Genomic DNA, 68,084 nt, shown 5'->3' with positions numbered 1-68,084 from the left:
CTTGGATCTGCGGGAAGGCCATAAAGGCCTAGGCCTTGGGTGGCAAAGTTTTTAGGAGTGGCGTGCTGCCCGCTTTTCACATTTATGGGGAGCTGCAGTGGGGAAGGGCAAGTCCCTTGGTGCAGCTCCTGTTATTTCAAGTAGAGCAGGCAGGGTGGGCCAGGCCCCCTATGGGTTCTCTCTTGCATGTATAGTGGGGAGGTGCTGGCAGGCTTATTATGTGATCAGGGGCCTACGACTTTGAAATCCATCCTTAAAGCACAGCAGTGACGGACTGGGCCGGGGTGACACTGGGAAAAAACCTGGTGGGTCCCACCAACCCAGACCCGCACCCCTCTCACCTTCCCTCCAGATAGCTGCGGCATTGGAGGTTACAAGGTACATGCAATGGAGGGAGTGGGGGGGGGCATTGTGTATTTTTTGGAGGACTTGACAGTGACCTTATGACTGGAGTATGGGGCCCGGTGGGTGGCTGACTACCATGTGAACTATTGGTGATTCAGCTAGATCCTAGGCCAGTGATCCCCAACCAGTTGGCTCACCAACCCCTTGGATGTTGCTCCCAGTGGCCTCAAAGAAGGTGCTTGTTTTTATTTGGCTTGGAGGCAAGTTTTGGTTGCATAAAAACCAGATGTATGGCCAAACAGAGCCTCCTATAGGCTGCCAGTCCACATAGGGGCTACCAAATAGCCAATTGCAGGACATATTTGTCACCCCAGGAACTTTTTTTCATGCTTGCGTTGCTTCCCCACTCTTTTTACATATGAATTTGGCTCACAGGTAAAAAAAAAGTTGGCCATCTCTGTATTAGGGCTATGGTGCCCAGTGTGATAATGAGTGTTTTGCTACCTGTGCAGTTTCCATCTTAGCAGCTAGGGGGCCAAATGCTCAGAATTGCCTTAGATATTTGTGCTATTGAGCACTGGAAATGGCGACAAATGAAACAAAAATTATTATATTTGGTCGCATATTTATTGCACCACTGTATATACAGTATATTTATATAAAATAGGCTTTAAGTACATGTGAATTTGAACAAGTACATGTATTTGTACTTTTTCATACAAATGGATATACGTCTATACAGATGAATTTTGACAATCTGGCGCTGGTGAGGGCTGACATAAATAAAAACAAACACAATATATTTGGAAATAGGTGTCAAAGCAGATTGCTCATTTAAATGGCAGATTCTTTGAAAATGAAAGTAAAGCAAATAAAACAGATTTAAAAAAAAACATGAGTAAGATGGTATTTTGTGTGCCTTTATGGCTGGCCCAAGGGGGGATCCTGTGGAACTCTTGGAAGTCAAGTATAAGCCTTAAACTGGCCATAAACATTTAGATTTTAGTCGTCTTCCGATGAATGTTTAGATATCAAGCATACGTTTAAAACTCACATTCAGACTGAAATTGTAGGATAAATTACTAAAAATAATACATCGGAGGATGTTCTGAACATGATATAATTGGCAGGCACCAATCATCCCAAAAAATGTTTTGTGGGTCACCCCAGGATATCGTCAGATACACAATATACATGCAAAGATTTTAGCGTTTTCTAACCTCTCCCATTGAGAGGGTACAAAAATCATCATGATCCAAAACTCATACTAAACTACATTTCATATGGTTATACAGGTATGGGATCCTTTATCCGGAAACCCATTATCCAGAAAGCTCCGAATTACGGAAAGCCGTCTCCCATAGACTCCATTTTAATCAAATAATACAGAATTTTAAAAATGATTCCCTTTTCTCTGTAATAATAAAACAGTACCTTGTACTTGATCCCAACTAAGATATAATTACCCCTTATTGGGGGCAGAACAGCCCTATTGGGTTTATTTAATGGTTAAATGATTCCCTTTTCTCTGTAATAATAAAACAGTACCTGTACTTGATCCCAACTAAGATATAATTACCCCTTATTGGGGGCAGAACAGCCCTATTGGGTTTATTTAATGGTTAAATGACTCCCTTTTCTCTGTAATAATAAAACAGTACCTGTACTTGATCCCAACTAAGATATAATTACCCCTTATTGGGGGCAGAACAGCCCTATTGGGTTTATTTAATGATTAAATTATTCCCTTTTCTCTGTAATAATAAAACAGTACCTGTACTTGATCCCAACTAAGATATAATTACCCCTTATTGGGGGCAGAACAGCCCTATTGGGTTTATTTAATGGTAAAATGATTCCCTTTTCTCTGTAATAATAAAACAGTACCTGTACTTGATCCCAACTAAGATATAATTACCCCTTATTGGGGGCAGAACAGCCCTATTGGGTTTATTTCATGGTTAAATGATTCCCTTTTCTCTGTAATAATAAAACAGTACCTGTAATTGATCCCAACTAAGATAAAATTACCCCTTATTGGGGCAGAACAGCCCTATTGGGTTTATTTCATGGTTAAATGATTCCCTTTTCTCTGTAATAATAAAACAGTACCTGTAATTGATCCCAACTAAGATAAAATTACCCCTTATTGGGGCAGAACAGCCCTATTGGGTTTATTTAATGGTAAAATGATTCCCTTTTCTCTGTAATAATAAAACAGTACCTGTACTTGATCCCAACTAAGATATAATTACCCCTTATTGGAGGCAAAACAATCCTATTGGGTTTAATTAATGTTTTATTGATTTTTTAGTAGACTTAAGGTATGGAGATCCAAATTATGGAAAGACCCCTTATCTGGAATACTCTTGGTCCAAAGCATTCTGGATAACAGGTCCTATACCTGTATTGGTGCGTGTATGGGCAGCTTTATACTGGGGTTTGCATTCAGCACCCACTGGAGCACCAACTTCGTGCACCTTTTCAGCTTTATTTCTCATTGCAATTAGAAGACACACCAGTATGGGTATGCCTAAAGAGCACATCACGTAAATGTAACATGAATGTAACTGAGCTGGATTGTCGAGATATGCAAGGCTATAAAGAGTCTTTCTCATGAAAACATGTAGATACCAGCAGATAATGTGGGGATGGACAAGAGGTAAATGAAGGAGGCATGTATGTTATGGTTCAAGTGGGGGAAGGGGGTAGAAGGGCAGGTCAACAGCTAGTCTACAACAACAGGCACCTGGACAACTGTTTACACAGACAGAGGAATGGCTGGGAAGGTCTCTGATCTAATTGGTTGACGTGGAAGGCAAGGGCCGCATAATAATGACTTTAAGGAAAGTTTTTTGCTGATGGTGAAATGCTGAAAAATATCACTCATCCCTAACTCTGGGTGATCTAACACTCAACATTACAAGACAGCAAACTTTAGCACCTTGAATTATTGGGTAGACTGGGGCAGGGGGTGTTCAGCTTAAACCATTTTCAAATGGGTATCATTTGAAATGATAATAAATTGCCCAGTGTGTTGAGGAAATGCAATATAGAAACTGAGGAAATGATGGCTTTACAAGCAAAGACTCATCCCAATAGTAATAATAGTAAACAGCAAAAGACGTGACTTCAAAGTGTGGTGGAATGGAGATATCAGTTACAAGGGAAGAAGCAAACATGCTTAACCTGTTCTTTTCCTCAATATTTACAACTAAGGAGTCAGAGTAACGGGTCCTACTCTGCAAAGGTGCTCAGGGCTCAGCTCAAACAACTTGTCAGTACTTAATTTAGTTTTAGACAGGTACATTTACTATTTTTCTCAGACTCCCTTTTATCTGAAATGCTTTTAACAATAAAGTAACTAGAAAGTTGGACAGTGGGGTTCCAGTAGATTTGGGTTTTGCCAAAGCGTTTCATACAGAGACACACAAACTAAGGTCTGTTGTTTGTACAGGGATAGGGAACTGACTACATGGTCATGTACAGAAGGTGGCGGCCAGTCAGGGTTCTGACTGGGGTCCCACAGGGTTTCATACTGGGTCCACTAATAAAATATATTCATTAATGAATTGGGGGTGGGCATTGTAAGCAATGTTTTTTCTTTAACAGTGAGAGCAGTGAAATTATGGAATTCTTTCCCTCTCTGTTGTACTGGCAGATACATTAGAAAGCTTCAAGAATGTAAAAAAAATAAATGGTTAATGAAATTAAATAAACATTTTTTTTTATTCATTTATGATTTTTAATGCAAACATTGATAAACCTGCCTCCTAGATTTGCTGGTACAGTAAGCCTCTAATGTACCATGAAAGCACCAATTCCCTTAGGGGCACATTTACAAAAATTTGTTTTTTTCTGGCCTTGGAAGTCGTATAAACTCGACATGGTATAAATTTGAATTAAACTCGATCGTTGCTGTTTATAAAATGTCACAATAATGTTTGAATTGTTTGTACAAAAATTTCTAATTTACATTCGAAAATCCCCAATATTTCGAGTTGAAAGTATTGTTAAAACTCGAAAAATTCGAGTTCAAATGGACGTTCGTTTCCATGAATCCTCTTTATTCTTCCCAAACATGAATTGTTCCAGCAGCCATTTTAGGAGTATTGGCACTCATTCTTGGAAAACAATAATGTGTTTAACTTTCACTTGAAACTGGGTGAAACTGAAAATAATGATGGGGATTAAATTCCCCTTGAAAATGTGTGAAATAGAAAACATTGAGGGGATTAACTTCCCTTTGAAGCTGGGTAAAACGGAAAACAATGCGGGGGTTAACTTCCCCTTGAAGCTGGGTGAAACGGGAAACAATGAGGGGATTCATTTCTCATTAAAAGTTCAAGGACAGGCTGTCACTGACTATTCCAGGGCCGGAACTAGGGGGAGGCAGAAGAGGCAGCTGCCTAGGGCGCAACGATTGGGGGGCACCAGACAGGTACCTCTCCTGCCTACCCCTAGTGCTACTTTGTCATTGCCTCTGCCGCTTGTCATTAGCGGCGGAGGCAATGACCGATCTAATGCACCGCCTCATGTGCTTTGGCACGCATGCACCATTCGGGGGGGGGCGGGGAGGTGGGCACAGTTGGCCGACCGGGTTGCCTAGGGCACCCTGTCGGCTTGGCCCGCCCCTGGACTATTCTATTCCTCTACCATTCTAAGCCTCCATGGTACTCGACAGATCAATCCTGCCGAACTTTAACTAAACATTAATAAATCATGAGTTATTTTCAAAAAACTTTGGGGAACTATAATGAAAAAATCAAGTTCTGGTGAAAACCCATTCATAAATCTCGAAATTATCTAGAAGTAAGAAAAAATCCAACTTTTTTTCTTTTACAGTTTCTGCCTGCACAAAGCTTACTGTAAAACAGAACAAAGAAAGGAGACAAACAGATAAGTCACAATGGCCCAACAAGGCCTTACGTACAGTATATTCTATGATTAGTCAGGAAACTTCATCACAGTTACGAGTATGAGGCATTTACTATAGAATGGAGCCAAGGTTATTTCCGTGTGTTCCATGCACTCGGGCAGAGGGAGCTTGTTTTATATGCTTTTATTATTGTAGTTTAAAGATAAACCCAGAGTTTCAGGTTGATCCAGATTCATAAGGAACTTACCTACCCCATATTCAATATGCCATTTCACAATAACAGCTAGTATAATTACAGAGATTCATATATTGATAATTACATACTATTATATATTTTGGATTCCTATCATAGGTTCGGCTATACACTCACTTCGTTAAAGTTCTTCTGATTCTTACAGTGACAATTATTATCTTTAATTACAGCGGTAACATTGCCAATGTGGAAGAGACCATACAAGCCCAACTAGATTTCAAGGAATATTAGACAGAGCATGGCCAATTAGTAGTCTTTGTGCTGATCCAGCCTTAACGACTTCATCAGTCTTGGATAGTCGTGGTGTTACCTTGGGTTTGGGTTGAGAAGATGCAATTCCTTAGCGGTCTCCATGCTTCCAACTCTCAAAATCATTAGGTTATTCAGCTGTGATACAGTGCGCCTTGGAATTATTCGATCTAAGTTTCACGATACAATATAAGTTCGGAATTGTAAATGCGCAGATCTCCCAGACTGTGGGTGGGTTTTAAAAAGACCAAAAGACCCCAAAGTGGGAATTGTCTGGTAAGTGGCCAAGGTCATTCCCAAGAACCCCCACTCATACACAAAGAAATGAGTATTTGTAATCAGTGGTCCATCAGAATCCTGTGCCTACAGTTCTTCAGAAACTTCAGAAACACTGTATTAAACCTAAAAGGAAGTGCATAAAGCAGAATATAGTGTAGAATATCATACGTCACCTTTTGTTAATACACAGGTACTAAACACTGAAACATGTTACTCACAAAAATGGTGCTCAGTGTAAAGCAATGTGACTCCACTCGCCACACAGTGGGGGGTTAGCTATCAACAATGGGTAAATTTGCCCATGGGCGTAACCCATTGCAGCCAATCAAATTGTTGTATTGTTGCAAGTCCCATACCTGTACCACATGAAATGCATAGAGCTACCACAGGTATAGGATCTGTTATCCGCTATCAAAGCTCTGATTTACAGGAAGGCTATTTCTTATAGACTGCATTTTAATTAAATAATTAAGCTTTTTAAACACGATTTCCCTTTTCTCTGTAGTAATAAAACAGTACCTTTTACTTGATCCCAACTAAGATAAAATTACCCCTTATTGGGGGCAGAACAGCCCTATTGGGTTTATTTAATGGTTAAATGATTCCCTTTTCTCTGTAATAATAAAACAGTACCTGTACTTGATCCCAGCTAAGATATAATTACCCCTTATTGGGGGCAGAACAGCCCTATTGGGTTTATTTAATGGTTAAATGATTCCCTTTTCTCTGTAATAATAAAACAGTACCTGTACTTGATCCCAACTAAGATATAATTACCCCTTATTGGGGGCAGAACAGCCCTATTGGGTTTATTTAATGGTTAAATGATTCCCTTTTCTCTGTAATAATAAAACAGTACCCGTACTTGATCCCAACTAAGATATAATTACCCCTTATTGGGGGCAGAACAGCCCTATTGGGTTTATTTAATGGTTAAATGATTCCCTTTTCTCTGTAATAATAAAACAGTACCTGTACTTGATCCCAACTAAGATATAATTACCCCTTATTGGGGGCAGAACAGCCCTATTGGGTTTATTTAATGGTTAAATGATTCCCTTTTCTCTGTAATAATAAAACAGTACCTGTACTTGATCCCAACTAAGATACAATTACCCCTTATTGGGGCACAACAGCCCTATTGGGTTTATTTAATGGTTAAATGATTCCTTTTTCTCTGTAATAATAAAACAGTACTTGTACTTGATCCCAACTAAGATATAATTACCCCTTATTGGGGGCAGAACAATCCTATTGAGTTTTTTTTATGTTTAAATGATTACTTAGCAGACTCAAGGTATGGAGATCCAAATTAAAGAAATACCCCTAGGTCCCGAGCAATCTGGATTACAGGTCCCATAACTGTATTTTATTTGAATGTATAAATGTATCATTCCCTCTTGGCACATTGAGCTGTACTGTGTCAAACTTCTCCTTAAATATTTAGCTATTCTCAGGCTGTTCCTTTGATATACAAGTGTGTGAGTCTCACTCTTCAGGAAAAAGCAACGAACATTAAATAATCAATATTTTACATTACCTAGAAAAATAAAATGACCGCATTTTAATAAGAACTGTAACTATTAGCGCTGCTCAGAATAATATTGGGTCAGTAATTAGGGGAAGAAGAAGACGGGAGAAAGGCTCTCAGCGGTGCAACTTAAAGGGATTCCTTATATGGGGGGGGATTTACTTTCCTTCTTCCAAAAATGAATTATTTAAAGCGAAGCTTGTGCATTAATTTTTAATATCCGGCTCCAATACCCTGTGTGCGCCTTTATCTTATCCTGTCTGAGAAGACAATACCGGTTGCTTTTCATGGAGAGAGAAACACAATAAAAACAGTTATTCCTAATGGCCCGACAGCTCCCAGCCCCTCATCAGGTCATCCGCACAAAGGGCCGACCCCACTGCTCTACTCTGTACAGTCTTTGATGTGGGATCTCACGCTAGAGACCCTGATTTTGGCAACTCATTTTGACCCTGATCAGTGTCAGACTGGGACCCCAGGGGGCCACAAGAAAAACTTACACCATGGGACCACTCTGCAAAATATTTTTCCTCCTTTCCTCACCGAGCCTCTTTATTCTCCTAGTCTCTTTTATTTACATGCTAGAATCTATTCATCCATCTATTTCTGCTCTTTGTTCCCATTCAGAAATAGGGAATGACCATGAAGCAGGCCAAATGGTCTGGAGCAGGAGGGCCCACTGACCCCTGGGCCCACCAAGAGTTTAGCTGGTCCGACCCTGGCCAAGCCACATAATCTCCTGGTCTCCCAGCATACTGAGGGTGCCTATAATGGCTGCCTTGCTTGCTGTAAAGGCTCTTTGAGTGCCATGGGATAAAAGCACTATATAAATGATTCCAGTGCCTCAGCTCTGCTGCTGGATTTGACCAGGAAGTATCCAGTGGTGGTCTGCCTACCATATAGGCACTCAAGGTCCCAGTGGCATTCCTTTTCTGGCCTTGTCCCCCTCCAATAAAAACAATTCAGTGCCTTTGCACAAAAATCATGGGTGAATCTGGTGCCCAGGTCACCCAAGACCCCCCTCACAGGCCCCCTGTATAGAGGAAGCAGATTCGGGCCCACCCGTGGCTTCAGGTTCAGCTTTCTCTATAGATATGCCTCCCAAATTAATTGGGTCTTTCTTTAATGTGTCCAAAATAAGGCAACTTGGATCTTGTCACTTGTGCTTCAAGTACAAATGGATAAAAGAATAAACACACTGTTGTTAGTAGTGCTGGTCACACAGTTCCTCTGCTTAAATCCCCAACCAGCCTTAACACCTTTGTTGAACAACAGGATCCAATAAATGACGGGATGCCCAGCACGGGAGTCGGATCACATCTGCTACAGCTGCCCAATCCATTAGCAAACACTAAACCAGCTCTTTCGGACACTTTAAGAGTCAGCTGAAAGAATGTGATACTTCTTAATGTACATTTAATCCTATATTTTTCTTTGGGATTCTTGTGTTTAGAGGAAACGTGCATTTTGGCAAGTCTGGGGCTAGCGATCTGGAAATTATAAATCCCCCAGCATTAACCTGGAATGTGGAACCCTTGGAACTGAGCTCTTGTTTGTTTAAATCTGAATGTATATGTGGAGCAGCTGGAGCAGCAACTCTCTCAGGGCCCTGACCCATATTCCACTTCCTTGTTTGCATAGTGGAAAACCGGTCCTATATCTTATTTCGTTCCGGGTACCTCCACCCATCAAAATTCCTTTCCTTTTCACCTTTCTAGAAATAAAATAAATATAAATGTAAAGAAAAACATGTGATCTCTACACCTGGCTTTTCTCTGCTAGTAGAAGAATTTTCTATTTTTTAACCAAAATACTATTGCTCAGTGAGGCTACAATTATATTGTCATTGTTACTTTCAATAACTTATCTTTCTGTTTAGTCCCTCCTCTATTCATATTCCTGTCTCTCTTTCAAACTACTGCCTGTTTGCTAGGATAAACTGGACCCCAATGAAGCTAAACTGATGCAGCCTCATCATGTCCAAGATACAGGAAGCATTCTAGAACTTCCATGGTGAACACTGGAAAATTCCCTACATATTTGTTCCATAGGAAGAGAACAGCAAAGGGTTTCGATTTTAACCTTCCAAAATGCACCCAGATTCCATACACTAATATCTGTTAGAATGCTTTCCTATAGCACGTATCCTCCTTAGCAAACAAAATATTCAATTGACTTAAGGGGGAACTCCACCCAAACACAACTTAAGCTTTCTACAAAATAAACATAATTTTAAGCAACTTTGCAATATACATCAATCAGAATGATACATACTTTTCATGATTTTTAATGTAATAATATGGTTACCTAATCATAGCCCCCTGAAAAGCTCTAAGGAAAGGAACATCACAGTGCAATGCATTGTGGGTTATGTAGTTCCTGCATGCTGTCTGTAAGCTGCAGAGAAGTTGTTACAATTTGTAACATCAGTGTTTTAGTCCCTCCTCCCCTGCCAGGATTTCTAATGATGCAGAAAGGGAAGAACTGTTTTGCAGCTGGATTTCAGCATATAAAATGGTATTTATTCATACTATTTGAAGGAACAGATTACAGTGATACTGTAAGTACATTGGGGGTTTCTGTAATGTGTGGGGCTCTTTAACAAATTTTGATTCCAAAGCCGGAGTTTCTCTTGAAATGATTTGTGTGCCTTGTGTAACCCTTGTGCTTCCCATTTTGCAAATTCTAAAGTCATCACCCAAGAACAAGGAAAAAAACAACTAGGGGCCCCCTGATTGTGGGGCTCAGGTAGCCATATATACAGTATATAATATACATAAGCTGTTATAACAAACAGATCGCATTCCCACCCCTGTGCAAGAATAGGAAGAGACTGCTGCGTACAATGTTTGTGTGATGTTTGGTACACACAAGGCTGTTTCCTTCCTTTTTATAAACACAGGCGCTGTTACTTGTTAGAATGCTTCCCTTGTTTTATTTTTTTTTTATAATTTTTTAATTATTTGCCTCCTTCTTCCGACTCTTTCCTACATTCAAATGGGAGTCCTTTCTCCATTAGGCTACCGATTTATTGTTATTGTTACTTTCTATAACTTACTTTTCTATTCAGTCCCTCTCCTATTCATATACCAATCTCATTCAAACCACTCCCTGGTTCCTAAGGTAATTTAAACCCTAGCAACAAGATAACTGCTGAAATTCCAAACTGGAAAGCTGCTGAACAAAAAGTTAAATAATTAAAAATTTCAAATTGTCTTAGAATATTACTCTCTACATCATACTAAACGTTAACTCAAAGGTAAACAACCCTTTAAGATGGTCAAACACACGCCTATTTTCTATTGCCCGTCATCTGGCAGTTGATTTGGGCCATACAGATAGATGTATAAATGGCACTGATTATTCGATTGGATCACTGGTTTTCAGTTCAACATATGACATAGCCACCTCTTGTGATCGCTCTTTCATGACAACATTTAGCATTAATGGGATCAGATGATGCAATGATTCCTTAGAAGGCCGTGCCCAAAACTCTATATGTATGACTGGTCCACATAAAAGATGATAATGGAACTGCTGGATCTACCAGCCTTGGCAGGACTGGTCTTTTACCGTATGGAGTGTAACAAGAGAGACAACAGAGGGGGCAAGGAATATATAGAGGACTTGGAGCTGTACCAACCCAGTGCACGTGTTTAATATATGTGTAAAACAGATCTTCTTCAGAAATGTTGAGTATTGGGGGACATTTAGCTGTAAAGCCCAAAGACAATGTACAGTACTTCTATTTATTCCACCGCACAGGAAATATTCAGTCCCCCGTGCAGCTTCTTCTTGAAGACCCCTGTATAGAAAGCATAGAATAAGGAGACATTCTCCTGTATAAATGACTGTGCAATATGGGGGTTATTATTATAGGGCCATAGGTACAGATTGGACATTGCATAAATTGTATACCCTCAAATTGGGGCCCCAAGCTTCCCACCTAATGGAGCCCCCCCCCCCCCTAATGAAATTCTACAGGGCAGCTCAGTAACTTGGCTTTGGCGAATGACTCCCATTATTGAATGTGTTGGGAAACAGAGAGTGAAGAGTTAACCTAGTGAAATACCAGTAATTCCTAGAAAAGATTAATGCTACATATTTTTTTGTTTCCAGCTGCCAGGGTAACCGCAGTCAGATTCGGCACTTCTGATAAATTCATTGTCTGGCTGGATAAAGTAATTACATTTTTTCCATCGGTAGAAAAGTTCATTACCTAATGGGAACAATCATAGAGGGGAATTGAAAGGCAGTTGTTTAAAGCGCGGATTCATTTTGCTCATGTCGTGGGGAGAATAATGAGGCAGTGCCCACTTTGCAGGAGAGTGGAACGCGCTTGGCCCAATATTATTTCTCTCGTGCCGGCGCTGATCGTTTTGCTGAGAGAAGGATTTCTTATCGCCGGCCCTTGATTCCCATTGCACAGCACCGACAGGGCTTCAGCTGCATCCAATCATTAAAGGGATGCTCGGGGGCATCTTTATTGAAATTCAAACTAGGAAATTCTGATGGATTTTAGGCAGCACGTTATTATTATTATTTTATATATATATATATATATATACTATATTTTATTACCACATTCCTGAGTGTTCCTTGTCAGCATGTTTTCCCTAAGTGGTCCATTCTGCTCAGTAGCAGAGCTGAGCTTTAACTGCTCATGATTCATCAAAATTTTTTAAAGAGCCCCACACAACAGAGAAATCCCTAATATCCCTGTCACTGTAATCTGTTCCTTCATAAAGTATGAATAAATACCATTTTATATGCTGAAATCCAGCTGCAAATCAGTTCTTCTCTTTGAAATCTTTGAAATTTGAAATCCTGGCAGGGGAGGAGGGACTAAAACATTGATGTTACAAATTGTAACAACTTCTCTGCAGCTAAAGCTGGCCATACACGTGGCGATCTGACGATCCGCCACACACAGTCAGGGCTGAAACAGCAGATAAGGAGGTAGAAACAATAGGATTTCTACCTCCTTCTGCCGATTCAGCCCTGACGGCAGATTTTGGTCAGGCGCCTTCTATGGCGCCCAATCAAAATTTTCTAACCTGGCCGATCGGCGAGTTGTCCGATATCAGCAGCTTCCTGCGATATCGATTGACTCGCCGACATGCCATACATGCACCGAATATCGTACGAAACGAGGTTTCGTACGATAGTATTGGTGCGTGTATGGCCACCTTTACAGACAGCATGCAGGAACTTCATAACCCACAATGCATTGCACTGTGATGTCCCTTTCATTATTGACATCACATATGCAGGGAATTGTGGGATTGGGAGGATGCAGGCTGAAGGCAAGCTGAGGGCAGTCGACTGCACTTTCAGATGCAATCACCACGTTTTTCCCCCACAATGCACCGTTTCCTCCCCAGAATTAATGCATCATTGCGCACACAAGCCCAGATTGAGTTGGGTGCAATAAATATGTGCAACAATGAAGTTCTAGCACCATAAAAGCAAAAGATGAATACAGAACTGTACAGAGAAAGCCTTAGAGATTCACTTGCCCATTCAAATTGTAAAATTCCATGGTAGAAAAAAAACCCTGCATTTTAATGAATAAATACCAAACATATTCACCATAGCAGACTTGTTGCAGTACAATTGGACACTGATGATGTTCTTATGCTAAGGCCAAAAGTAAAATTCTCACATAAGATATTCATAAAGGAGTAGTTCAACTTTATATTAGGCATGTTATAGAATGTCCCATTGCTAAAACTTTGCAGTTGGTCTTTATTATTTATTTTTTATAGTTTATGAATTATTTGCTTCCCCTTTTAACTTTTCCAGCTTTTAAATGGGGGGCCCTGACCCTGGCAGCTAAAAATGACTGCTTTGTGAATCTAGAATTTTATTTTTATCTTCCTATTTACTCCCTCACCTACAGTATATACAGTATATATATTCCAGTGTCAAACCACTCCCAGGTTGCTAAGGTGAATGAGACCCATGCAAGCAGATACCTGCTAAAATGCCAAACTGGAGAGCTGCTGAACAAAAAGCTAAATACCTAGAAAACCACAAAAAGTAAAAAATGAAGACCAATTGCAAAATATCTTTATCATATTAATAGCAGCACGGTGGCTCAGTGAGTAGTGCCTCTGCCTTGCAGTGCTGGGGTCACTATCTGCAAGGAGTCTGTATGTTCTTCCCACATCTGTGTGGGTCACATTCTCCAAAAACATACAGGCAGGTTAACTGGCTGACTGTGATCTCCTCTGGGGCAGGGGATGATCTCTGTATATTGCTGCAGAAATGTGTCAGTACTATATTAATAACAGGAAATAACATAAGGTGGGCAAGGTGGCCAACCAGGTTACCTAGGGCACCCACTCAGCTTGGCTCGCCCCTGCCACCAAGACTGTTATATAGTATGGAAATCTGTTCTACACTAATGAACTAATACACTTATCTGATGAGAAACTACTTAGTTATCCACGCCCAGGTGCTTAAAGCAGTACATGTCTGAATTTGGATGAAAGCTTATTCCCTGTCCAAGATATGTCTGGAAACCCAGTCTGAAGACCCCTAGCCTGCTGGGCCCTGGGCAAATGCCCCTTTGCCTTTTTATTAAAACAGCCCTGTGCTATCTGTGGAAGCTGTGGGAAACCTCCCCGACCCGCGGGTAAACCCACATCACTACTGTAAAGTACTGCACTATATACTGTAACTGTGGAATAATAATAATAATAAAAGAAACAACTCCCATTACAATCAATAGAATGCAATATAAAAGAACAATTGCCTTCCACTTAAGCTCCTCATGTCGCCCATACGTCGTGTGTGCCCTGTAGGTTGTTTGATGTAGAGCAGAAAACTCTTGTCAGAGAGATTTACAGAGAAGTATACACAATAAATATTATGCAAACTTCACGTAAGGTTCTTTGGTAAACAAGCACAAAGGAGATGGGATGTACAGGAGCAGGAAAAACAGGCACATAGATTTCTCAGCTCTCTGAGCAATTTCCTTTGTATGTGCTCATTTCCATGTCAGTCAGCAGTAAACATGCCTGCTTGGGTGGCAGATTAAGCTATTATGCAGGCTTGAGTCGTGCCGTACCATAATAACATGATAAGCATAATGCCTTTTCCTAGAACGCAAACTTTAAAAACTTTGTCACCATTTGAGCAAACTGTAGGCCTAAGCCGGGGCTGCACAGAACATAAATGCCTTACAGGGCACACCGCCTGGGTTGGACCACAATGCCCATAAGGGCAGATCTCAAAACCTGCACTATGGCAAATTCTCGACCTGCCAATAAAGGCAAGCTCAGAATCCTCCCCTACATTTAAATCAGAGCTCTTCTGTGTCTGCACTGTAGGGTCAGGCTATTTCGCCCTGCCCGCTTCACTCCTTACCAAAGTGGAATGCACGCCCATTTTTTCACAGTAAGTAAGCAGCACAGCCGTGGGAGCTAGGGGCTAAGTGGGGAGAAGCGGTGGGCACTTGAGTCGGGTACCCGGTGGGCCCTGGATACCTCAGTCCGGACTCTGAACCACTGGGTTGCCCTGGGTGCATGTACACGGAGCTGATTTTGACTCCAAAATGATTGAGTATGCTGTGTGCCTGCACCCAGGCCAATATGGTTACAGACGCTGGAGCGCTGATTCAAGCATAGGGACAGATCCTTGCCCTACATTTGTCTGAGAATTCGCCACACTAATGTCACAAAGGGCTGATTCTTGGCCTGTGGATAATTGCAGGCCAAGAATCAGCCCCTACACTGGCATCAGCCTTTCCCTGTGCCAGCACCCAGAGCCACTTTGTAGCATCCGAGTACAAGAACACGGAGCGGATTTCGGCACCCAAGTATATATTTTGGCACCAAAATCCACTCTGGGTGGATCCACTCAAACAACAAAATAATTCTTACCAGTTCTGACCAAAGAAATTCTGTCCTATCTTTAATTTATCCAGTAATGTTTCACTGGAAATCTGTAACTTTGCTTGAGTGAATTCTGTTGAACAAGAATGTGTTTCACAGACACAGTGCTCAGTATATCCTCCATGTCTCCCCGGGCATAGAATTAAATTATTTTATTGATTTCACCATTAAGAACTGGTGTTTTGATGTAATGGATATATCTTCTGTTCTCTGTACATAAGATCTAAGAGTGGATTATTTCTATTATACCCTTTCCTCTTAGTGGTTTTCTTTTAATATCTGAAATGTCAGTATTACAGTGAAACCAAAACACACTTTTGAAGCCACCAGTCCCGGACTGGCAATCTGTGGGTTCTGGTAAATGCCAGAGGGGCTGCTGTAAGATGCCATAGAAACTTACTATTTATTGGGCTGGTGGGGGGGCTGTTTGGACCTCTGTGTACTTGAATACTGAGGGTATTTTGAATCCCAGTTTAGACCTGAAAAAATACTTTCCTATAGAAAATAATGATTTATTGTGTTTGGTGATGTGTTTGGGTCACATTTTTGGGCTTCTCTACCTCCAAACATATAATGCCATCTACAGCTCATTGGTCCTAGGGGTAGCACTACTGCATCACTTTTTTGTTTTGTGTTTTTTGTAAATAGGTGCCTATATCTACAGAGAAAAATCCAGGATAGTTTCACAGCAAAGAATTTAAAGAAGCTAAGTATGTTAACAATGTAGTATATTTCTGGCTTTTGCTGCCACTTTCAGACATCGCTGAGGCAAAAATAACAAAAGTCACAGAATTAGCCAGGAGAAAAGTTGTGTCCCACAATACACTATGGAAAACCCATGATTGATACCTATGAAAGGTCCGGATATGTATTTATTAACACACACTTGCCGTTGTAGACAAAAGCATTTTTCTGGTAACGTAGATACAGTTCAGCAGATCCACATGCCCTCTCCAATGTTCCATTCCTTCCTCTGGGGAGAGATTCTACTCAACATCATGTGAATTTGTTGTGCTCTGTGCAGCTTGGTTCTACGTTCCTAACAATGGGTCTTTCCTTATCTTGTTGTCTTTGTTCCAAGAATAGCGGGTCCCATGGTCCACAATGGAGCATCAGTTTCAGCTGGAGAGACGGAATAATCCAACGGTAAAATATAAATGTCTCCTCAGAAATTCTTGCATATAGACAAATGGGTTTCTGATTGGAATTCATGTAATTGCATTGTTATATGTCTATTTATATAGAGGATAGATAACAATGATAGTTTATTATACAAAAGAGCTCAAAGTGTGGAGTGAAATATACCTCGTATTTGTCATATTCTGGGTTTAAAGCAGAAAGAAAGTCTAGATCACTGGGGGGGGGTTCCAAATGTTAGGCTCCCCCAGTGATTGTAATAACTTACCTGATACCCTGGGTCGATGCTTCTGTTAGCAGAAAACTGCCCTGGCCCAGGGTATTTATGTAGAAGTATGGGGTGCCGAACATTTTGGCACCTCCCAGTAATTTAAACTTTCCTTCTGCTTTAAGAGAAGACCAATAAAAAAAATATGATAGCTCCATCCTCCAAACAGATAACCCAGCATCTTCTGCTCAACTCATAAGTATATCCTACTCATACAGGCTCCCCGCTGCACCAAGGGCATCCCTCTCACCCCATGCACATCTACTCCTCTGCACTCCTTCATACAGTGTACCCCTACACCTGAAAGTTAGAACAGATGATGTATCCTGAGTCCAAAATAGGACTTTGTGCATTTTAAATGATGTGCTAGCTAGGGTAGGGTGACCAGATCATTTGAAAATTCAGGGGCATGTCTTATAAATACATATTGTAGGGTATCACTGATTGCATTCAGTTCAGCCCTGCTAGCTGGATTTTCTAGACGTTTCTCTGAATTTTCAAGTGATCTGGTAACCCTAAGCTATGGGTTCACAAGGGGATGCCTATGTGTGCTTGTCACAGCTACTAAATGCCAGAAAATACCCGGCCATAGAAAGTATTGAGAATTGCCTCTGCTAAAACACACGTAGAGACAATTATCAGTAAATGATCGGCATTGTCTATTTTTCTAGCCACAACTAGTAGTTGCTACTGGTAGCTCTGTGTGTCTTTGCCCTTAGGCACCTAAGGGTGATCCTTACCTTTCACCTGACTGTGGGCTCTACGTGCATACTCAGGGAGGCTACTGGTTACTCCTAAAGGCAAGCATGTTCCAGCCTTAAATTGTCAGGAGAGTTGAAGTTAGGGAGGGTCGCAGATTGGGTGTTACTACATTCCATAGTTTTAGTGTGGGGCTCCAGCCTTCACTGGGCAGGGTCCCTTCCTCTCTCCCGCTTGGCCTTTCCCCAGCTCCACGCATTAATCTCATTATTTCTGCCTCTTTGTGTTTGAATGTGCGTGCTGACCCAGTGCTCACAATTTCCATTACCTGTGCCTGCTTGCCTTACTATATATTTACCTTATATATATATATATATATATTTACCTTACTAGTGGCTACCTTGGTATATCCCAGAACCTTATATACTATAGAATGATGAATCAATGAGGGGTTAAGTGCCCTAATGTTTCTGTAGAAATTAATTGCACCATAGAGATTTCCCTGTTGGATCAAGGGCAGCAGACCTCTCCTCTCATTACTGCGAATGAATAAATCAAGGCCTCATAGTAGAACTGCCCTATTTGCACCCCTGTATAAAACTGGGCACACACTGAATTCCCATGTGGTTTTATTGACTGCAGCTTCTCTGTAACTATAGATAATATTGCATGGCTAATGTAGAAGCATGATGCAGACTGCACTGGTCTATGTAAAACCTTCCTTAATGCCTCTAAATAAGTTACTTATTTAGATTGTGAATGTAATGTGCAGAGTAGTGATGAGCGAAGTTTTTCACCGGGCATGGATTCACAGCGGAATTCTGCATTTCACCATCAGCAAATCTGCGGCACAAATTTGCCACAAAAATCACCAAGGCAAAAAAGTCACCAAGAAAAATATGGGCAAGAAAAAAAAGTCGCCTGCAAAAAAGGTCGCCTTTTGACTTCAATATGTTTCATGAATTTTGCAACATCTTGCAAATTTTTCTGCAGTTTTGCAAAATGGGACAGATTCGCTCATCACTGGCGCAGAGGTTAAATGAACCAGGGGAACGTTGGATGCAAAAGACAGAGGTCTGGTAAGCGGACTCCTGAGCTCAGCTGAAAGGCTCAATAGAAATCCTTCTCCCCACAGAGAAATGCATTTTGTGGGTTCTACCCCACTTCCTCCAGACACATATTATTACATTCATAAGTGAAACCTATGAAATACATTACTAATATGTACTACTCTGTACCTTTATATAGTGTAACTTATCATCAATCCTGTAAGCAGCCAGATGTTTATTATATTCATAAACAGTTGTCTGTATTTTATTTATGTCACCATATCTGCCCCTGATCTCCCATAAACCATTGCTGCTGTGGCTTTGACTGATCTGGCGGAAGTAGTAGGTTGACATTGAGAGCTGAAATTTTGATATTCATCTATGACAGGATTATTTACATTGGTCTGCTTAAAGGCAAAGGATTTTATGTAACAAGTTCTTGATATGAAGCTTAAATTATCTGCAGCATAAAAGTTGTCAGGGTAAAAACAGGAATCCCAGAGCTTTGCTGGGGCCACCATGTCATGAACTCCTGGGGTCACTGTCACTGGTGTAATTAGAAAAATCTGGGCCCTGCAGCAAAATCATTTTACTAGAATAAACTGTTTTCTTGAAATTTAAATCAGTCAGAGCCCCCCCCCCCCCCCCGCGCTGGGCCCCCTAGCAGTTGGATTTATATATAGGTATCCTGGCCATTGTGCAATATACAGTATGTGTTGTATCTGCATTAATATAATGGCTCAGTCCATGTATGCCACCCCCTGAGGACTGTGAGCTGGGCACTATATTCAGGCATCACTGAAGTGCCAACAAACAGTATAATGCTTTCACATGAAGCTGTTCTCCCTGCTGAAATCTATCTATCAGCTATCTATCTATTTATCTATCTATTATCTATCTATCTATCTATCTATCTATCTATTATCTATCTATTATCTATCTATCTATCTATCTATCTATCTATCTATCTATCTATCTATTATCTATCTATCTATATATCTATCTATTATCTATCTATATATCTATCTATTATCTATCTATCTATCATCTATCTATCTATCTATCTATCTATCTATTATCTATCTAGCTATCTATTATCTATCTATCTATCTATCTATCTATCTATCTATCTATCTATCTATCATCTATCTATTTTAGCTGCCTTTCTTGGCCATGAGGAGTTAAGGGGCATCTCCTGCTCTGGAATGAAGGATTCAATCAAGCTCTTTTTTGCTGTCAGGACCTCATTGTTGGTGTTTTTGTTATGAACCCCGGCTGCTCAGAGCTGCACATTCTGCCATCTGTGGAACCCAGCAGCCTGTCTCTACCCAGCCTGGGCGTGTTTATGGGAAAATATACGGATATTCCCATTCGTACCAAAGGCTAAGAGGAGGCAGGAGAACCAGACATCATCGTTTCAAAACAATGCTAGATCTGCCCTGCATGGATAGGGTTAATATGCTAATCCGCAGACCGTACCGGATTGCACATTGCACTGCTTGCCACAGTTCCTGTGCGAATGAATGTGAGGGAACTCAGTGCCGCGCCTGCTTCAGTTGCCATATAAGCGCGGCTGGGCGGCACCGAGAGGAACAGGTGCATTTAGGGAATGGGGCGACTGTGTATGGGAGGTCCCCCACTAACATGCAGGTATTTACATGTAAAAGCCACAGCGTTTGGCTTTCTCTGTCACCCCCTCCCGTAATTTCTCTACTGATCCCCCCACCCCTCTGTGCCCATACTGCTTAGCATGGAAACTGCCTCATAAACACAACAGGCAATTCATGAGGGGCACATATTAAGGGTCATTTACAGCTGCAAGTTCAATGAGCAAAGTGCAATTTGGAGTAAAATCGCCATGTTTTTTACCCACAATGTGGCATTTTCTCCTAAAAGTCCATCACTGTAGAAGCAAAGGGGTGTTGCGCCTGCTGGTGTGCAAAGATTAACGCAACTATGAGTGTACTTTGTCGCAAATCAGACACAATTGCACTACCACCTGGTTAGGAGGTGGCGGTAGCTCCGGGGTTCATCTGTATGAATAAGTGCAGCGGCGCCCAAGGGCAGTTATGGAAGGGCAAATATAGAATGGGGTTTATTGCGCAGCTTGGGGGGAAATGTGGGAGTGCAACTGCGCTTGCAGTCGTAAATGTCCCATCATACATCCCAGCTTTATTGGGGATTGTACCCTATTCTGCAAGTGGAGTCATCTGTTTCCTTTCCCCAGAGTAAAAACTTATGGAATGAGAATATTCCATCTTTAAACAAAGGGAGCTGCCATACTTCTTGCCCCACTCATTCTGGCTGTTGACGACTGCCGGTTATTGCACTTTAATATATTTTTGTACTGTACATTTTTCCAGTGTAGATATAATCATAAAGATGGTGTGATCTTCCATGTAACTTTATACCCATATGCACAATGATAAAAAATATCTGTTGCAGTGCTCTTTTTTTATGTTGTAGTTCAACAACCACCAAAGGGCTTCAGGATGGGAAACATTCATATAAAGCATATATATGTGATTAAATTATGTGAAGGGTTTGCAGACTGAAATCAATATTCTCATATTTTGCATTTCCCCAGTATAGTGCCACTCCTATAGTTACATCAATATTTAGAAACTGTGTTAGTTTCCCTTTAAGAGAGGGGGGGGGCGCTTGCTAATTACACACTCCCACCAGCCCCGCCTATTTCAGCAAAGGCAAAGCAGAACCAACGAGTAGCCACAGTGAGCCGTGCCCCCCTCCCTGTCTCCGCCCCCTCTCATTGCCTCTCACCAGGAGCAACACAAGTGTCAGAGCAGAGTGACAGCGGGCAGCACCAGTACTCCCTGCAATACACCCTGCACTACTCCCTGCACTACTCCCTGCACTACTCCCTGCAATACTCCCTGCACTACTCCCAGTGCCAGCTCCCTGCCGGAGCAGCATGATATGCAGGCAGAGAAGGCATCGCCAGAGGCGCTAGGAGATACAGACACTGCTGGTGGGTAAGGCTGTTGGCTGGTAACCATTTGCACCACTGGGATGGGTTGGTGGTTATGGAATAACCAGTGGCGTATGGGATCACATTGTGCCAATTGGTGGCATTGGTATCACTGAGGCGATTAAGGCAGTTGCCATGTATTTGTGCCAGCTGCACTGGGGAATCGCAATGGCTGTGCTCAGGTGGGTAAGGGCACAGATTGCCCATATGCATGGCAGTATAGCCCCTATAGTCAGGATCAGGTGGTACAGCCCCTTTGATGCCTGATGCCTTGCCCATGCCGCTTTGGTGGGCAGTGCAATGGGTTAGTCAATTCTAATAAATAAGGAAAGCCACATTCCACTACAAGATACTTTTTTGGTGGAACTGTAAGTAGTTCCTGGGCACAGACCTGTCCGATTGCACATTAAAGCATTTACGTTTCCTCAGTCCTAAGTGCCAGTTACAATCACTGAATCAGTATTGTTGACCCCTGAGAGAGTGATGCCACTGGCGCTGCGCAGGGATGCTGAGGCTGGCAGTTTGCTGTGCCAGGGAGGCAAGATAGTTGAGTAAATAGGGCATTGCCCGCTTGATCAAACAATTCCATACGTGTCTGTCTTGGGTATAATGGGGCAAATCCCTAGGGAAGGGAGCGCTCCCTCTGCATGTACCCCACGCTGGGCACTGTGTCATTATTACTTGCCTTATTACTCTATATACATATGTGTGTGTGGGAGCATTGGGATGGGAATCTGCTATACAGGTGTGGGTTCCTTATGTACTCACTACTCTGGGATCTATCATCCAGAATGCTGGGGACCTGGATTTTTCCTATAATGTGGATAACCTTACCTATGGCTACTACAAAATATTTACACATTAAATGAATCCAATGGGATTGTTTTGCCCCCAATATGGATCTATGCAGCTTAGTTACCATCAAGTACAAGGTTCTGTTATTATATGGAAAATGGAACTCATATAAGATGAAAAATTGTAGGTACAGCGGGACTCTAGTTATGGCAATGATGAATTTCAGAGCTTTCTGGATAACAGATCCCATACCTGTGATGTATTTCTTTCACATGTTGTTTCCTTTATGCTATTATGACCTGTGTGTATGTGGGTATAAATGTGCGGGTTTGCCGGTTCTGGCTTCAGCCTGCGTTTGTGCAGCTAAACCCGAGTGTTGTTGGGAAACTTGTTTAACCAGTTACTTGCCCTTGACATTCTGGGAGCATTGCTCCTGGTCTGTCGCCCATGGTATTTATAGTGATAAATGAGTTCCTATTTTAGGAGTATATGCTCTGTTTCATTTGTTTGTTGGTCTTTCATGTAAATTGTAAAATAAGGATAATATTCTGTCTATAATGAACATTAATGCATATCTTAAATTATCTATCTATCTATCTATGATCTGTCTGTTTATCTATCTATCTCTTATAATATGGTTTATAAAGGGTTAAGAATTTGGCAGGAAAATGGGAATTTTAGCAGCCCTTCTTCTGTCATCAGTATTTCCCATTCAGCTGCCCATCTGGTTGTTGCTGAACTCCAGTAACCAGCTCCCACGGACTGCCAGAGTAAGTGAGGCAAGACCTATGGCAGCTCCCATTCCTATGTTTAACTATAAATAAGCAAAAATTGAATATTCACTTTCCATAATAAGCTTTTACTCTCTTGGGGAAAGGAAACAGACATCCCCATGATCCCCAATAAAGCTGGGACGTATTATGTGCCCCTCATGAATTGCCTGTTGTGTTTATGAGGCAGTTTCCATGCTAAGCAGTATGGGCACAGAGGGGTGGGGGGATCAGTAGAGAAATCACGGGAGGGGGTGACAGAGAAAGCCAAACGCTGTGGCTTTTACATGTAAATACCTGCATGTTAGTGGGGGACCTCCCATACACAGTCGCCCCATTCCCTAAATGCACCTGTTCCTCTCGGTGCCGCCCAGCCGCGCTTATATGGCAACTGAAGCAGGCGCGGCACTGAGTTCCCTCACATTCATTCGCACAGGAACTGTGGCAAGCAGTGCAATGTGCAATCCGGTACGGTCTGCGGATTAGCATATTAACCCTATCCATGCAGGGCAGATCTAGCATTGTTTTGAAACGATGATGCCTGGTTCTCCTGCCTCCTCTTAGCCTTTGGTACGAATGGGAATATCCGTATATTTTCCCATAAACACGCCCAGGCTGGGTAGAGACAGGCTGCTGGGTTCCACAGATGGCAGAATGTGCAGCTCTGAGCAGCCGGGGTTCATAACAAAAACGCCAACAATAAGGTCCTGACAGCAAAAAAGAGCTTGATTGAATCCTTCATTCCAGAGCAGGAGATGCCCATTAACTCCTTAAGGCCAAGAAGGGCAGCTAAAATTCCCATTTTCCTTCCTTAACCCTTTATAAACACCTTATTTATACTATTTGTATCAGCAGCTTTAAGTGAACGCTTCTTCCCTGTCTCTTTTGCTTTAGGTGGCACTCCAATGATGCCTGAAGGTAGCGCCCCCGCTGTCAGTCCTCAGGGGGTCCTGTATGCGGAACTGACCCACTACATTAACGCAGATGGGCAACACATTTTCTCCAGATACTGGAAGCCTTCAGGTTCTCCCCGGTAAGGTCCCTGGCATGACCCTGTCCCTAAACTGAAGCCTCTGTGTTATATAATGAATTGGGTGCTCAAACTTGTTATTATTATTATATGGTGCTGGGCAGGGGTGGCCAAAAGCCCCCTCTGATAACTTTAAGAGCTGAATTTTCATTTTTTAATAGCACTCTCTGCACTAGCAATGTGGCCCCCTCGGGACCGGCTCCAACACTAAAGTTGAAAGCACAGAGCTGGAGAGATGGAGCGACAACAGTACCACAATCAGCGCTGGTGCTGGGGCAATGCCAGGCACACAAGCTTTCCTTTAGACTTCATATTATTAATGGGCAGGATAATCACTTTCGAAGCCTGACAGCTTTGCATTGTGATCCTGGTGTGGGTGCCATTAGTTAGATTAAATCCATGGTCAGTTATAGCTGAAACGTAACTACCTGCTATGGAACCTGTGCCGATATGTTTTCGTTTCTCTTCGAAACAAAGCCAGTGGGGTTCACTTGCTAATATGCAAGCCTCCCCCATTTCAACACTCCTGGTGTGTTTGCTCAGTCTAAAAACTATTGTTTTCTACTGATATAGATACTAAAGACTTGGAGATAAGAGCCCTAGAAAGTGAAACAGTTTTACAATAAAGATCTGCTTTCTAGAAATGATACAGAAACTTTACTTTCAGTATGATGCAGACATTCCTATGCTAAGGCACAGTGTCGGACTGGGGTGCCAAGGGCCCACCAGGGCTGCCTCCCGGGGACTCCCCACCCCAGTTATGAGGCCCTGCCCTAATGCTAAGCCCCTCCCCTTACACCGCATATACCCCTGCAGCCACCTATAGCACTTACATTTGCTGCAGGGCCTGGGTCGAGGGCAGTCGCGGCGCCTATCAGGTTTTTTCACTGGCCCAGTCTGACCCTGCTAAGGCAGTTGCCAGTTGGTTTTATATTATTTAGCTTTCTGTTCAGCAGTGACATTTTAGCAGTTATCTGGTTGGTAGGGAGCAATTTATCCTAGCAACTGGAAAGTGGTTTGAATGAGATGCTGGAAGATGAATAGGAGAGACCTGAACAGGAAGATAAATAATAAAAAGTAACAGTAGCAATAAAACTGTAGCCTCACAGACCAGTATTTTTTTGGCTGCTGGGGTCAGTGACCCCCATTTGACATCTGGAAATAGGTAGAAGAAGAAAACAATTAAAAACATTTTTAAAAATAAAAATTGAAGACCGGTTGTAAAGTGACTGAGAATAGGGCTTTATATAACATGCTAACAATTAACTCAATGGGGAACGACTCCATTAACCCATTAAATGAATGGCAGAAGACACAAAAGTAGGAATAGTTTGGCTGATGGGGCAGCTCATAACAAGCTCAGCCTGATGAATGAAATGAATGAAAGCGGCTGCGCTGTACATGGAAGGAACACATGGAGGCAGCAAGGCTGCCCAGGCCAGATTTATATGAGGGCAGTGAGGGCAATGGAGCTTTTCTCCTGCCCTTAAAGAGGCCCCTGTGTAACAGTTTTTAGATATTATTGAAATGTACTCCCAGGGTTGCTGTTGTACTGCAACTCCCAGCATTCCAATGACAACTGAACAACAGCAAGTTGCACTTCATGTAAATATATGATTTTTTGCCCCATAATTGGGAGCCACAACTTTCCTGCCTGATGACCTGACATGGGCAGGGCTGTCCCTGGACGTTTCCCAGCCTCGCCGCTGTGCCAACATGTCACCGACTCGCATTCTCACTAAATCGAATTCTCCGACACAAGGGAAAATCAATAGTACCAGCTGGAACTGTGTTCTGTTCTATTTTAAAACTGAATTTGATTGTAAGCACAAGAAGTTAAAGCTGCTTACATACCAAGCAAATTTCCTGGGAGCAAAAGAAAGTAGGGGAGCGGGATACAGCCACCCATTATTTCTACGGGCAATAATGAATTATTATTCGACAAATATCCTTCCTATTCTGTATCATTTCTAGCCTGAGGCTGTAATGCTGTCTGGTTGTCAGAGTCACAGTTTAAGTCTTTCCCATACATGTAATCAAAGACACGAAGTTTGCCAGGACCAGTGACCAATAGCAACCAATAAGATGTTTGCTTTTAAAGAGGTGACCAGTAAATGCTCCCAGCTGATTGGTTGCTGCACCAGGGCTAACTTAGTGACTTTGATTACAAAATCCCCTTTAACTTTATTGTTATTTTATATTGTTTATCTTTCTATTCATACCATCTGCTCTTATGTTCCATTATGTTACAGTTATGGTACCACTAATTGGCTTCTATTATCCTTATATTTTACTGTAGTGGCTACATTATCCCCTGTATACCCACATGTAGTGTGTGTGTGTGTGTATAATAGCTGCCATGTTGCTTGCTACACATTAGACTTTTAGAGAGAGGGCAGCAAGTATAAATTGTTCTGTGTCTGTCTCTGTACCCACACCCTAAGCCAGTGCTGTCCAACTTCTGAGGTACCGAGGGACAGCATTTTTCTGGCCTACATGGTGGAGGGCAGATAATGGAAGCTAGTTTTGACCACTCCCCATTTTAAACAACACCCACTTTAAACCACACCCATTTTATCACAAGAGCTTTTATGACCATCCCCACATTACTGGCGGTAGTACAGCGAAAACCCAATGGTTGGTGTAGGGATACCACCCATCATTCATATGTAAAAGAATTATATTATGTCATATTAAGACATACCCTTAAATCCATATGCCTCCTCTTCCCCTGTAGATAGCACAGCAACCCCCAGCATATAATTATACACCTCAGGGACCATATAATGACTATTTCCAAATGCTAACAAACTCCCAGAACAAACCCCTGCCAGGTTCACCTCCCACAGACAGCATAGGGCAGGCAGAGTATGGCACACACAGGCAGCATAGGGCAGGCAGAATTTGGCACACACAAGCTGTGTAGGGCAGGCAGAGTATGGCACACACAGGCACCATAGGGCAGGCAGAGTATGGCACACACAGGCAGCATAGGGCAGGCAGATTATCGCACACACAGGCAGCATAGGGCAGGCAGAGTATGGCACACACAGGCATCATAGGGAAGGAGGAGTATGGCACACACAGGCGGCATAGGGCAGGCAGAGTATGGCACACACAGGCAGCATAGGGCAGGCAGAATTTGGCACACACAGGCTGTGTAGGGCAGGCAGAGTATGGCACACACAGGCAGCATAGGGCAGGCAGATTTTCGCACACACAGGCAGCATAGGGCAGGCAGAGTATGGCACACACAGGCATCATAGGGAAGGAGGAGTATGGCACACACAGGCAGCATAGGGCAGGCAGAATATGGCACACACAGGCAGCATAGGGCAGGCAGAATATGGCACACACAGGCAGCGTAGGGCAGGCAGAGTATGGCACACACAGGCAGCGTAGGGCAGGCAGAGCATGGCACACACAGGCAGCATAGGGCAGGCAGAGTATGGCACACACAGGCAGCATAGGGCAGGCAGAGTATGGCACACACAGGCAACATAGGGCAGGCAGAGTATGGCACACACAGGCAGCGTAAGGCAGGCAGAGTATGGCACACACAGGCAGCATAGGGCAGGCAGAGTATGGCACACACAGGCAGCATAGGGCAGGTAGAGTATGGCACACACAGGCAGCGTAGGGCAGGCACAGTATGGCACACACAGGCAGCATAGGGAGGGAGGAGTATGGCACACACAGGCAGCATTCGGCAGGCAGAGTATGGCACACACAGGCAGCATTGGGCAGGCAGAGTATGGCACACATAGGCTGCATAGGGCAGGCAGAGTATGGCACACACAGGCAACATAGGGCAGGCAGAGTATGGCACACACAGGCAAAGTAGGGCAGGCAGAGTATGGCCCACACAGGCAGCATTGGGCAGGCAGAGTATGGCACACACAAACAGCCATACTCTGCCTGCCCAATGCTGCCTGTGTGTGCCATACTCTGCCTGCCTTATGCTGCCTGTGTGTATGGCAAACACAGGCAGCATATAGTGATACAATGTTGGCACTGTTCCTACAGTCTGGGCCTGAGGTGTGAACAATGCAGGGATTAAAAGGTGTGAACAGTACAGGGGATTATATGTTTAAACAATACAGGGGAATTACATCTTGAACCTGAATGGTGTGAACCATGCAGGGGGCCAGTTAATCTCAGTACTGATACCATTAATTTTACACAAAGGTAAGCAGCCAGACAGGTGGGGGGCCACATAGAGGGGGGCCGCTGGCCGCAAGTTGGACAGCCCTGCCCTAAGCTCTGCCCATCATTTGCTATTTGTGAGGGGAAAGAGTTACAAAACTCAGGGTACATAGTCCCTATAAATAACAGCATATGAGGGGTGTGAAATGTTGCTGTTAAATATTTAAAGCAAACATCTGCTTTGTTTCGGCACTCCCAGTAACAGAACAACAGTTGCTCTGAATGCAGCCACAAAGCCAGTTCCCTTTATCTACTACATATCATACAAATACTACTTCTATTTTTTTCATTCCTCTTTCTTAGAGGTCCCTTCCCAGAGGCTATTATCCCCCCACTGCTACTATAGGCACCATCTCTCCCTACTATACCTGCTATCCCACAGCCCCAGTCCCTTCCCAGAGGCTATTATCCCCCCACTGCTACTATAGGCACCATCTCTCCCTACTATACCTGCTATCCCACAGCCCCAGTCCCTTCCCAGAGGCTACTATCCCACTGCTACTATAGGCACCATCTCTCCCTACTATACCTGCTATCCCACAGCCCCAGTCCCTTCCCAGAGGCTATTATCCCACTGCTACTATAGGCACCATCTCTCCCTACTATACCTGCTATCCCACAGCCCCAGTCCCTTCCCAGAGGCTATTATCCCACTGCTACTATAGGCACCATCTCTCCCTACTATACCTGCTATCCCACAGCCCCAGTCCCTTCCCAGAGGCTATTATCCCCCCACTGCTACTATAGGCACCATCTCTCCCTACTATACCTGCTATCCCACAGCCACAGTCCCTTCCCAGAGGCTATTATCCCCCCACTGCTACTATAGGCACCATCTCTCCCTACTATACCTGCTATCCCACAGCCACAGTCCCTTCCCAGAAGTTATTATCCCACTGCTACTATAGGCACCATCTCTCCCTACTATACCTGCTATCCCACAGCCACAGTCCCTTCCCAGAGGCTATTATCCCACTGCTACTATAGGCACCATCTCTCCCTACTATACCTGCTATCCCACAGCCCCAGTCCCTTCCCAGAGGCTATTATCCCCCCACTGCTACTATAGGCACCATCTCTCCCTACTATACCTGCTATCCCACAGCCCCAGTCCCTTCCCAGAGGCTATTATCCCCCCACTGCTACTATAGGCACCATCTCTCTCTACTATACCTGCTATCCCACAGCCACAGTCCCTTCCCAGAGGCTATTATCCCACTGCTACTATAGGCACCATCTCTCCCTACTATACCTGCTATCCAACAGCCACAGTCCCTTCCCAGAGGCTATTATCCCCCACTGCTACTATAGGCACCATCTCTCCCTACTATACCTGCTATCCCACAGCCCCAGTCCCTTCCCAGAGGCTATTATCCCCCCACTGCTACTATAGGCACCATCTCTCCCTACTATACCTGCTATCCCACAGCCCCAGTCCCTTCCCAGAGGCTATTATCCCCCCACTGCTACTATAGGCACCATCTCTCCCTACTATACCTGCTATCCCACAGCCCCAGTCCCTTCCCAGAGGCTATTATCCCCCCACTGCTACTATAGGCACCATCTCTCCCTACTATACCTGCTATCCCACAGCCCCAGTCCCTTCCCAGAGGCTATTATCCCCCCACTGCTACTATAGGCACCATCTCTCCCTACTATACCTGCTATCCCACAGCCCCAGTCCCTTCCCAGAGGCTATTATCCCACTGCTACTATAGGCACCATCTCTCCCTACTATACCTGCAATCCCACAGTCCCAGTCCCTTCCCAGAGGCTATTATCCCACTGCTACTATAGGCACCATCTCTCCCTACTATACCTGCTATCCCACAGCCCCAGTCCCTTCCCAGAGGCTATTATCCCCCCACTGCTACTATAGGCACCATCTCTCCCTACTATACCTGCTATCCCACAGCCCCAGTCCCTTCCCAGAGGCTATTATCCCACTGCTACTATAGGCACCATCTCTCCCTACTATACCTGCTATCCCACAGCCCCAGTCCCTTCCCAGAGGCTATTATCCCCCCACTGCTACTATAGGCACCATCTCTCCCTACTATACCTGCTATCCCACAGCCACAGTCCCTTCCCAGAGGCTATTATCCCACTGCTACTATAGGCACCATCTCTCCCTACTATACCTGCTATCCCACAGCCACAGTCCCTTCCCAGAGGCTATTATCCCACTGCTACTATAGGCACCATCTCTCCCTACTATACCTGCTATCCCACAGCCCCAGTCCCTTCCCAGAGGCTATTATCCCACTGCTACTATAGGCACCATCTCTCCCTACTATACCTGCTATCCCACACACACAGTCCCTTCCCATAAGCCCTAAAGACAAATTTATGGCCTTTAAGCCTCTTGCACTAATTCCTAATCCTTTGTTAAAAAGGGCTTTTTATCTCTTTAGTAATTTCCATGAATTGATATGTATCCCCTCTTGCAAACTACTCTGACCGAGAGGCCATCGCCCCTCTTATTATCTTTAACACCCACCTTTCTGTATTTATGTATGTAGGGTGCATCTACAAAGAAGCCATCACCTGTCCCTCATTCTGTGACTAATAGCTTATGTTCAAGCTCAGGCGTATGTTCTGGCTGAGTAGGTATCTATAGTCTACAGAAAATAGTGGCTACAATAAATGATGAGTTTGTTACAGATGAGAGTCAGGAGTGATATAAATACAGTGTTTGATATGTTACTATGATATTTAATGATGTCCTAGAATTAACACAATATAAGCCACATACTAAAACGGAAAGTATTGAGGCCCCTCTGCACCACATCACACAATCTAAAAAGGATGTGAAAAAGTGATAGGGAAAGTACCTGCTAATGATGTTTCTTTATAGGGTGATTTTAGTCATCTCATCTGTATAATAGTACTCATAGTAAGGCTACTTTCTGCTGTGGGACAGGGTTAATGACCTATATCTGGCTTGTATCACTTCTAAATTGAGCATCCACATGACTTTGCTTCTTAGAAAAAAGGCCAATAGTATTGCAAAGATGACTTTGCAGCTGTGTGAATGGAGCCTGACGCAAGAGGAACCATGTTACCTTTAGAAAGAAAGTTATTAGAGAACTGTAGAGATATGGTGGGTGGATACAGATGGGATTATAAAATCCCAAAGAGATTATTGGAAACAAAAAAATCAATTTTTAGATAAAAGATTAAGGGGCCGATTTATCAAAATGTAAGTTTAGAACTTAATAGATCAAAATTCACCCATCTTCTATTCATTCCTATGGTATTTTTCGGAGCATTTTTATCATATGGTGAGTTTTAACTTTCACCCATTGAAAAATTAACTTTTAAAAATCCCATAGGAATGAATAGAACGTGGCTGAGTTTTTATGTATTAAGCTCTAAACTCACATTTTGATAAATCTGCCCCTAAGTGTTGGCTTCACTTAATAGGGGGTGATTTATCAAAGTTCAGATTTGATTTTTTTTCCATGATTTCAATTTTTCTTGCATTAAAACCCCCAATATGCGATTTATGGCTCAAGAACTGGAATGTTTGATATTTATTTAGTGCAAAATATTGAATGTAGAAGTCAATGGGAGTTTATCTAGTCAAACTTTAAGGGGGTGATTTATCAACATTCTAGTTTGATTTTATTTCACGATTCAAGATTTTTAGCGCTAAAACTCACAAAATTCAAATTACGTTTCAAAATAGGAGTTGGCCTAGGCAACGTCAAGCCATATTTTCAATTCAAGATTTTCGAGTTTTTTTTTTCGAGTGTGTAAAATTCAAGATTCAATTTTTTTTTTTATTCAAACAAGTTTACCTTATTAATAAATAAGCAAGCTTAGCAAATGCGGGTTTATTCAAATAAGAAAAACACAAACTCAAATTCACAAACTCAAAAATTGATAAGATAAAGATTTTTAAGGTATTTGAGTTTTTCTATTCAAATTAGTTTTTCATTTTCAGATTTTTTTAATAAATAAAGCAAACGAGTTTGTTTAAAATGTGAGTTTATTCCAAAGACAACTCTCCAACTCACAAACTCAAAAACTGATAAATAAATGAGCCCATAAGTATAGAAAGGCTACAGATGGAACCAGCTTTATCTTTCTAGATATTTGGCTCAGGTAGCTCCCATATCCCAGCATGCCATTGAATAGATCAATATTGTGCCAATTGAAATAAATGATTATATGCTGTGTTGGGGTACCTGAACATCACCACAGTTTGCAGTATAAATGGAAAAGGTAATAAATAGACAGATTGAATCTGATTCCTTCCAGACATGGAGCATTGTAGCAATTGCTTGTGCCACACACCTGAAGCCCACTAAATAGTTTGGGGCCCAAGCTGAGATATCCTCTATGTGCAGGGGGTCTGTGGGCAGGGTCGGACTGGGGGGTGCAGGGCCCGCCAAGGATGCCACCGCAGGGGCCCTGCACTCCCCCAAGTGAGCCCCGCCATGGTCCCCACACACACAACCCCATACAACCCCCTCCCCTGAGAACGCATACGGACGCTTTGGGAGAAGGGGACCTGCAGGCCCCAGAGCACCCAGCAGGGATCGGTTCTGGGTCAGTGGGGCCCAATGACAAGTGGGGGATTCTGTGGGAGGATTGAGGCGCTGGACTAAAGTGCAGGAGGTGTCCCTCAAGTGAAACAAGGTTATTGGGATTTTTTTGTTGGAGTCACTAGGGGCCCAATGAAGGAACTCCGTTAATGCATGGGTGTCAGTAGGAGATTTATCGGGAGTAATAAGGCACTAAGGAACCAAGTGCAGGTTTTCCCTCAGTGCAAGGGTTTCAGTGGAAGCCCAGGAGATAGGCCCTGAATTTAACACCAGTTAAGCTTCTGAATGGCAGCAAAAGGTGCATTAGTGGCAGTTGCTGAGCAGCTGTAAAAACAAACGAATTGCCCCACTGCCATCCCTGTATTCTAGGCACTTGTCATAAACGAAAGATAAACTGACAAAGGAAGAGATAACAAAATTCTCTTTATGGACAGAAGATTTAGAGTCCTTAGTGGCACAAAGAGCCGGGTATAGCCAGTCGGGCTACTTTTCTCTGCCACTGAAGAGGTTAAGGCTGCTTGGAGGCCGTCACTGCACCCCACTTGCTCATGTCACAGTCCAGCAGCTGGCGGATGAATCAATAAGTCTTTCTTCTGAGTGTTTAAATTGCATTGTGTAGCTGTCAGATTAGACACATGCCTTTGTGCTGCCACTCAGCATACTGGGGCCGCAACCTTCAGCTGACCTGTTATTGCAGCAGGCAGGGCCTCAATTATCATGAAGGTCAAAATAGAAATGGGCGGCATGAAGGCTGCCACCCCCTCCAGCTAGAAAATGCCTTTGGGTAAAACTGTAGATGATATATCTATATCTAGTATTACAGTGGTGTAACCAGGAGATACTGAGGCATCCAGCAAAATCACTTTAGAGCCCTACATTTTTCATAAAACTGCTTATCAGTTAGTTTGCAACTGCACCCTGTAAGCCTTCTGGGTCCCCCGGCAGTTGCAGGGTATGGATCCCGTATAGGTACATCCAGTGGTGTAACTATATATATACCCCACAGTCACAGGGGAGCCCGGGCAGCAAGAAGGCCTGGGGTCTGTTGTACCTTAGTCCCCCCATCCCAGCACCTCTCCTTTAAATATAGCGGCACAGTTGGGGCTGGAAGTCACACCGGGTCCTCTCAAAAGATTTTTCTGCAGGGGGGCCTGGCATGACCAAGCTGGTTACATCCTAACGTGGTCCTCCAGCTGTTGTTGAGCTTTAACTCCCAGAATCTCATTAACACCTGTGGGCCAGTATGCCTGGTGCAAATACCAATACAGAATGCTCTGCAGTTCCCATTACTCCAACAATAGCGAACGCTTCCACAACAGGGATCCCCAACCTTCTACACCTGTGAGCCACATTTAAATGGAAAAAGTGTTGGGGAGCAACACAAGCATGAAAAAAGTTCCTGGGGGTAGAAATACGAGCTCTAATTGGCTACCTAATAGCCCCTATATGGACTGGCAGCTTACAGGAGGCTCTGTTTGGCCTCATACTTGGTTTTTATGCAACCAAAACTTGCCTCCTTACCAGAAATTAAAAAATAAGCACCTGCTTTGAGGCCACTGGGAGCAACATCCAAGGGGTTGGGGAGCAACATGTTGCTCACAAACCACTAGTTGGGGATCACTGATATACAAAATATCCTAAATATGATCCAGTTCCATGGGTGCTTACAAAGTGACCACAAGGAAGGCTCAGAAGACTATAAGCTTCACCATGGGTAACGCTTGGAGATGAAGAAGTTAAACAGGCCGGCAGAAAGGAGAGCGGAAGGGAAGTGTTGTTTAAATTGTTTTCTTCATGTGGAAAATATTTCGAATCAGGGAGTTTTTTTCTACATCAAAAGGACATCTGTTTCTCAGGCACTAGGGCTATACTGGGAGTTCTCATGTACACTGTCACTGCGGAAATGAATAGATGAGGCAGGAAGGACTGTGGGCAATGAAGTATATTTATACCTATTAAATGATGTGTCAGAAACGGTGTCATGAACTGGGCGGGACATGTGATACATGTATGGACTACTCCCTGTAATAGAGAAATATGAATTACTAGACAGTTCTGTTTTGCTATACATATATACATATACAGATATAGAACGTTTACTTATAATTTGTGAGTGTGTGCTACTTTATTTCCAATATATATATATACAAATGTATGTATATTTTTTACATTATATGCTTGTGCATGAAGCATGCAAAATTCATGACTGCCTTAGCATTTATAACATCAATGCCCTATTCCAGCGCTGCCATAAGAATACCTAAAGCTGCCCATATACTTGAAGATCCATTCATGTGGCTAGGTCACCAAACAAGCAGATTTTTCACTGTTATGGCCTCCATGAGATGGGCAATATCATAATTGCTGCTATGCAAGGAGTCAGATTGAGGGCCACATCAGCGCACAGATGTGGTCTTCGATCCGAGAGGAAAATCGATGTGTCTGACCGATTTATGACCAGATATCAGCCGGGTAGGTCCATTGGAGGGCCCCATAAACATCTATGGCCTCCTAAAGGACCCCTTTTTATCTCATCATTGCACAAAGCTGTATTGTCTGTACTGTAAGTCCTCTACTCTGTCCTGCCACACACATGCTAATACAAAACAGCCAGTGTTTTCTTTCCCTTCCTCACCACACGTCCAGAGGCAATTACCCCATTCATTTGGAAGAGCAAAACACAAAAGTCCTTTATCCCATGCACACCCAAAGGCATTTGTCCCTCTCAGTTACGTGATTGTCAGCTCTTTTTTGTCATAGCGTCAGTGCCCAGCAGGTCAAACAGTAACAGTTCATTGTGGAGCGTATGGTGAGCAGAAAACTTTCTGATGTTTTATCTCCAGGCCAAACCAGCAGGAATGGTCTCTGATAAAAATGTGCTGTTATGGTACATGCCAGTGGTTATCACCTTAATATACACGTCTGCCTTTCCCACAGCAATGGGAAACCTCTAGAATTGTATTGGCACCTTTTTACTGAGAAAATATCCATTTTTATTTGATTTAGGTGCTATATAAATAAAGGCTAATAATATTTAAGTATAGGGATTATGACATGTTATTGTAATATTTACATTCCCTGCCCCAGACAAGTTGCTGTACAGTTTCCTCTACGACAAGTGAATGTGCATCTCTCTTTGTTTTCCAGGGCTCTGATGTTTATTGTACACGGTGCTGGGGAACACTGCTGCCGATACGATGACCTGGCACAGATTCTAACCGCTCTGAACTTTGTGGTCTTTTCCCATGACCATGGTGAGTAGTGCAGTAACTTGGGCATAGCCATCTATACCTATAATAACTGAAACCTCTTTATAAAGTGAGCTTTTTTTGTGAGGGATACTATCTTTAAAAACAAAGGTTATACTTATTCCTGAAAATAATGTGTAATAATAATTAAAGTAGAGTGGTTTGCAAGAGGGGATACAAATCAATTCATGGAAATTACTAAAGAGATAAAAAGCCCTTTTTAACAAAGGATTGGGAATTAGTGCAAGAGGCTTAAAGGCCATAAAATTGTCTTTAGGGCTTATGGGAAGGGACTGTGGCTGTGGGATAGCAGGTATAGTAGGGAGAGATGGTGCCTATAGTAGCAGTGGGGGGATAATAGCCTCTGGGAAGGGACTGGGGCTGTGGGATAGCAGGTATAGTAGGGAGAGATGGTGCCTATAGTAGCAGTGGGGGATAATAGCCTCTGGGAAGGGACTGGGGCTGTGGGATAGCAGGTATAGTAGGGAGAGATGGTGCCTATAGTAGCAGTGGGGGATAATAGCCTCTGGGAAGGGATTGGGGCTGTGGGATAGCAGGTATAGTAGGGAGAGATGGTGCCTATAGTAGCAGTGGGGGGATAATAGCCTCTGGGAAGGGACTGGGGCTGTGGGATAGCAGGTATAGTAGGGAGAGATGGTGCCTATAGTAGCAGTGGGGGATAATAGCCTCTGGGAAGGGACTGGGGCTGTGGGATAGCAGGTATAGTAGGGAGAGATGGTGCCTATAGTAGCAGTGGGGGGGATAATAGCCTCTGGGAAGGGACTGGGGCTGTGGGATAGCAGGTATAGTAGGGAGAGATGGTGCCTATAGTAGCAGTGGGGGATAATAGCCTCTGGGAAGGGACTGGGGCTGTGGGATAGCAGGTATAGTAGGGAGAGATGGTGCCTATAGTAGCAGTGGGGGATAATAGCCTCTGGGAAGGGATTGGGGCTGTGGGATAGCAGGTATAGTAGGGAGAGATGGTGCCTATAGTAGCAGTGGGGGGGATAATAGCCTCTGGGAAGGGACTGGGGCTGTGGGATAGCAGGTATAGTAGGGAGAGATGGTGCCTATAGTAGCAGTGGGGGGATAATAGCCTCTGGGAAGGGACTGGGGCTGTGGGATAGCAGGTATAGTAGGGAGAGATGGTGCCTATAGTAGCAGTGGGGGGATAATAGCCTCTGGGAAGGGACTGGGGCTGTGGGATAGCAGGTATAGTAGGGAGAGATGGTGCCTATAGTAGCAGTGGGATAATAGCCTCTGGGAAGGGACTGTGGCTGTGGGATAGCAGGTATAGTAGGGAGAGATGGTGCCTATAGTAGCAGTGGGGGGATAATAGCCTCTGGGAAGGGACTGTGGCTGTGGGATAGCAGGTATAGTAGGGAGAGATGGTGCCTATAGTAGCAGTGGGGGATAATAGCCTCTGGGAAGGGACTGGGGCTGTCGGATAGCAGGTATAAATTAGGGAGAGATGGTGCCTATAGTAGCAGTGGGGGGATAATAGCCTCTGGGAAGGGACTGTGGCTGTGGGATAGCAGGTATAGTAGGGAGAGATGGTGCCTATAGTAGCAGTGGGGGGATAATAGCCTCTGGGAAGGGGCTGGGACTGTGGGATAGCAGGTATAGTAGGGAGAGATGGTGCCTATAGTAGCAGTGGGGGGATAATAGCCTCTGGGAAGGGACTGTGGCTGTGGGATAGCAGGTATAGTAGGGAGAGATGGTGCCTATAGTAGCAGTGGGGGGATAATAGCCTCTGGGAAGGGACTGGGGCTGTCGGATAGCAGGTATAAATTAGGGAGAGATGGTGCCTATAGTAGCAGTGGGGGGATAATAGCCTCTGGGAAGGGACTGTGGCTGTGGGATAGCAGGTATAGTAGGGAGAGATGGTGCCTATAGTAGCAGTGGGGGGATAATAGCCTCCGGGAAGGGACTGTGGCTGTGGGATAGCAGGTATAGTAGGGAGAGATGGTGCCTATAGTAGCAGTGGGGGGATAATAGCCTCTGGGAAGGGACTGGGGCTGTGGGATAGCAGGTATAGTAGGGAGAGATGGTGCCTATAGTAGCAGTGGGGGGATAATAGCCTCTGGGAAGGGACTGGGGCTGTGGGATAGCAGGTATAGTAGGGAGAGATGGTGCCTATAGTAGCAGTGGGGGGATAATAGCCTCTGGGAAGGGACTGGGGCTGTGGGATAGCAGGTATAGTAGGGAGAGATGGTGCCTATAGTAGCAGTGGGATAATAGCCTCTGGGAAGGGACTGGGGCTGTGGGATAGCAGGTATAGTAGGGAGGGATGGTGCCTATAGTAGCAGTGGGGGGATAATAGCCTCTGGGAAGGGACTGTCGCTGTGGGATAGCAGGTATAGTAGGGAGAGATGGTGCCTATAGTAGCAGTGGGGGGATAATAGCCTTAGCAACAATTCCTATGAGCACAGTTTGTAGCTTGAAAACGGAAGGGCTATACATCGGATGGTGCTTATGTAGGGTCCTACAAAGTCTGTTATGCCTTTGGCCCATTTCCCCTGTAGATAGCTTTGTTTGTCTGTATTAAATGTACATAGTAGCTGTGGAACCAAATTAAATGAAAGATCCTGATTTCTCTTTATTGCCTATGTACTTCTTTCTGACCCGAGTAAGTGACCTTTCTGTTCTGTTTGGAGGATTTTCTGGATGAGTGAGTCCCACACCCACCATATCATTCTGGCTGAGACACTCTGTCTCTGCTTATGTTTCTCTTTGTAAAGCAGAAGTGGGTTTATGATTTAGTAAGTTAATTAGAGTGCATTTCTGCATGACCTTATGTGTCCCTCTTCCTGATATAAATATATGAATTTAATTAAGCCTCCAAGGCAGAGGTGCCCAAACATTACCAATGTAGGGGTAGAAATCCTGTTACATCACTAAAATCTTCACCACTCACCGTGGTCTCATTGTCCAAATGCTGCTACTGTGCCGTGGAACTGAAGGAAAAGAATCTTATTATAACGAAATTCACATCGTCTTTCACATTTAAATAATGGCTGATCAGCTTGATGAATATATGGGTAGGGTTTATCATTTAATGAAGTTGCATAAACATAAATCTGATTGCTATAATGGACCCTGGAAGGAATTTATTCCCCTTAGAGGCAATAAGATTGTTGCCTCCTTCACCAGATGGAGTTGGGCAGGTTTCATTTAGACCAATACTTTGAACTTGACATATGTTTTTCTTTTTTTCAACCTAAATTAATATGTTATCATGGCTGACACTTTTAAAGAGTATGTAAAGTCATCCCAGTAAATGTAGGATTCTAATACAATCAACTTATCTGTTTAACATTTAGGAGATATATGCCCAAGTTCTCCCTAGCCACACCAGAGCTGAGGTTCGCATCCCCTCAAAATGATCATGGTCAGGGGCTACAATTGTAGCAGAAGCCAATCCCAAATGGCACCAAAGAGGGAATGTAGCCATGTTTTCTACTGTCTGCAGTGAGTGCCAATCAGAATCAAGTACAGTAAACGTGGCACCCAAAAGTGACATTAGTCCCGCTCCTGCTGCTGAGAATAGGAAGCAAATGTTACTGGTTACAAGAGTATTCACATGGGTAAACTGGGGTCTATACAGGGAGCCATTACAACTAACAGGGCCCCATGCTATTAGTTGGCAGGGCCCCTTGATTCTTAACTCTTTTCCTGACTGGGCTTTTCCAACTATTTAGAATTGAGGCAATAAGTGTTAATGTTGCACAGGTAAAAAAGGTTGGGGACCCCTGTACTAAATGGATATAACTGCCATATGAGCACTCTATTCTGTGCTTCAGGGCATGGCTTTACATTTCATTAAATGGTGTTAAAAATAGGGATGTATAATCCCAAGGATATTTCATTTAGTCTTAAAATACTTGTAGCCAACATCATTTCCCGTATCCATGTTTATTTCATTTCACATTCAATCCTTATAAATTCGAAATGTGCTTTTTATTTGCCCTTTGACTTTGCTTGCTGCGCCCCAGGCCATAAAAGATTTATTGATTGTGTTGGGGAAAGCGAAGACTTAGCTTACGCTGATTATCAGGATTTCGGGAGGATTAGTTTGGCTGTGTCAGGCTAGATTTTGGTAACACAACCCTGCCAGCCTGTGATGTAAGGAGGTTCGGATCTCAGTGTGGCCGGAGCCAACCAGTCTAACCAGAAATGAGACCAGTATCCTCCCTGCCTGCAGGATTAATGCTATTGTTTTCCTTACACTCCGGTGAGGTCCATCCTGGCCCTGTACGCTGGCACCAGTATGTTAGGTATCTGCTCCCATCTACATTTCTCCAGACTGCTGCTATATTTGTACATTGGTGCGTGTGAACAGCATATTAATGAGCCTCTCGCTGGATGGCTTGCCGCTGGGGAGCACAGCAAGGTGATGTGTGACCTGCCTGCCGCAGCCCCTGGAGATGGAAGCTGTTTGTTAATCTCACAGTGCCGCCGATTTATTCCATAAATGTCCAGCCTGTGGCTCTTTAAGTAGAGCGCCCACATTGCCCAGCTCAGCTTGGATATCAGGGCGTGCTGGGAGATAGTGAGTCTACTTAATCTAAATTGACTACAATAAAACATTATTTACTGATACCAAGTTCTGTATGAGCTCAATAAAATAATTCAATAACTATTGGAGATAGATGAAAAAATATATATCTGATAGGCAGTGACACTGGGATGGATACTATATACAAAATATTACTGAGCTACACCGATAACATAGTACCCAGGGCCGCTCCCACCACGAGGCAACAATTAAGACAAAATTAAGACAACTGCCTTAGCAGGGCTGTATTTAGGCCTCATCGTAGGCACCGGACTTAAAGTGATGCCACTTTCCCCCTTACATCACCCTCTGAGCCCTCACCCCACCTCTCCTGCTGGAGTTGTGTAGGTATGATGAGGCAGCTGGGGAGGGTTTTATTTTGTTAATTTTTTAAATTGTATAGATTATATATATGCACCAGAGGGCCGCCCCCCAAAGCTGCTGCCCTAGACTCAGGCTCTCGAGTGCCATAAGTAAATATTGGCTTGTGCCTGAAGTGGCGCAGAACACTGAGTCTCCCCTGACAGTGCCACCCTTTTTTATACATTTAACAAGTTAATTTAGATCACCCAGTTTAATTTTTGCAGTCCCCATTCATAACTTGCAGATCTCATGTTTGGAATTGACACTTCTGTCTGGTGGCTACGTTAGCTAACCCTAGCAACAGGAGGGAAAGACAAATTGGAAAAGGAGTGGATAAAAAAATAAATACTTTCATTAAAACACTTACATGTAGGATTTTTGGAATGGTCTTTCCCACGCACAATTCAATGTTCAGGGCATCTCTGCCAACTCTGTACAGTAACAGGCATTGGATTCGCTATCCGGAAACATGTTATTCAGAATGCTCCAAATAACAGGAAGGCCATCTCCTATAGACTCGATTATAACCAAAAAATTCTAAATTTACCTGTACTTGATCCCAACTAAGATATAATTACCCCTTATTGGGGGCAGAACAGCCCTATTGGGTTTATTTAATGGTTAAATGATTCCCTTTTCTCTGTAATAATAAAACAGTACCTGTACTTGATCCCAACTAAGATATAATTAATTCTTATTGGAGGCAAAACAAGCCTATTGGGTTTAATTAACATTAAATAATTTTTTGGCAGACTTAAGATATGGAGATCCAAATTACAGAAAAACCCCTCTCCTTTACCTGTATAGAAAGTATTATTCACTTGCCCATACCATTGGCCAGCTAATATAGGCATTCTTTGCACGGCTTCCAATTGCTTTTACCTCTGCCAAAGCCTAAAAGATGAGTAATATATTACAGTTATTGGAGTAAATAAAAAAGAAATGGACTTATCTAGACCAGTAATTTGGCTGCAACCACAAATAGAGATTGATTGTGCCCTTGCCAGGGACTACATAAGGATATACAAACCTCTCATCGGCCAAAGGAAATCCTTCTGCTGGCAATATCACCCCATGTTTGCTAAACCCACACACACACAGCTTGGCAGGGCTACAGGGGATCCCAGAATAATGGTTAGACATGCCAGGCTGCCTGCACGCAGGGGAGGAATTATTTGCTGTAGCCATGCCCGGACCAGTGTTTTGCTGGCTCTCTGCTGGCTGGCACAATCACAATTTACTGTAAAATAAGCAGGCTGCTATAGAGCGGCCGAGCTAAACTAATAGGGTCCCCTTGCTATTTAAGCACAAAGGCCCGTAGGCTGTGTATCACAGGAATACTATCACCTTTGTTTATCATTGCCGTTTTCTCAGAATATTGCTCCTCCACTCTGGAGCATCATACAATTTTCCCCAATGTTCCCAGCTCCCCATATTCACTATAGTCCCTTCATAACTTTGCTATGTCTTCTTAACATCACTTTCCAACAGTGGCCTATATTCTTTATTTTTTTCCCTAGTGTTCCCATCTCACCTATATATCAGTGCACCCTTTTCTTTAGTCTTCCCAATACCACTTTACAGAATAATTCTCTTTGCTCATATTGTTCCAAGCCCCATACTGTTCTCAGTTTCCTTTTACACCATTATCCCCTTATTCTGGTATTCCATCTCCCCATCCCATATTATTCCCAGTTCTCCTTTCCACCATTAACCTCCCCTTCCCTACTATGGCCAGGTCATCTGAACCTAGTATTCTAGGTTAACCTTGAGTTACCCTTTCTACCATTATCCCCCTATTCAAATATTCTCTCCTATACTCTCCCATAGCAAGTATTTCTAACCGCTCTTTCCATCATAATACCTTTTCCCATTTGCTCATTCCATGCCAACTTCTCTAGTTCCATCTCTTTTTTCATCCACTTTCTCTTACAGTATATTCCCATTACATCTTTCCCCCTTCTTCCCATCACTAGTCCCCCACCCTAAAATTACGGCTCCCTTTATTAACATACCCAACACCCTTTTTTACTCCACCTATGCATCATGTTCCTTCTCTATACTACTATTACTAGGCACTCCTGCTTGCATCTCCATCTGCCAGTGTGTTATAGGTGGTGTCTCTTGTTTTGTCCATGCATTTCACAGCTCTGACACACAGGAGAGACTAAGAACTTACTTTTACCCTGTTATCTAAGAACACCAATCCCCTGCCAGACAGGAACACTGCCTACAGGTGGCGCACAAGAGTAAGCCCCACCTCCTACTGGCCCTGGCACTCAGAAAACAATTTTGTTGATGGCATAAGTGACCAACAATTCATGGACTTTTATTTTATGTCAGTCTGTTGCTGTAATTAGTTGCCAAGTTCATAAGGCCTCTCAGAGTATCACTTCTTATTATGGCCTCTAGATGGCATTTGAACATGGAGCCACATTCATGTGTCCGTCAGACCCGTGCATCTCTATGGTGCTGCAAGAAACTGATCCTAGCTTTTTATATTTACTTGCTGTGAAAAAATAAAACAACTGAATTATGTTTAAACCCAATAAAATACCACAGAATTTGCTCCAATACTTTATTAGTGTAACTTTAGGCCAACAAGGTGGGGGTGGGGCTGGCTGGTATCAGTAGGCGTCTGTAGTCAGGCGCAGCAAAGCATGGGACTTTGATAGTTTATAATACTTTAATGAAAAATTCAGGTCTGTTACCATAAACAGCTGCCATGTAATTAATGCAAAATATTCTGACTTCTGCAGCAGATGGGTCTGTTTTTTTAAAAATAATCCATCAAAGGGGGGGGGGGGGGGCAGCCGTGTATAGTATCTGCACAATTAATGCCACAACCCATTCAGTGCTGGGCAGGCTGGCAGCGTGGCGGGCTTCAATGAGAGTTTAATTTAAACTGGACACTGTGTATTAGTTCAGGATAATGAGAATCTTATTGGAAGTGCAGTTTAGCACAGTAACGCAAGATTTCATTAAATCACGGATATTAAAGTGTTCCTTTCAAGGACTGATGATTATCTTGTTCTTCCCTTTCATCTGCCTTTGTGACTTTATTTTTTTCTCAGGACTGTTCTCTTGCGCATAATTTGAAAGGAGAAGGACAATTAAATGCTTTGGTTCTGGCATTTTCTGTTCTTCCTGAGCCATGATGTTGACGACTGCTCTTAGCATTAGGTTCTGAGAAATGGCGTTTGCAACAGCTGAAGGTTCTCAAGTTTGACACCCCTGCTTTACTGGTATTGGCTGAATTCAGTCAAGACAGAGCTGGATTCCTGTTGCAAAATTGTACTGTTAGTTTTGCTTCAGAAACACAAAGGCTTTCTCCATGCAACTCCCTCCTGTCTGCTCTTTAGGGGGCGAGGCTGGACTTTCTGTTGGCTGGGGGCTTTGAGTTGCTTATGGTTGCCCTCATTGCCATACATGTTCATTATAGCATGCAATAGGCAATACATTATCCCCTGCTGCCAGGTGGGCTCTGTAATGCACCTGCACTACCCATGAACATTGCATGTATAAACAAAAATAAATCTATCTATCTATCTATCTATCATCTATCTATCTATCTATCATCTATCTATCTATCTATCTATCATCTATCTATCTATCTGTCTATCTATCTATCATCTATCTATCTATCTATCTATCTATCTATCTATCTATCTATCATCTATCTATCTATCTATCTATCTATCATCTATCTATCTATCTATCTATCTATCTATCTATCTATCTATCTATCATCTATCTATCTATCTATCTATCTATCTATAAAACACTACTTTATATAAAAAAGCATAAAAAATAGGATAATGCCATATTGTAACATCGTCATTTTAAATATTAAATTCCCTCTCTGTTGATCCTATATGCACTGTGCTCTCACCCAATGTAAGGACACATGTACATGCTGGTATTTATCCAGGGATGCACCGAACCCACTTTTTTGGGTTCGGTTGAACTCCTAATCCCACCCAGAAAGATTCTGCCGAATCCCAAACCGAATCATAATTAGGATCGGGAAGGGTTAAAATTCGCCGCACGCAATTTAACCCTTCCGGAATGTAATTAGCTTATGCCAATTAGAAATCCGATTTGGTTCAGCCGGGACCGTGGATTCGGCCAAAACCAAATCCATCAAAAAAAGTCTGGATTCGGTGCGTCCCTATATTTATCAGCCTATGGATAGACAGAGGTGGTCTTTAACTCCCACAATTCTTCCAGTTATAGTTAGAACCTGAATTTGTTACTGACACACAGAACATCACAATATGGTAGCTAATATGAAAGGATATAAAAGGGCAATATTTACTGATATGTAGATATGTAGTTTGTTGACAGGACGCTTATTGTGGTAGAAATGATCTGTTGGTTGTTTTTGTTCAGAACATACAATTATCCTATAAAGAGTATCACAGTACAATACTGATTGCAGTGCTAGTTCTTTAGAGGTGTCTTTAGAGGTGATATGAAGACACATGAGCGCTGGCATTTTATATGTATAGAAATTTTTCAATATATGTCTCAATTCTGCTTTTGGGCTACCTGAACAAAACAGTGATACAGTAAATCTGTTCAAGTTCTGACCCTTCAGCTATTGTTGAGGTGCAGCTCCTAGAATTTTTAGATTGTGGATAGGGCCTTCTTTACCTTGTTTATTGGTTATTGGTTACACAATAATATAATAATAATGCCTCAACACCCTACTTCTGTTGTAGTTTAACAGTGCTGCAGGTACCATACTGATAGAACAGTTGCCACCTATGTAATTCTTACCTCAGATCTGTCAAATCAATAGAATATTTCAGGAGTCACATTTATACCAGCACTGGCAGAGAGAAGCTAGGTGTGTGTGCAAGGGGTCATACTGTGTGTGGTTAAAAATCAGCCATATTGGTTCTTAGGAGTCTGCTACCTGCTACTGCTGCTCCCTTAGTGCAAGTTCCAGCCGAGTTGGCCCTATCTGCATCCCATAGCTCTGGCAATTAACCCAGGTATTTGACTGGTGGATCTGGCAATTAGACCACGTTTTTGACAGGATCTTCTTGGAAAATCAACTGATTACAGAAGCAGCACACAGTTATACTGTCCATATTGAAAAAGATGTTAGATGTTTTATAATAGATGGATCCATCGAGCAGGCTGGGCTTTTGTAAGGCTCTCTGAAAAAGCTTCCCATGAAGTGATGGCTTGGGGACTGACACAATCAAATCAAAGCATTCTAAGGAGCATGGTACATACACAACATCACATTCAGCAGCTGAGCCGAGGAGCAGCCAACATAATTACCCATCTTATTAGCACATGCAAATTGTTTTTTTTGTTTCTTATAAATGTGACTAAAGAGGATGCTAGAGGCAGATTGAGCTGTACAATATCTTTGTTATACATACTCTGAACTGCTTAACGTTAAAGCAAAGGGCAGAACTATAGCTAAGAGGCAACTGTTTATAGGAGAATCCAAGCAGTATCCTCACATAGTGGGGCCACAATGTAGCAGTTTTAGGAAAGGATTGTGTAGAAAAGATCAATAACTCACCATAAATTCACTCATTTGTTATGTTGGCTGTGTTGTTGGGATAGTAGGGAGAGATGGTGCCTATAGTAGCAGTGGGATAATAGCCTCTGGGAAGGGATTGGGGCTGTGGGATAGCAGGTATAGTAGGGAGAGATGGTGCCTATAGTAGCAGTGGGATAATAGCCTCTGGGAAGGGACTGGGGCTGTGGGATAGCAGGTATAGTAGGGAGAGATGGTGCCTATAGTAGCAGTGGGGGGATAATAGCCTCTGGGAAGGGATTGGGGCTGTGGGATAGCAGGTATAGTAGGGAGAGATGGTGCCTATAGTAGCAGTGGGGGGATAATAGCCTCTGGGAAGGGACTGGGGCTGTGGGATAGCAGGTATAGTAGGGAGAGATGGTGCCTATAGTAGCAGTGGGGGGATAATAGCCTCTGGGAAGGGACTGTGGCTGTGGGATAGCAGGTATAATAGGGAGAGACGGTGCCTATAGTAGCAGTGGGGGGATAATAGCCTCTAGGAAGGGACTGTGGCTGTGGGATAGCAGGTATAGTAGGGAGAGATGGTGCCTATAGTAGCAGTGGGGGGATAATAGCCTCTAGGAAGGGACTGTGGCTGTGGGATAGCAGGTATAGTAGGGAGAGATGGTGCCTATAGTAGCAGTGGGATAATAGCCTCTGGGAAGGGACTGTGGCTGTGGGATAGCAGGTATAGTAGGGAGAGATGGTGCCTATAGTAGCAGTGGGATAATAGCCTCTGGGAAGGGACTGTGGCTGTGGGATAGCAGGTATAGTAGGGAGAGATGGTGCCTATAGTAGCAGTGGGATAATAGCCTCTGGGAAGGGACTGGGGCTGTGGGATAGCAGGTATAGTAGGGAGAGATGGTGCCTATAGTAGCAGTGGGGGGATAATAGCCTCTGGGAAGGGACTGTGGCTGTGGGATAGCAGGTATAGTAGGGAGAGATGGTGCCTATAGTAGCAGTGGGGGGATAATAGCCTCTGGGAAGGGACTGTGGCTGTGGGATAGAAGGTATAGTAGGGAGAGATGGTGCCTATAGTAGCAGTGGGAGTATAATAGCCTCTGGGAAGGGACTGTGGCTGTGGGATAGCAGGTATAGTAGGGAGAGATGGTGCCTATAGTAGCAGTGGGGGGATAATAGCCTCTGGGAAGGGACTGTGGCTGTGGTATAGCAGGTATAGTAGGGAGAGATGGTGCCTATAGTAGCAGTGGGGGGGTAATAGCCTCTGGGAAGGGACTGTGGCTGTGGTATAGCAGGTATAGTAGGGAGAGATGGTGCCTATAGTAGCAGTGGGGGGGTAATAGCCTCTGGGAAGGGACTGTGGCTGTGGGATAGCAGGTATAGTAGGGAGAGATGGTGCCTACTGCCTATAGTAGCAGTGGGGGATAATAGCCTCTGGGAAGGGACTGGGGCTGTGGGATAGCAGGTATAGTAGGGAGAGATGGTGCCTACTGCCTATAGTAGCAGTGGGGGATAATAGCCTCTGGGAAGGGACTGTGGCTATGGGATAACAGGTATAGTAGGGAGAGATGGCGCCTATAGTAGCAGTGGGGGGATAATAGCCTCTGGGAAGGGACTGTGGCTGTGGTATAGCAGGTATAGTAGGGAGAGATGGTGCCTATAGTAGCAGTGGGGGGGTAATAGCCTCTGGGAAGGGACTGTGGCTGTGGGATAGCAGGTATAGTAGGGAGAGATGGTGCCTATAGTAGCAGTGGGGGGATAATAGCCTCTGGGAAGGGACTGGGGCTGTGGGATAGCAGGTATAGTAGGGAGAGATGGTGTCTATAGTAGCAGTGGGGGGATAATAGCCTCTGGGAAGGGACTGTGGCTGTGGGATAGCAGGTATAGTAGGGAGAGATGGTGCCTATAGTAGCAGTGGGATAATAGCCTCTGGGAAGGGACTGTAGCTGTGGAATAGCAGGTATAGTAGGGAGAGATGGTGCCTATAGTAGCAGTGGGGGGATAATAGCCTCTGGGAAGGGACTGGGGCTGTGGGATAGCAGGTATAGTAGGGAGAGATGGTGCCTATAGTAGCAGTGGGATAATAGCCTCTGGGAAGGGACTGGGGCTGTGGGATAGCAGGTATAGTAGGGAGAGATGGTGCCTATAGTAGCAGTGGGGGGATAACAGCCTCTGGGAAGGGACTGTGGCTGTGGGATAGCAGGTATAGTAGGGAGAGATGGTGCCTATAGTAGCAGTGGGGGGATAATAGCCTCTGGGAAGGGATTGGGGCTGTGGGATAGCAGGTATAGTAGGGAGAGATGGTGCCTATAGTAGCAGTGGGGGGATAATAGCCTCTGGGAAGGGACTGTGGCTGTGGGATAGCAGGTATAGTAGGGAGAGATGGTGCCTATAGTAGCAGTGGGGGGATAATAGCCTCTGGGAAGGGACTGTGGCTGTGGGATAGAAGGTATAGTAGGGAGAGATGGTGCCTATAGTAGCAGTGGGAGTATAATAGCCTCTGGGAAGGGACTGTGGCTGTGGGATAGCAGGTATAGTAGGGAGAGATGGTGCCTATAGTAGCAGTGGGGGGATAATAGCCTCTGGGAAGGGACTGTGGCTGTGGTATAGCAGGTATAGTAGGGAGAGATGGTGCCTATAGTAGCAGTGGGGGGATAATAGCCTCTGGGAAGGGACTGTGGCTGTGGGATAGCAGGTATAGTAGGGAGAGATGGTGCCTACTGCCTATAGTAGCAGTGGGGGATAATAGCCTCTGGGAAGGGACTGGGGCTGTGGGATAGCAGGTATAGTAGGGAGAGATGGTGCCTACTGCCTATAGTAGCAGTGGGGGATAATAGCCTCTGGGAAGGGACTGTGGCTATGGGATAACAGGTATAGTAGGGAGAGATGGCGCCTATAGTAGCAGTGGGGGGATAATAGCCTCTGGGAAGGGACTGTGGCTGTGGGATAGCAGGTATAGTAGGGAGAGATGGTGCCTATAGTAGCAGTGGGGGGGTAATAGCCTCTGGGAAGGGACTGTGGCTGTGGGATAGCAGGTATAGTAGGGAGAGATGGTGCCTATAGTAGAAGTGGGGGGATAATAGCCTCTGGGAAGGGACTGGGGCTGTGGGATAGCAGGTATAGTAGGGAGAGATGGTGTCTATAGTAGCAGTGGGGGGATAATAGCCTCTGGGAAGGGACTGTGGCTGTGGGATAGCAGGTATAGTAGGGAGAGATGGTGCCTATAGTAGCAGTGGGATAATAGCCTCTGGGAAGGGACTGTAGCTGTGGAATAGCAGGTATAGTAGGGAGAGATGGTGCCTATAGTAGCAGTGGGGGGATAATAGCCTCTGGGAAGGGACTGGGGCTGTGGGATAGCAGGTATAGTAGGGAGAGATGGTGCCTATAGTAGCAGTGGGATAATAGCCTCTGGGAAGGGACTGGGGCTGTGGGATAGCAGGTATAGTAGGGAGAGATGGTGCCTATAGTAGCAGTGGGGGGATAACAGCCTCTGGGAAGGGACTGGGGCTGTGGGATAGCAGGTATAGTAGGGAGAGATGGTGCCTATAGTAGCAGTGGGGGGATAATAGCCTCTGGGAAGGGACTGGGGCTGTGGAATAGCAGGTATGGTAGGGAGAGATGGTGCCTATAGTAGCAGTGGGGGGATAACAGCCTCTGGGAAGGGACTGACTGTAGGATAGAAAGTATAGTAAAGTTAGAAACTGTAATATAACTAGTGTCTTGTGTGCCCTGACTTGTACAGCCCCATTGTCTTCCATAGGCTAATGCCACAGGGGCTGATTCTTGGCCTGTGTTTTTCCACTGTGGCTTGCACACGCCGTAGATATTGGTGAAGAAACACAAGAATTTGCGTTTTAGAGCCGATATCCGATGTGTGTGCCTGCACCTGGGCCGACACGATGGTTCTGGTGCAGGCAAAGAAGAAGGCTGATTCCAGTGTAGGAACGGATTCTCTGCCCCTGTGGCATCAGCCTTCCTGCAACATGTCCCCTGGCAGCCTACTGCTTCACTTAGGACTTCCTGGGGCTGGGGCTGCCGGCTGAGGCAAGGGCCTTATCTTTCCTTATGGCCCTGGTGCAGCCGCACTCCCTGCCCCGACTAAGGATATTTATGCCCCCTATGAGAGTAGGATGCAACACAGGCATAAAGATGGTGGCTGCAGAACAGAGAAAAGGCCAGGACCTCATAGAAGATTTACTATTGGCAGTTTATAAGGGCTGCAATACCTTTACACCAGCCATATGGCAGGGCTGATAAGGTTTTTATCTGGAACTTAGTTATCATCTAACATAGCCATTTAGCACAAATCTGTAAAAAAAACCATAAGAAATGATTGTTCTGTAGCTCAGCATTATGCTGATTGCTTATTATATCATTTCATTGCCAGAATGCTGTATTACAGGTTGCTATTATATGGAAAAGCAAGCAATAACATGCTGTAATACATGCTAGAATGCTACTAGTAATTGAAATATGTCAAACCCTTATCTAGTGTTCCTGGACTTTACGTTTCGTGCATTTTATGCCATTTTTGCAGTTCCTCTGATTCCAATGCATTTTGCTAGGTGGTTTTATACATATTTTTCTGGAACTTTTAACCAATATTTTCTTTTTTCTGACATTTTTATGGTGTCAGTTGATTTGGTTAACAGCTCCTATGGCCAGTCACTATTCACTATTTGCATTAGGCTGTGGCCTACTCAGAGTGTGCTTATTAATGCTTTACTGATTAAACTTTCATTGACACGAAGTTCTGTATTTAAAAAAAATAACTACCTCGTGCTCATTTCTCCTTGAAGCCAAATGAATGTATAATCAGGGAAATGTGTAATTCACCTTAAAATCTATTCGCTCTATGCCGCAGACAGCAAAATTATGGCAGATTCCTTGCATTTGAATGCTTCCGAAGTAAAATTTGTTAAAGAGCCCCACACAACACAGAAACCCACAATATCCCTATCAATGTAATCTGTTCCTTCAAAAAGAATGAATAAATACCATTTTTATATGCTGAAATCCAGCTGCAAAAGTGTTCTTCTCTTTCTGTATCATTTGAAATCCTGGCAGGGGAGGAGGGACTAAAACATTGATGTTACAAATTGTAACAACTTCTCCACAGCTTACAGACAGCATGCAGGAAGTACATAACCCACAATGCATTGCACTGGGATGTTCCTTTCCTTATTGACATCACATGTACAGGGAATTGTGGGATTGGGAGGATGCAGGCTGAAGGCTGGGGACAGGCGCTACTGTTACATTTATTTAAGTCCCAAAGTAGTCAGCCAGATCAGCAGGGGAACAGGGGGCGGGGCTTAGGGAACTGTTCCAAACCGTATTGTTACATTAGTTCCCTTTTAATATATGAAAACATGGATTTCAAAGTTGCTTGAAATTGTTTACTTTTCAAAATGCTTAAGTTGTGTTTGGGTGGAGTTCCCCTTTAAGACTAATACATTTGTAAAGGTAATTTAAGGTTGTGTGATTTTTAAATTAAACATAAATGAACTTCTGGTCACCACCAGATCTCATTGCGGAACTCTGCTTGCTTTAATGAAGTGTGTGCCTATCCAGCTAAGGACTTTCCCTTCTTGCTTACACAGTCGGCCATGGGCAGAGTGAGGGGGAGCGAATGACCGTCCCTGATTTCCATATCTTTGTAAGAGACGTTATACAACACTTGGACCTCATGAAGAAACAATACCCGGGCCTGCCGCTTTTTATGTGTGGCCATTCTATGGTAAGAGTATGGTCTAACGTTATTGTGAATGTGACATTGGATAAAATCAAAATCAATCTTTATAAACATGGGGAGAGGCCAGCAAATTAGGTCATATATGAGTTTTGTGCATTTAAACAGCTCTGCCAATGGCAGCCTCTGGTGTTTGGCCATCTGTAAGGTTTAAAGGAGAAGGAAAGGCTAATAAAGAGTTAATCTTCAGTTCTCTCAATAGTGCCCTTAAGTCTCCCCATATTTCTCCCATTTAGACGATCAGAAGCCTCATAGGGAAAAAACGATGAGCTGTGTAAAGAAAATTCCCATAATGCCTCGCTCCTGCACCAAGACCAAGACCTGTGTACATGCTCAGTTTGTAAGACTATGAGGAAGCTTCCTGCTGATTGGCTCAGATCCACATTCCTAAGGGGGCGAGGGAGTTCTTAGAATTCTTGAGGGAGGGGGGAGCAGGAGAGGGGAGAGAGGAGAGAGCTGCATGTCAACAAATCTTTTGAAAGATAACTCAGTGCAGCGTTTCTGTGAGTGCTTATGGCTGTATTTACATAGACCTTTCTGATAAAGCTTACTTAGTTTTTACCTTTCCTTCTCCTTTAACTACCTAACAGGTTGGGTCAGCTGCTAAAGCATTTTGCTCCACTTTTTTAAACACAAAACTCCTTCAACTCTGAAAAGTAGCTCATTTGCTACTGCACCTAAACCCACCGACATGGTGCCTCAGCAGATGATATTTTCAATTTTGGCAGGTCCATCTGAGACAGAATGATAGGATTGTCATCGCAATCAAACAGAGCCAGTTGGATACACCAATGCCCAATGTAATATACCGACTCAGAATGTCAAGCAGTATGGCCAATATTGTATTTGGGTATCTAGGCCATCCTAAATGATGGACATTTGCTAAATAAACCCCATAATTCTGACAATGCAGGCTTGTCTCTTAGAGCTTCATATTTAGTCTCCATCTAGTACAAATCCCTGCTTGACAGAATTCAATTCATTTTCATTTCTGTGCTCCGGATGTTTCTGCTGATCACCTACAATTATCTTACTGCCTCATAATCTTGCTCAGGACTTTTTTTTCTTCTGCTTCTTCCTGTTCATTGTTCTACCCCTACAGGCTGGCTTTCAGGCATTTAGTAACCCCTCTAGAACAGTGTTTCCAAAATGATGGGGCTGGGCTCAGAGCAGCGTATGGGGGTCCTCCCTGCAGACCAGTTATTTACTGGAATATTCCTAGAACTATAGAAGGGTGACTACTACCAAATTGTATTCAACTCTGTAAGCAGAGGTGCCCTAACCAAATGTTGGGCTGGAAAAATTTGGTGGCCTTTTCTGTAAGGTAATCTCTTTAAGTGCCAGTAAGGAATAAGCCTGTACCCAGTAATCTTATCAAACACGTGACAGCTTGCAATTATAGTAGCATAGTTAGCACTAAGGGTGAAGACACACAGAGCAACTTAGTGGCAGCTACTTGTCACAGCTACTAAATGCCAGAAAATCCCCTGCCATAGACAATACTGAGAATTGCCCCTGCTAAAACACACACAGAGACAATTATCAGTAAATGATCAGCATTGTCTATTTTAGTAGCCGTGACAAGTAGCTGCTACTAGTAGCTCCGTGTGTCTTCACCCTAAATGCCTGGGTCACACACAATGTAATGTCTACAGGAAGCAGGAAGTGTTTTCTCTCTGCACTGATGTTTTATAGATAACCGGAAATCCTGCTGTTCTTCTTTCCTCAGGGAGGAGCCATTGCCATCCTGACTGCTGATGAGAGACCGGATGACTTTTCTGGATTAATCCTAATATCTCCTTTGGTGTTGCCTAACCCACAATCTGCAACGTCATTCAAGGTGACTTTTAGTCTATATAGTCTCTGAACCAATGGCCATGCCAGACAGATAAATAACTGTTCTGTGTCTATGCAGTTGAATTAAGCCTGCATTTTCCTTCTACTTTGTCCCAGTAATTAAACTTTTGTCTGTGTTTTGCATCTATATACATTCAGATTAGGCTTGAAATTAGCAGCAGATGCCTCTTTCCAGTCTGTTGCTCTTATTGGCTACAGATTAATCCAGCCCTTTATATATCTTTAAACAGCCCTTTAAGTATCTGACTGTGTTTGGTCTAGGCCAGGGGTGGCCAGACTTTGTCCATCGGTGATCTCCCGTTGACTCCTCCCTCAAGATGCAGTGTACACACGCATTCCTGCCACACTTCCGCATTTCCCAGCTTTGTCGCCGCCCACTATGAATAAATGGGGGATCAACTATTGGACAGCGATCAACGTCTTGGCCACCCCTGGTCTAGGCCTTTGAATATTTGAAAATTTAGATTGGCTTTAGGTCAGCCTAGAGCAGGTGTCCCCAAACCTTTTTAGCTGTGAACAACATCTAAAAATAAAAAGTTCCTAGGGGGGTGTCCAATAAGGTAATTGGGGATTGGTATTTTTGTAGCCTAATGTGGGCTGGAAGACTACACGAGGGCCCTGTTTGGCAGGAAACCAGGTCTTCATGACTCCAAAACTTGCCCCCAAGTCAGAAATTAAAAAATGAGCACCTGCATTGGGGCCACTAAGAGCAACATCCAAGGGGAGCAACATGTTGCCCACGAGCCATTGGTTGGGGATTACTGGATCACTAAACCTTTACTATGACTAGCTACATGTTGGTATAGCACTTTGATTCTAATCCTCTGGCTGCAGCATAGGTGCCCAACAGGTAGATTGCAGTCTTGCAGTAGAGCTTTAGATGGTGGCTAACACAGCAGCCCAACATTGGCCCCACACCTACAGCATCATTAGACCACCCTTCTGGGTACAAGTTACATTTTCTATGGCTTGAGAAGCCCTAGTAATAACATTACTTAAAGCAGGGTCATTTGCAAATGCAAGCAAAGTGCAATTTGGGATGCAATTCACCATAGTTTTTTTTTACCCATAATGCAGCATCTTCCCCATAATTTCAGCATAACTGCATGGATTTGAGCTGGGCACAGTTGTGTCCAATGTGTTAAAATGTGCGCACAGTAACACGTGAATGAATTTATCAGTGTAACTGTACTATATCCTTAGGGTTTTTATGTGGTTTTATTAAAAACTTCACAAAAGAGAATTAACAGAACTCACACCGACATGCCGGCCAATAATTAGGGACAGAGACTAATGCTGAACCTTTGTCAGCCGTACTTGTGCTACATTCACAGTAACAACAGCATCGAGTGTCCATGCTTCAATGCCCTCCAAGTATTAAAGGGATTAAAATGTTTTTTAACAGAATTTTAAAGGTCAAAAACATCGATTTCAGTGGAATTAATTGAATGAATTTAGGATTTTGATTTTTGTTTGACAGGTTTTTGCAGCTAAAATGCTGAACTACGTCCTTCCAAACCTTTCCCTGGGCAGCATTGATCCAAATTTCGTATCTCGCAATAAGAAAGAGGTGAGAAAATTATACATCACATACTTGTACAGTAGGAAAGATTAGTGGTTTGGGCTGTCATCGTTCTAGGACAAATGATTTTCTGTACTATCCAGTTTCTTCAGAGGCATCAGAGAATATACTGTAGGTGAATAGAGCTCAGAAAGTCTGTCTGAGAGGGTCCCCTCGCTATAAAGGCAGTGGATGTGTGGAACCCTGAGTCCATATGTGCTGCTCAGAAAGCCCTCAGAGCCCCATAAGCGTAAAGCAGGCCTGTAGTTTGGATTTGACCAATGATACCCTGGCTGACATTAAGGTTATGACATTGGTTGGTGACATTAAGGTTATGATATACTGTAGTTCAAGAAAATGTCATTTTCTGCAGCAAAACTTTGTAACTTTCCCAGGATTCCTGCTTTTTTGCCCAGTGGCAATCCTCAGTAGAATGCATTTACATGGCAGCTGCTTGTGTTACAATCAAGGCCATCAGGAACCCCAGGGCCACAGCCATCTCCTGTTATTGTAGGGTGGTGTCATGTTGGCCTAATGATTTGCCCCCAGAGGCAATTCATCACAATAGCAGACAAAATGAGTGAGCACAGCTATATACACAGACCACAGTGGCTTCTCAATGCTGATGATACAAAAGAGATAACTGAGGCGTAAGCTTATCTGTAAATACACGGCCCTCTCTCTAAACCTTCATTCATATTCCATGTTCTCTCCATTCATCCTAAGAACAGGCAAAGAAGCTTAGTATGCAGGCTGGGGGGCTGCAATGTTATTTAGGAGGCCGGCTGAGTGGAACAAGTGGGTCCTTCTCATGGCCTCTTTTTTAATATGTTTCCCAAGGTTCCTTTATCCATTGCTTGTCACATGAAATTAAGTAGCAGTGACCTGGTTGCTAAGGAGCTTATCTAGTGGTATTTTATATTATAAATGTTCCTTCCTGTGTCGTAAAAGGCTTTTAGTTCAAGAGGAACCGTAAAACTGGCAATTAAGGGAACACAGAGTATCATGGCTGTGACGTTGCTATGCCTGGTCTATTTGCTATCATTAAAGTTTCACTGCCTGGGGAATTGCAGTTTTTCTCTGGCGATAAAATAGCTAATGATCAAGGGAATGGAGGGCAAGAAAATGTCATTACTCTCAGATTCTTCTACTTTGCACAAGTACATTTCATGGGACACATTAACACACACAGCACGGCCTCACCTCTATAACAGTTGAAGGTTAACTTAGCTGAATGGGTGGATGGGCAGGTTTTGTTTATAGAAAGCCATCAGGTTTTCGTTTGGGCAGAACACTTTAAAGTTGAACTTTGGCGGTGAATTGTCAATGTGCTGTGATGTCATTGGCTGAATTAATTAGTAACTGAAAACCTTGTGATCTGAAATATTTACAAGGAGGCTTGAAACATTCAAGAGACCCGTGTTAAGAGAGTATAGATAACGTTACTAGGGCAGACTCTTCACCATCTATGGAGCCTGTGAGTCTAGAGGGCCTAGTGGGGCATTCACATATATGCAGATCTTGATGTAGGACCAGTACATTTCTATTATGTCACTGCTCCAATAACAACAACTAGTAACAAATTGCTACCTGCAGAGGTTTGTGGAAATGCACCGATACAGTGTAGCTGTTTTACTTGTTTAATTCATTAAAGCTCCTATTTGTCTGTAGGTTGAGGCCTATACCTCAGACCCACTGGTTTACCACGGAGGAATGAAGGTTTCCTTTGGTGTGCAGTTGCTAAATGCTACGTCTCGGGTGGAGAAAGCTCTCCCGCACTTTAAGGTTCCACTCCTGCTGTTTCATGGAACCTTGGACAAGTTGTGTGATATTCGTGGCTCCCATGTGATGATGGACACGATACAAAGCGAGGAGAAGACACTAAAGGTAAAGAGGATATGATATATATATTACCTTCTGACCTTCTTCTAGTACCTTCTGACCTTCTTAAAAAGCCTTCTTTATTTTCCATTTCTACTGGTCTAATGGATATGTTAAGTGATAATATATAATGTTCATGTTTAGGATTTTGGCTAATTCCTATGAAGGTATAACCGATTCGGCAGCTTATCGGGCCATGTAGGGGCACGAACGATGGGCCTGCCCAACCGATATCTGGCCTGAAATTGGACAGATATCAATTGGGCAGTTGAAAAATTCACCGCATCAGCTCATTGACGTGGTCCCCAAACCGACTGCTCATATTACCAGCGTTCTAATTCGATTGTTTGGCCAAACGTCCGAATTAGCCTAAATTCACCCAATATCGCCCACCCGTAGGTGGGGATATCGGGAGAAGATCTTAAAGTGTATGGCCACCTTTACTTTGCTTGCAGATTCTTCTCTGCACTTGAACTTCACCTCCATAGTGCTCTGTGTAATCTCTGAAACCTCTCTTTCATCATCTGGACAATCATTTTACAAGAACCCAGCCCTGGGCTGAGCTCAGCTGCTAAGAGTGGGGTAGAATGTTCTCATTTTATATTTTTGCCCAGTTTTTGAAAAGTTCTTGAAAGTTGTTGCAGAAAGAATATCTGTATTTTAGTGACAAACAGTCAAAAATAAGATCATTTTTATTAAAACCTGACCTTGGAGCTTTCCATGAACATTTCATATGGGATACAGTTAAAGGGGCAAGGATATGGCCTAGAGCTATTGGAATGCAGTGCTGCCAATAAGTAAATACAGAGCTCTGCTCAACATCTGTGTTGATATTAAGGGTCTGTGTGTGTATGCATGACTTCACAAATGTTATTGTTGGCTGATCGTACTCTGCATCGTGGGATTTACTTTCCTTTGGAATTACCTAATGAAGATATTAAGAGGCATCTGTACAATTATGTTTCATCTGTTTTTTTTTCCCAAAGCTTCTCTGAAGGTGTTAGTTGCAGTTTAAGCCTTAACTAAGCTGCCATTATCCCTCGGTCATGCTGACCACAACCTTCTTAGTTGGCCCCATATCGCTCAGATAATTGTGCTATCTTTCCAAAGCACCTTGGCCCTGATGGTCTTTTAGACCTACTGAACAGGCCTGTAATAAAATACTGAATGAACTACCCCCTAAGCTGTCTCATAGCCTGCACAAGCTAATATTTGGTTCTATAAGCAAAGCACAAATCACATCTTTTACCCAACATATCATCATAACTGTGGTTATGCAAAGAAACTTGCAGCAGATTTTCCAATAAATTTGGAGATAGCTGCAGCAGGCCTGGCCCCCTAGGAAAAATTTAATTTGGGCCCCTTGACTCCCCCCCCCATAAAATCATGGGTTACCCCGTGGGAGTTGACCCAGGTCCTCCTGGTGCCACAGGGTCTGCTTTCTCTATAGTCACACCACTGGTGGGCATGAAAGAGCATATGGCTTCAATAGCAGACTATTCAGTGGCACGAGTTGGTACAACATACAAAGGCAACCTTGGAAATACTCCCTGCTCGACACACGTGTAAAGTATGGGGCAAACTTGTGCCAAACTGTGCCTTGTGCCAAATTCTCCTAAGCGGGTGCATTAACATTAGTAAGTAAAAGTAAATGGGGCTATATCTGGTTCAGTTTTGCAGTGATTTGTGCCCTTAGTTACGCAGTTTGCATTAGTAAACTAGCACTGTACCCCTCATTATGGTATAAAATACACATTGAGCATTTGATTGATATATTTCCATTTGCAGGTATATGAAGGAGCTTTCCATGCTTTGCACAAAGAGCTGCCAGAGGTTACCTCTAATGTATTCCAAGAGATTGAGGGCTGGCTTCAGCAAAGATTGGGGGGCACAGGATCCAGCAACATGGTGCAGCAAGCCTCCAGCACATAGGATAATCAGACTTCTCACAGAAGATCCTCCACCCAAAACAACTTCTCCTCCTCAGACAAGCCTACTCCAAGCTCGTGTTCAGACGTCAATAAAGCCACTCCGGAAATAGTTTACATTCCTTTTTTAGGACACTTTCATTTACTTCCATGTTGAGAAAGCACAAACCGCATCAACGCCTCGAGTGGGCATCCCAACCATCGCAGAAACTGAAGAACAGTGACTGCCTAGGAGACCTCATCTCTGGAAATATTCGAATCTAGTGGATTTGGGCATTACAGTTTGTAGCAATAATATGACATAAGGTTTCCAGCTTTCACAAGGAATGAAGAATTCTTGTAAATCCTCATCAGTACCTACTTCTCTGCATTTGTTCGAAGCCTAGAACTTTGTGCGCGTTCCCAGTGAAAATGAAATTCTCCCCCCAGGGAGAGATAAGCAATATGCCACATGCCTAGGGAACTATTAAACTTGGGGCAACTCATCTTGGAATGGTGAAAGGGGGGTTTGTTAATATAATTCTTGTAAAGCTCATCTATAGAATCCCTTGTAAATACCCCTTCTCCTTTGGTTTTAATAACTTTTATTACAGACACAATATATATATATAATATTTAATATGTTAATATATCAACAGCCTGAATGGCACCAGGCAGAGGAATTGTAGTTTTTTAAAGCATATTTCTTAAAACCTTCAGAAATGTTCAATCTTGTGGCCTTTTTAGTAACCTTAAGTGTGTGTTCATCAGAGGTCTTGCCCGGTAATGGAAACAAATATAATTTTCTTTAGTAAAGGGCTGGCGCTTGTTCATTGTGCTCTTTGGCTGTGAAACTCTAACAGAAATCTCCATGTACATAAGTGTGGACAACACGCTTGCTGGATTTAGAGGTGACCCAATCAAAACCACAATGTAATGGAATTACTCTCCTTGACCCAATATAATTATAAAACAGATGTTCAGTTGATAAAGTCACCTGCAGCCTATGGTGGTGAAAGTATCTGTAGGGTTGCTGTATGAAATGCAGTTTTCTCATGCCCACCTAGCCATGCCCCTGAGTTGCCAAGCCCTGTCCCAATCCACTGAAACCCTACCTTAACCCGCCCAAACTCTAGCACTTTGGCATAAAACCATGCCCCTTTCTGGGCAGCCCAGAGCCCACAGTTGCCTCTGTCCTGCATATCATGCTACTATGGTGGACCTGCAGCAGAAGGTCAGTTGATTCAGTGGTGGCTGACCTCTCTTATCTTAGGTGACATGATTTCCTGGATTACTGCTGCATTCAGGTCCACCTAGTAAAATATCCAGACTCCTTTTTTTCAGTTCATGACATTATGGGTGGGAGGCAACCAGGCTGCAGACAAAACAGTCCATAAGTACACTTTTCCCAGATGTCCACACCCCTTATCTAATCTGTATGGTCAATGAGTTCAGTCTAAATTGGTGGCCAGACCATCTAGAACAGTGATCCCCAACCAGTGGCTCGGGAGCAACATGTTCCTCACCGCCCCCCCATATTTATATTTCTGCCTTGGAGACAAGTTTTGGAAGCACAGAGACACAGTTTTACTCCAACCATTGCCTCCTGCAGGCCAGCAGTCCCCATGGGGCTACCAAATAGCCAATCACAGCCCTTATTTAACAAACCCTTTTTGTATTATTGTGTGGCTCATCAATGGTTTTTACATCTAAAGGTGGCCATACACGGGCCAATTGTAGCTGCCGATTAGAGCGATTCAGCAGCTTATCGGCCCGTGTAGGGGCACCAATGACGGGCCTGCCCGATCGATATCTGGCCGATTTTAGGCCAGATATCGGTTGGGCAGGTTAAAAAATTCAGTTGGATTGGGGACTACATCGGCTCGTTGATGCGGTCCCCAAACCAACTGCGCCCATTACAGTCGTTATAATTCTATTATTGACCGAATTAGCCTAAATTCACCCGATATCACCCACCCATAGGTGGAGGATATCGGGAGAAGATCCGCTCGCTTGGCGACCTCGCCAGGCGAGCGGATCTTTACGTGTATGGGCACCTTAAGTGTGGCTCACAAAAAAAAAAAGGTTGGGGACATTGTTGGGCACATTGTGAGACAGCAAAGACTGGTTTACAGCACTATAATAAGTTAATAAGCATACAGTGGGGTTTAAATGATGATAGTATCCCTTTTACGAAATGGATAGTAATGTTTTTGTTCATGTCGGAGAGCAATGGCAACGCAGTATGGAGGTAGCTTTTGTACTAAACTAACTGTTTTCTCTTACATAAGGAAGTAAATGATATTTTGGTGTTACTGTTATGTGTCTGGGGCTATTAATATGACTACTGCCTATCTCAGCAGGTTGGGCATAGTATGTTACACGCACAGTAAGATTTTGGTGCCAATGTGCAAGCCACAATCACTACTCCAGCTGCAGCACTTTGTGTGGGATAGCAGTTGGACTGTCATTTTGAGATTCCAATTGGTAGGAGGCTGATCAGTACTAACTACACCTTATTTTCTGGGCTGTGGCCTGGAGTAGTGAATTCAGTAACTCCCATAATCCTTACTAACAACGCCTCTAACATAGATCCTGATAATAACCAGTGCAATAACCAGCCAAGTTTTTAAAGATACAGTTTAGCATCTAGCTGTCCAAATTGCTTAGCCCTTAAACCCTCAGTTGCGACTGCAGTAGACTGGAGGTTTTGGAGCTTCTGGGTAAAACTAAGGGAATAATATATTACAATATTTTCATATAGGAATAGCCAAACATGCAGAAAAGAATTGTCTGTCCATGAAACTCCAACTATTGCCCAGCTATGGCTCCCAGCATGCCTCAGCAGTACTTGTACTGGTTTAGCAGCAAGTAAATATTGCAATGTTTATGAGTCTGTTGATCTATGGGAAATCATACTCCTTTCAGGGACAACCTTTCCTGCTGGCTGCTGCTTCCTATTCATTTGAATGGGAACCATGCTCTTATGGCTACCGGTAACCCTAAAGAGATTATTTTTTTCTTTCAGTTCCAGCAAGTCCAGCAAGTAAAATGCCCCATAATCAGTTGTGGCTTTTAGTGTACCATCGGATAAGAAGCTGCCTGAAGGTCTAGCACTTTGTAACAGAAATGCACAATTTACTATTACAATGTAATGCACAAAGGACATTGTGTCTCCTTATGAATAAATTCTGACTGTTAGAATTGTTTGTTGTAATCGTTATGTGGTGTCGCTGTTGTTAGAGCCTGTATATGGGCCATTGACCCAAGCTCTAGGTGCTGTTGTGTTCCCAGGGAATGTTTTCAGGGTGCAGCTTTGCTCCAATAAATGAATGGAGGCTTTGCATTCTCCTGCTGAAACTCAATAGCTCTTACGCCAATAGTAACGCTTTTCCCAGTTAATCATTAAAATGTCAGCTGGATCTGCAAGGCTATTTGATACACTCTCTCCTTAGTGAGGTCACACTGTGTACTAAAGGGATAGAATTACTTTACAGGTGAGGAAAACACTATACACTTTCTGCAAGCTCTCTAGTCAGGTGACAATGCGGTGGCATTAGCTTGCACTTGTGTCTGCCGTGTCTGTCTGTCCCTTGTGACTTGCTTACTGATCACTGGGATTTGTCTGCCAACTGCACTGACCTTCTGGCCTATCTACTTATTAATGATATTAACTTCCACCTGCCCTGACTTGGCCCTTCCACCAGGTACTGCTATTGCTATTGACTATGGCCTGCCTTAACCTGGCCCTTCTACCAGTACTGCCTACCACCTTCCCTAACTTGGCCCATCTACCAGCTAATCCTGTTGACTTACTGACTTTCCGCCTTCCCTGACTTGACCTTACTACCAGCTACTGTTATTGACTACCACCTTCTCTGACCTGGCGGCCCTTCTACCAACTACTATATTGATTTCCCTCTACCCTGTTCTGGCCCTTCTATTAGGTACTGTTACAAAACTGTGGCCTGGCGCCTGCCCTGACCTGGCCCTTCTACCTGCTACTGACTGCCGCCTTTCCTGACCTTCCCTTCCATCAGTTACTGCTACTGACTACCACCTGCCCTGACTTGGCCCTTCTACCAACTACTGCTATTGACTTTCGCCTACCCTGACCTGGCCCTTCTACCAACTACTGCTACTGACTACCACCTGCCCTAACCTGGCCCTTCTATCATCTACTGCTACTGACTACCGCCTTCCTGAACTGCCCTTCTACCAGCTACTACTGTTGACTACTGCCTGCCCTGGCCCATGGTTCTGTATTAGGTCAATTTGTGTATCCTTGTTTCACGTTCCCTCAAAATTGTGGTGCACACAAAGAATTTAATGTGAAAAATTGCACAGAAAATAAATTTTTTGCGCACACAGCCAAGAAGAAATTAGAGGGGGCGTTGCCTTGTTTGCCAATGATACAAAACTATGAAGGGAGAATATTGTACAGTGGTGTAGCTATGGGGGGCTGTAGGGGGGAGGTGGTAGTGGGTGACCCACAATGGACACAAAATTGTGGGTGACCTTAGATTTCCTTTGATGCTAAAAGATCCTAAAAAATTTTTTGCAGGAGAACCGAAGCACCTGGAATTACAAGAAAAACTATCTTAAATCCAAAATGTATGAATTTATTTTTGTGCTGGCAAATGGGGCTTCCAAAGTCTGTTTTACTTCAGGCCCCATCATCACTAAAAATGACTCTGTACATCAGACAAGTATCATAAAAAAAGGCAATTCCATGCTTTGGAGCGCCCGTTCATTAGCCAAAAGTGGATCTTCTATAGACTTGAGGATTCAAAGTGCAGCCTCAGCTTTTACAAAGAACAAACCCATTAAGAGATTTTAATAGCACTGGAATGTTTGTTGAAACTGAACTAGGTAATTAGCTGTGGGCGCCCCTTCGGTGTTCAAGATCTTTAACTTCCTGTGCGCTGTATTGTTACTTGTTTTGTAATTATCATAATGACTGTAGCCCAATCAAAATGACTCAGCCTAGCAGAACACTTACGAGAACTCACAGGATAAGTTTAGCAGCGCTAATGGTTACACCTAATGAGCCTCAAACAAAAACAAAGCAAATGACATCCTAAAGCTGGAATCCATTCTGCTTTTGGAAGAAGGGTATATATACCAAGTCCTTAACCTTTCAGTGTCAGGAGATTTTTGTACAGGTATGGGATCCATTATCCAGAAAGCTCCGAATTTCGGAAAGACCATATCCCATAGGCTCCATTTTAATCAAATGATTCAGAATTTTAAAACTGATTTCCTTTTTCTCTGTAATAATAAAACAGTACCTGTACTTGATCCCAACTAAGGTATAATTACCCCTTATTGGAGGCAGAACAGCCCTATTGGGTTTATTTAATGGTTAAATGATTCCCTTTTCTCTGTAATAATAAAACTGTACCTTGTACTTGATCCCAACTAAGATATAATTACCCCTTATTGGGGGCAGAACAGCCCTATTGGGTTTATTTAATGGTTAAATGATTCCCTTTTCTCTGTAATAATAAAACAGTACCTGTACTTGATCCCAACTAAGATATAATTACCCCTTATTGGGGGCAGAACAGCCCTATTGGGTTTATTTAATGGTTAAATTATTCCCTTTTCTCTGTAATAATAAAACAGTACCTGTACTTGATCCCAATTAAGATATAATTAATCCTTATTGGATGCAAAACAATCCTATTGGGTTTAATTAATGTTTTATTGATTTTTTAGTAGACTTAAGGTATGGAGATCCAAATTACGGAAAGACCCCTTATCCGGAATACCCTTGGTCCCAAGCATTCTGGATAATGGGTCCTTTTCCTGTACTTAACTTGTGTTAGATGGTATTCAGTTCTTGAATATTTTGTGCCATTCCCAGGGGGAACTATTAGAACAACTCACGGCTGCTTTGTTATGTGAGGTTAAAAACCCATAGCAGTAAGTTGACCCCAGAGAACCATATATTTTTGGAAGGTATATATCCTGACAAAATCAAAATGGTTCGATCATGCCTTTGATTTAGAGATTTACAGATTTACTTAAACTCAAATTTTTATCACTTTTTTTTTATTAATTTGAATAAACTCATTTCCACAAATGTCTGGCAAAAAATCTAAACTGAAAAGGCACGTGCAGCATAAAAATGTCAGGGAAAAGCTGAGATAACGGCAACTTTTTGGAAGTGTCGCACAAAAGCCAGAGTCAAAAATCCGAAAGATCTTCCAGGGAATGGAAGGGACATCAGCCATTGACTTCTACATGATCTTGACAGGTTTTATATTGCGTATTTTCAGATTCTGTATTGTCGCATTGTAAATCTCGGAAAAGTTTTTTTTTAGCACTAAAAAATCCAATTGGACAAAAAAACAATCCGACAGCAATGATTAGCACTAATTCCAGTCACATCAATAAGACACTCTTTAGGGAGAAAAAATAGAAAAAAGTGCGTGTGTGTGTCACTTACCTGAGTAGCAGGCATGCAGAAATCCGTGTGTCTGTTGTCTTGGGCACGTAACATTCCCCAGGGGCCACCGATTCCTTGTTCTGCCATTATTCTGTATTCCTGATCCTGGCACCCCGGTGTTGGATGAGTTAATGGTGTGCATTATATATCTGTATATATAGATACATATCCTATACATACATTTCAAGTTTTGGCATGTTTAATGAAATAATTTGATGCACTGAAGCAATGATTAATAAACTATATTGGCTAAAGTTTACACTAGGCCGGACTGGCAATCTGTGGGTTCAGGCAAATGCCAGAGGGGCTGCTGTAAGGTGCCATAGACACTCACTATTTATTGGGCTGGGGGGGGCTGTTTGGGTCTCTGTGTACTTGGAATGCCAGTGCTCTGTATGTTTACAGGTATGGAAGAAGCACACCTCTATACTCTATACTTTCAGGGGAACACCCCTTCCTCAGCTTATGCTACATTTCTGCTGAGTATAGAGGTGCGCTCCTTCCAATATAACTTATGACTGGATGTTGTTTGGCTTGGAAGCAGCCAGGGAAGTAAATGTACCTTAAACTATTTAAGTGGTGTGCTGAAGAATTTGGTTTTCTTTGGACTGCTTCAAAAGCTACCCTTTGGGCCCATCATTAGGCCAGGGTCCTGCTTAGTTCATAGCAAGGTTATAGGCATATTAAAAACCATGCTGTATAAACTAGGGATGCACCGAATCCAGTATTTGGTTTGGGATTCAGCCAAGATCCCAAAATGGGATTCGGTGCCTCCCTAGTATCAACCATTCAGTCATTCACGGATACCTTTATATTCCACCAATATCTACCTGTAATTTATCTCCAAGATGGGCGTCTAGGAGTATATAGGAAAGTGAATAGACATTCTACCCAATCCTGTTTCTAACTTTTCGTCAGGATGGGCCCCTCAAACAAGGCTCTGACCGTACCTAGAGGTGTTTGGGAATGACTACATTTCAACCAAACACGGGGGAGCTGAAATCCAAAAAAATCTGAAAAGCGCTGGTGTAATATGTGGGCATAGAATGGCTGGCTGCCCCTCAGAGAATGGAGACTGCTCTAAGTTGTATCTTTTTATAGAAATGTTTTTCCTAGAGCTATTGCACAGCCTGCCTGCGGTACAACAATCATTTATTAATAAGCTGCCAACAAGCTCCAAAGCACTTTCAGCGGCTGAATTAATTTAATAAGCACTTAATAATGGCGGCTGCTTAAGCGCTGTTTTATAGAAAGACTCGTAAGCACAAAGTATTGTAAGTCTGTCTAGCATATATTTGTTAATTCTGCATTATAATGTTATAATCAGATATTATACTCCATGATAATAAAGTTGACAGTGATTGTCATGGTAAAGGGGCACTAAAACCCAACAAAGGATTGGAGGTAGAAATGAGGTAAAGGTTAATGATAAATGTTTCAGCCCAATGACAGGGATTAGTTTCTAGGCTCTATGATATGAGCTCCCCTCCCTCGAGATAAACTTTCCCTGTACCCAGCAGTTCTGCACAGGCTTACAGGCTTGGGTTGTTCCACAAAAATTGGAGCAGGGGTGAGCAACTTCAGTCTCTTTGCGATAATACAGATCACCCACACATAAATAGCTGTATAATGAAAATCCTTTGCAAATTAAACATGAATCCCAAACTCTTTTTTTTCATTAAATCATCCATACATATATTTAAAAATATTAGCTGTCGATCATATATTGCCGTCCCCCCGCTCTATGCCTGAGGCATGGAGGCAAAACAAGTAATATATGATTGACATCTCAGATTTTTAATAACCATTACTTTCACTTCCAATTCAGCACTTCCTAGACGTCATCTAGAAGGCAAATACACAAGATTTTGGGGTGATACAAAATTTGCCCACAAAATGGCTCCTGCCTGCTTGCTGTGACTGTGAATCCTAAGACTGGAGGAAAGAACATTTAAATAATTTAGATAGTGGATGTGAAGTTTGTTTTGTTCAACTAACATGATAGAAAAGAATTTGTAATTATTTCCTGGGGTGACAGGTCCCCTTTAATCACTTTGCCTGCTGGTT

At 43.3% G+C, this 68,084-nt stretch overlaps 1 protein-coding gene across 3 annotated transcripts; it reads left to right on the top strand.

Moving 5' to 3' along the window:
* The first annotated feature begins 21,373 nt into the window (after window positions 1–21,373).
* On the top strand, window positions 21,374–62,767 carry mgll (monoglyceride lipase). 3 transcript variants are annotated; one of them, XM_012960510.3, is made up of 8 exons: window positions 21,374–21,579; window positions 24,039–24,177; window positions 36,081–36,187; window positions 52,209–52,345; window positions 54,087–54,197; window positions 55,695–55,784; window positions 57,447–57,662; window positions 59,445–62,767. In XM_012960510.3, the coding sequence occupies exons 1-8, from the start codon at window positions 21,528–21,530 to the stop codon at window positions 59,586–59,588; spliced, it is 996 nt and encodes a 331-aa protein (XP_012815964.1). In that variant the 5' UTR covers window positions 21,374–21,527; the 3' UTR covers window positions 59,589–62,767.
* The last annotated feature ends 5,317 nt before the right edge of the window (window positions 62,768–68,084 follow it).

This window comes from Xenopus tropicalis, chromosome 4, assembly GCF_000004195.4.
Source record: "Xenopus tropicalis strain Nigerian chromosome 4, UCB_Xtro_10.0, whole genome shotgun sequence".
In the NCBI taxonomy this organism is placed as follows: Eukaryota; Metazoa; Chordata; class Amphibia; order Anura; family Pipidae; genus Xenopus; species Xenopus tropicalis.
This window is presented reverse-complemented; position numbering and strand designations above follow the sequence as displayed.

Bases quoted from the DNA above. Each gene is read 5' to 3' on its own strand.
- mgll (XM_012960510.3), top strand. From the start codon at position 21,528: ATGCAGGCAGAGAAGGCATCGCCAGAGGCGCTAGGAGATACAGACACT. The intron at 21,580-24,038 runs GTGGGTAAGGCT...CTTTTGCTTTAG, and splicing joins AGGAGATACAGACACTGCTG to GTGGCACTCCAATGATGCCT. The intron at 55,785-57,446 runs GTGAGAAAATTA...ATTTGTCTGTAG, and splicing joins TATCTCGCAATAAGAAAGAG to GTTGAGGCCTATACCTCAGA.